This window comes from Eleutherodactylus coqui, chromosome 1, assembly GCF_035609145.1.
Source record: "Eleutherodactylus coqui strain aEleCoq1 chromosome 1, aEleCoq1.hap1, whole genome shotgun sequence".
Classification (NCBI taxonomy): Eukaryota; Metazoa; Chordata; class Amphibia; order Anura; family Eleutherodactylidae; genus Eleutherodactylus; species Eleutherodactylus coqui.
The window spans coordinates 50,424,124-50,485,071 of NC_089837.1; the positions used below are offsets into that span (position 1 = coordinate 50,424,124).

At 44.3% G+C, this 60,948-nt stretch overlaps 2 protein-coding genes across 2 annotated transcripts; both read right to left on the reverse strand.

Annotated features, from left to right (window-relative positions):
- Nucleotides 1-4,264: 4,264 nt before the first annotated feature.
- Nucleotides 4,265-20,355, reverse strand: LOC136616670 (cytochrome P450 2K4-like). Its single transcript, XM_066594216.1, has 9 exons — nt 20,332-20,355; nt 18,259-18,415; nt 16,005-16,154; nt 14,974-15,134; nt 12,154-12,330; nt 9,995-10,136; nt 8,646-8,869; nt 4,976-5,117; nt 4,265-4,870 (listed from the first exon to the last, which is right to left on the reverse strand). Exons 1-9 carry the CDS (start codon nt 20,353-20,355, stop codon nt 4,671-4,673), a joined length of 1,377 nt encoding a protein of 458 aa, XP_066450313.1. The 3' UTR covers nt 4,265-4,670.
- Nucleotides 20,356-30,303: 9,948 nt separating this feature from the next.
- LOC136620722 (cytochrome P450 2C5-like) lies at nt 30,304-57,931 on the reverse strand. Its single transcript, XM_066595668.1, has 10 exons — nt 57,835-57,931; nt 47,071-47,267; nt 46,056-46,212; nt 43,353-43,502; nt 42,319-42,479; nt 39,468-39,644; nt 37,310-37,451; nt 35,961-36,145; nt 31,015-31,156; nt 30,304-30,909 (listed from the first exon to the last, which is right to left on the reverse strand). Exons 1-10 carry the CDS (start codon nt 57,851-57,853, stop codon nt 30,710-30,712), a joined length of 1,530 nt encoding a protein of 509 aa, XP_066451765.1. The 5' UTR covers nt 57,854-57,931; the 3' UTR covers nt 30,304-30,709.
- Between the last annotated feature and the right edge of the window lie 3,017 nt (nt 57,932-60,948).

Consider the following 60,948-nt stretch of genomic DNA (forward strand, 5'->3'; position numbering starts at 1 on the left):
TGTCCACGTGTCCGTTGTTAAGTGGACCTTGGCAGTAACCGCGTTGGTGAGGGCCCGTACAATGTTGCGGGAGACGTGGTCGTGCAGGGCTGGGACGGCACATCGGGAAAAGTAGTGGCAACTGGGAACTGAGTAGCGCGGGGCCGCCGCCTCCATCATACTTTTGAAGGACTCCGTTTCCACAACCCTATACGGCAGCATCTCAAGGCTGATAAATTTGGCTATGTGGACGGTTAACGCTTGAGCGTGCGGGTGCGTGGCGGCGTACTTGCGCTTGCGCTCAAACACTTGCGCTAGCGACGGCTGGACGGTGCGGTGCGAGACATTGCTGGATTGGGCCGAGGACAGCGGAGGTGAGGGTGTGGGTGCAGGCCAGGAGACGGTAGCGCCTGTGTCCTGAGAGGGGGGTTGGATCTCAGTGGCAGGTTGGGGCACAGGGGGAGAGGCAGCGGTGCAAACCGGAGGCGGTGAACGGCCTTCGTCCCACCTTGTGGGGTGCTTGGCCATCATATGTCTGCGCATGCTGGTGGTGGTGAGGCTGTTGGTGGTGGCTCCCCGGCTGATCTTGGCGCGACAAAGGTTGCACACCACTGTTCGTCGGTCGTCAGGCGTCTCGGTGAAAAACTGCCAGACCTTAGAGCACCTCGGCCTCTGCAGGGTGGCATGGCGCGAGGGTGTGCTTTGGGAAACAGTTGGTTGATTATTTGGTCTGGCCCTGCCTCTACCCCTGGACACCGCACTGCCTCTTGCAACCTGCCCTGCTGCTGCCCGTGCCTCCCCCTCTGAAGACCTGTCCTGTGTAGGCGTTGCACACCAGGTGGGGTCAGTCACCTCATCGTCCTGCTGCTCTTCCTCCGAATCCTCTGTGCGCTCCTCCCTCGGACTTACTGCCCTTACTACTACCTCACTGCAAGACAACTGTGTCTCATCGTCATCGTCCTCCTGACCCACTGAAAGGTCTTGAGACAGTTGCCGGAAGTCCCCAGCCTCATCCCCCGGACCCCGGGAACTTTCGAATGGTTGGGCATCAGTGACGATAAACTCTGAGCAGGGGCCCGAGAACAGTTCCTGGGAGTCTGCCCGCTCCTGAGCATGTGTCATTGTAGTGGAGTGAGGAGGCTGGGAGGAAGGAGGAGCAGCAGCCAGAGGATTTGGATTTGCAGCACTGGACGGCGCAGAACTGTGGGTGGATGATAGCTTGCTCGAAGCACTTTCTGCCATCCACGACAGGACCTGCTCACACTGCTCATTTTCTAATAAAGGTCTCCCGCGTGGAACCATTAATTGGGCGATGAATGTGGGGACGCCAGAAACGTGCCTCTCTCCTAATCGCGCAGCAGTCGGCTGCGATACACCTTGATCAGGAGCTCGCCCTGTGCCCACACCCTCACTTGGGCCTACGCGTCCTCGGCCACGTCCACGTCCTCTAGGCTTACCCCTACCCCTCAGCATGCTGTATTACCAGTGATTTCCCAGGCAGGAAATAAATTGGCGCAAGCCTGCAGGACAAATAGAATGTTTCCCTTTTTGGGAAACGGAGGGCCCACTGACTATATTCAATCAGATAAGATATGTGTTGCACAGAAATGCAGTTATATGAAGTGCAGCAGAGCGGTTACTTTTCCCAGGCAGGAAATAAATTGGCGCAAGACTGCAGGACAAATAGAATGTTTCCCTTTTTGGGAAACGGAGGGCCCACTGACTATATTCAATCAGATAAGATATGTGTTGCACAGAAATGCAGTTATATGAAGTGCAGCAGAGCGGAGACTTTTCCCAGGCAGGAAATTAATTGGCGCAAGACTGCAGGACAAATACAATTTTTCCCTTTTTGGGAAACGGAGGGCCCACTGACTATATTCAATCAATTGAATTGCCTACACAATTCTCTCCCTGTAGTATTACTGCAAGGCGCAATGCTCTGCAGACAGCCGATTTTGAAAAGAAAAAAATATGCAACACTGCTAACAGCAGCCTGCACAGTACTGCACACGGATAGATGTGGCCCTAAGAAGGACCGTTGGGGTTCTTGAAGCCTACACTCCTAACACTCTCCCTGTCTAACCACCACTTCTGTCCCTGGACTATTAATGCGGGGCGCAATGCTCTGCAGACTGCCGATTTTGAAAAAAAAAAATTTATGCAACACTGCTAACAGCACCCTTCACAGTACTGCACACGGATAGATGTGGCCCTGAGAAGGACCGTTGGGGTTCTTGAAGCCTACACTCACTCCTAACGGTCTCCCTACAGCAGCATCAACACAACAGCACTGTCCCTCAGCTAACTCACAAGGCATCTGAGGCGAGCCGCGGGAGAGACCGACTTTTATACTCGGGTGACATCTGATCGCCTCAGCCACTCACAGCAGGGGGGTGGTATAGGGCTTGAACGTCACAGGGGGAAGTTGTAATGCCTTCCCTGTCTTTCAATTGGCCAGAAAAGCGCGCTAACGTCTCAGAGAGGAAACTGAAAGTAACCGGAACATCGCGTGGTACTCGTTACGAGTAACGAGCATCCCGAACACGCTAATATTCGCCCGAGCATCAAGCTCGGACGAGGACGTTCGCTCATCTCTAGTTAACACATTTGTTTTTAATTAACTAATTATACATTAAGTTTTTTAAAAGGTCTGTGTAATGTTTATTATCCAGAGGTGAGCAAGGTTCTATGTGAACCGAAACGCCTGCTCTGTTTGTCTGTCATGAGCACAAGTTTATTTGAATAAAGCAGGAATTATCTCATAAAAGCCGGACTCCTGTATATGGAATTTGTGTTTAACTAAAGCCAAAGCAGCCAGATGGCAATGTGAAGGCGTGTGAGTATACCTGCTGACAGGAACAGAGCTGCAGCACATGAAACAAGGTGGGACAATTTACTATTTGTTTTAACACTCTCCAAGGCCTTTGCCAGCTTTATGGCTCCACAGCAAGACTGTGTCACCACTCGCCAGTCAAGGCTAAGTTGGAGGGAGCACTGTAAAAAGATGGTGAGGGAGTACGTAGCTGATCGTACCACCGTCCTACGTGCTGCCTCTGCTCCATACAACTTTTGGGTGTCAAAGCTGGACACGTGGCACGAACTTACGCTGTACGCCCTGGAGGTGCTGGCTTGCCCTGCCGCTAGCGTCTTGTCAGAGAGGGTGTTTAGTGCAGCTGGGGAAATCACAGATCAGCGTACCTGCCTGTCAACTGCCAGTGCCGACATGCTTACACTCATAAAGAGGAGCAAAGGCTGGATTTCCCCAGGACTTCTCTTCTCCACTGGCGGAAAGCAGCAGAACCTAATGATTCTTTTCACTGCAACAGGAGAAAAATGCATCCTCTATCACCACAAAAAAGGGGGAATCAGCTTTGTCAATCACTCTCGATTATTACTCCTCCTCCTAACACAGCATGTCATTATGCTGAACTGCCAACTTTTCTGCGGCCCAAAAGGGTCTGTTTAATAGGGTTTAACAGTTTTTCAACATTTCAAAAGTATTGATACTTTAACAGATACCAATTTTTTTCACAGGGCTGCCTCCAGGCTCTGTTACAAATTAAGCAACAGCAAGCTGTATCTTTAAAAAAATGTTTATGGGTTTCACTTGCCCTCGCGGTTGAGCAATTTTTCAGGGGTGCACTTGTACTCTTGGTACACCAATTTTCTGCCTTCTTCTGCACTCTTGGTAACCAAATTTTTTCAAGGGTTCGCCTATACTCTTCGTACAACAATGTTTCAGCGGTTCGCCTACACTCTTGCTACAGAAGTGTTACTGGTGTCTGCCTATACTTTTGCTACAGAAATGTTACTGGGGTTACTCAATCAACTTTTGCCTTTCTACCTTCCTCTACTCATAAGACTATATAACATCCTTGGAAGCATCTTTCTGTTGAATGTTACAGGTTTCTGAGGGTGGGATGTCTGAATTTGAAGATAACTACTCCTTCCTGTGTGAAGAAAATTCAATGCAGTGTGCGTGCGCATGAGTGGGAGGGGCATTTTTTAGCTGGCCTTTATCATCCCCTACTACACAGCTATTTCATCAGTTGTGAGGAGGAATGGGAGCAGCAGCTACTCAGAGAAGATAACAGAAGTTTCATCAAAGTAAATTATAGCCCTCTGTAATTGTAGCCTTCTCAGCTCTCCGGCCTCCTGATCTCCTCCACTATTTCCCGGAATAGTCATATTGCCCTCTCTAATATCTCAGTTACTCTGACTGACAAAATCCGCTTTTATTCCAGTCCTCTAGTCTGCAGTGATTTGGAGAATAATACAAGAATAGAAATCAAACAATCAGAAATTTTTAATGAAAAAAAACAATTACAAGAGGTCATTAGTCTAAAAGTATGTTGATGTAAATACAAGTAAGTGTGTACGTAGCATTTACGATAACTCCACCACAACATTTTGCCAAGTTAACTAACTCGTAATTAGGTAGCTGCCTACTTCCATGTTTTGTGTGCAAATTGTCACTATGCAGAAGATTTGTGTATGGGAAGACATGTGTTGGTCAATGAGGTCATTGCTCTGCATTATATCTGCCATGTGAACCTTGGAGTCTATGAATTGCTCAGTAAACTATACATATCAAGCAAAAAATATGTGTCACGTGTCTGATTAACCAGTTTTCACAGATTGGAAACACAATCAACAGTGAGAGAGGTACATGGGACAACACCAGGAATTCAAAAATCTCCATGCTGTTCATTATTACGAAAAATTGCACAGATCTCATGTTTGTGTGGGGCAGCAACAAAACCAACAGCAGCATTGAGATCCAGCTTTACCCCTGGAGGAACCTTAAAGGTGAAATTCTGTAGCAGCTTTGTAAAGTAGAGGAAAAGCTCCATTTTAGCCAAGTTTGCTCCAACACAATTTCTCTTCCCTAGGGCAAGAACATATAAGATTATTAGTCCATCATTGAGTCTGATAGCAGACAGTCTCTCTAAATGTTTCAGGTGTTCACCCTCTTGACCTTTGTGTTACTTACCAGCAGAAAACGGCATAAAGGCCTCATTTTTAACAAAGTTTCCATCAGCATCCAGAAAATGTTGAGGGTAAAACTCGTCAGGTTTCTTGAAGTACTTGGCTTCTCGTAGGACAGATGTCAGCGATGGAATTATGTAAGTCCCCTGAAAAGATTAATGAATGATTCTCCCAATAGCCAAAACAAAAATGAAAGGAAATAACACACTCTTAATGCAGCTTCTCAGGCCCATGATATATATTTAGTGTGTTTGAGTAGGGCAAAATACTAGTCTACACCTGTGCATTAACATTTAGCCCTCCCTCACAGATTTTTATTTTTTTATACAGTGTTTAGCGCTGCCTTTTCAGCACTAAACACTGTACAAGGCTCGCATTCATTTCAATTGGGCTATTCACACAAGCACAAAAACGCAGAGTCTTCAGCATTGCTTTGACAGCGATACATGTCCTATCTTTGGCCATTTTCAGCCCTGTCGCCCATTGAAATGAATGGGCATAGTTAGCAGCGCTGCTGAAAACACAACTCAACTTGGTGCTACGTTTTGGGCAGCGCTAACTGCAACGCTAGCAAAAAAAAGCGTTATACTCACCTAGCTGCCGCTGTCTGGGTCCCTGGCGCTGCTTTTTGGGGCTCCAGGCACTTGTCAGAGGATGTTTTACAAGTGACGGGGCTTGAAGACCATCACCTTCAGCAAGAGATTGCTCCAATTGGCTGATCCAGCGCCAATCATAGTCGTGCTGGATGTGCCAATCACAGCCATTCAATCAGAGCAATGTCTTCCTGGAGGCGTGGTTTTAAAACTTCAATGCCAGCTAGAAATGCTCTGCAGGCACATACAAGTTCCTGTAAGCCTGCAGGGATGGCGGATGGCGCCTACTAGGTGAGCATTTGATTCTTTTGAGCTTCTTTGGCTACGTTATCAGCTGTGCTAAAAACGCAGTCAAAACGCTTGCATAATGCATGCTAGCATGGAAAAACGCTGCATTTACTGCAAATGCCTCTGTGAGGGAAGCCTTACAGAGGTCTATCCTTAAAGGGGTTTTGTCATAAAAAAAAAATATATATATATAAAAACTTACTTATTCTTTCACTGTCTGTCTCCTTATCACATCTTCTCCTGGTTGAGCTTCTCCAGTGCCCCAGGTCAGCTCACTGCTGGCTGGGCCCTGCTTGTTATGAGGGCTGCATATATCAAATTCCTTCCGGCTGGGTCAGTGAAGGTCACATCCCTGTGCTGTAGCTTCACTGCTTAGGAAGGAATTGTAATCTATTTCAGAGACAGCACTCTTGAACAATCTCTGAAGATAGGCAGTCCTCCTGCTGGCCTGTGAGCTGTGACATAACATACATTGGCAGACTGCCAACCAAATGTACATAACCTCACAGGAAGGAGACGAATCAGGCAGCTGGAGGTGAAGTGACCCCCTGGACTGCAGGAGACAGGAGAAGATAAGGGAGGTGAAGATCTGGTAAGTAGACTGATTGGGGGAGGAATTTTTCTTTTTTAGTGACAGAACCCTTTAAGAGTTTAGTTAAGGAGTTCTATATCTCCCAAACACTCAACAGGCTGTAATTCACATCACCACCACTGAGGTGGAAGGGGATGTTAATTTATAATTTTGTGATGGTCTAAGTTTGTCGAGCCAGGAGGAAAAAAAAGTTTAAAAATAAAATAGTTTCTCTCTTGCTGTAGTTGGAAGGAAGGGCACCTTGTTGCAATCTAGTATTTTGATGGTTTTCTATTAAAAGGGAATCTGTTAGCAGTTTAGTGTTGTGAAAACTGCCAACACCACCAAATAGATAAGCGTTAATTTGATTCCTCTGGACCTACTATATGTTTCTGAACATACTGCTAGAATTAGAGAGCCCTAAGAAAAAAGACACTTTTAAATCACAAACCATATGGTAATGAGTTTTCAATTGTCCGCTGGAAATTCCAAGAATCAAGACTTTCTGGCTACAAACTCTCCATAACCCACCCTCTCTGATCTTTAGTGAAAGCTTCAGTGGTCTAAATGTAAAATTACACTTTTAGTAGCATGTACTGAAGTGAGAACTTAAAGAATATGCAGCTCCCACTTTATGTTTTAGCTAATGCCTAGTTTGCTGTTCTTGGCTTAAACACAAGACCAAGCTTGTGTTTAAGCATTTCTAGCTGTAATCTAGCCTGAGTCAGAGCCTTTACCAGCAAGGCATTTTTGAAGCAGGAACCTGACTTCTAGGTTTCAAACCCTCCCTCTTTGCTTTTGATTGACTCTAGCAGTTTCCAACTGCTTAGGCTTCATTCCCACGAGCGTACATCGGCCACTGATTTCACGGCCGGCCGATATACGCTACCATCTGGGGCGTAAAAGCTTGTGAAGGGGTGAACAAATCTAACTTTTGTGTGCCTGTTCACACTGCATGGGACCCGGAACATATACACTGAGGCTGCCATGCCGCTGAGCCTTCTTCCCTCCAACTCGCCGGTTCACCTCCTCTCTCCTTCCCGCCGTCTGATTCCAATGGAAGGGGGTGAAGCTGAGTGCCAGCCCACCCTGCCTCCTCCCATTGCTGGCTGCAGACAAGGGGCGGGGAGGGGGTGGGAGCTTAGCTCATGGGGAAAAAGGCCTCAGGATGTAGTATGAGGCAGGAGAATGACAGATCTATCAAACAAGAGCAGAGTGGAAGGGTTTGGAGAGGATTTCAAAGTCAGAAGCCAGGAAAATGATATGGGTCATGAACACTGAGTTGTTAGTATATGCCATGTGAGTGATCAGAGGTTGAGGGAGATTTATTAAGAGCTGTTGGAGTAAGATGTGTTAATTTAATTATGTGCCTCGTAATTGCCTGTGTGTGAGAAAATAAATAATAAATTTGCTAGTCTGATGGTGGTGCTTACCACCCAATTAACTGACAACTTTTTAAAGCGTGGCAAGAATTCGGCAAAACCCTTGATAAATGGAGTTGTTTCAAGGCTCTGTAATAGCTTAAACATTAACAAAGCTTGGTGTTGTTCATTCCCTGGGTGACTGCACGCAAGCTGCTGGTGCAACTATATGTCCGTATACAGTTCTTTGTGTATCTTTTACTAGTTTATATTGTGTCTTTGTGTTCCCAGTTCCCTGTGTGCTTTGCTGCTGGGTTCTGTTTGTCTTTCTGTTCCCTGTATCTGTGATCTCTGCGCAGGACGGGCTCCAGTTTCCATTTTACATCCACTCCTGCATGTCCGCGTGGCTTGGTACATCTGACTTTGGATTCACATCTTCACCAGGTAGGTAGGGAAGACTAGGAGTCAGGGTTCGGAAAGGCAGCCTGGATCTTTCCACCACCAGGAGTATCTCCAGGACAGGGATATCTAGTCCATCTGAGGTCAGGGTAAGGCCCATTTGCATTCTGTGTACTGAGTACCCGCATTTGCTCAGTCTTCACCTTGGTTTCAGCTGTCTATACTACTGGGTGGTTCCACTCGGCAAAATGACCACGGATCCATAAAACACTACGTAATAATTGGGCGTATGATTTTGTCTGGATTTACCTGCATTGTGTGTCCTTATTTAGTTCTTAAACCCTTATTTTTATATTTTTTTCAACTTGCCAGAATAGCCAAAAGTTTCCATAGGTCATAAGACAACAGAAGTACAAGTTTCCACAAATCAAGACACTGCCAGTTTTCTTTTGATAAGCTTACTTTTGGTATGAAGAAGTCCTTCAAGATGAGATCTTGAGTAGTTGAACGTGGCACACCGTTTGGAAAAATATTGATGAATCTCTGAATCTCATGAATAACGGCGTCTGTGTACGGCATGCGTTTTCGATGTGCCATCTGAGGCTCAGCCAAACCAATGACTTCTTCAATTTCTTTTTGAACATTTTCTGTGAATAAAGTAAGAATTATCCTTAATGTCCATAAATCTTAGTTAAAATTGGACATGAATGAAGCTTCCAAATCTCAAATCCTACTAAGAATCTGATGTCAGGGATCTGTTACTGTTACTAACTACTGCAGTTTCAGAAGTATTCAACCCCTTAAAGGGGTTGTCCCACGGCAGCAAGTGATGTTATACACTTCTGTATGGCCATATTAATGCACTTTGTAATATACATCGTGCATTAAATATGAGCCATACAGAAGTTATTCACTTACCTGCTCCGTTGCTGGCGTCCCCGTCGCCATGGTGCCGTCTAACTTCAGCGTCTAATCGCCCGGTTAGACGCGCTTGCGCAGATGGGTCTTTTCCCTTCGGCCCAGCCCGGCAGCAGCAGCGTTCTGGCTCCGCCCCCTTGTACGCGTCATCGCGTAGCTCCGCCCCGTCACATGTGCCGATTCCGGCCAATCAGGAGGCCGGAATCGGCACATGTGACGGGGCGGAGCTACGCGATGACGCGTACAAGGGGGCGGGGCCAAAACGCTGCTGCTGCCGGGCTGAGCCGAAGGGAAAAGACCCATCTGCGCAAGCGCGTCTAATCGGGCGATTAGACGCTGAAGTTAGACGGCACCATGGCGACGGGGACGCCAGCAACGGAGCAGGTAAGTGAATAACTTCTGTATGGCTCATATTTAATGCACGACGTATATTACAAAGTGCATTAATATGGCCATACAGAAGTGCATAACCCCACTTGCTATCACGGGACAACCCCTTTAATGACAAGTTGTACATAGTAGAGCACCCATCTGCTGTTATGACCTGCTGCAAATGTGACGTAGGGGCGGACCCCAGCTTCTGGCGGTGTTCCTGAGGGTTCAGCCCATTCCTCATAGGCTTGGGCCTCCAGTTCACTAATATTCCTGGGACTGCATGCAGTAACTGCCTTGTTCACATTCCACCAAAGATTTGTTTAAGGTTTAAGTCAGGCGATAGTCATAGGTGCTTCAACATCTAATGGAACATATGCCATGGCAAATTGGTGTGGTTATGAAGACCAAAGAACGTCCAATGTGCTACTACAAATAATGTGACTATTCAGCGCATGTACCTACATTAATATATGATAGATTGTGGTTATATATTCACACCAAAAGTGAAATTTCCTTACTCTGAATTTCCGGGTACTTCATCATTAGTAGAAGGCTCCATCTCAGTGTACTAGCAGTTGTTTCCATGCCAGCCACGAACAAGTCCCTTACAAGAGATATTAAGTTTTTATCATGGAAATATCTCTCTGGATTTGGTTTCTCCTGCAAAGCACAAATTATGGAATATTGGGGCACATTATGGAAGCCGTGTAGGGGGTAAAAGAAAAAAAGACTGGATCAAAGTAATTCTTTACCTTATAAACAAATACTATCATCATGGTAAGGAACTTTTTTCCTATGGGAATTGACCTACAGCTCTACAAAACTACTGAGTATATCAATAGAAGTGACAGACCGCTGAAGTCAGTGCATGCATCACTGTACTGTGATCCCTGAACCCTAGGAGCCATAGGGAACAGGTTCCTTTTAAAGATATACTTCTTCAAAGAATTATACTGAGACTGTGTTGGGACCCTAAAGGCTCAGGAGAGGAGAGCATCTGGTGGAACCCTATGGGTAGAATCTCATAAGGACAGAAGACAGTACCAAGAAGTAGCCATGCCAAAACCCATAGTAAATAAGGGAGATGGAATAAAACCTCAACAGTGCCACCTATTGGAAGGCAGCATTTGCATATTACCCAGAGCAGTGTGCATGGCCATTTGAGTCTCCTCACTCACAGTCTAGGTGCTCTCCCTAAGAAGAAAAGATAGCGTTTCTGACCCCCCAAGACCCATAGTGGTACTGTAGAATCGGGGAAAGCTATCACTTAAGAGCAAGTAATAAATGTGTTTTTTCTACCAATTAAAACCAGATGAAAGAAATATTCATTTGTTCTAATCTGATTTTTTTTATTGTAGGTTTTTTCTTCTGTTGACTACAGAAACAATTTTGCCTGAGATACATTTAACAGCATTTAGAGATGTGCTTTACAGCAGTCGTATGGGGCACAAACACAATGAACAAGAGGGGACACATCGATTTCAATATGACAGTATTGTGGGCAAGCTCTGTGACCTGCATGATCTGGAAGGGGAAGAAGAGCTGCGAACATCACCTGTTATGAATGGTATAATGAGATGACTGCTAAGAATAAGAAGTGTCAACTGCAGGATTTCAGGATTTGCTTTCATGATTATTATAGTTTGTGACATTGAAATGTAAGCATTTTTGGTAATTTTTTTTAAGATTTACTAATATTGTCTACCAGGTAGACAGTGCAAAATCAAAATAGACAGTTTTACAATTTGCCAGATTTATCACAGTGGCTCATTCTGGATGAAGAATCTTGTGCATCTTTAGACTGTCCAGTCTAACATTATAGCACTGATTAGTTTTAAGCCAGTTTTTGCACCAAAAGCTATTCTGGGGCTGTTTTTTTTAGTGACATTATACTTTATGCTAGTGGTGAGTTTTGGTTGATATGTTTAGTATTTATGTAATAGGAATCCTATTATGGGTAACTAAATTGCATCAATAATTCAATATTTTATCCCCTTAAAATATAAGTCAAACCAGAGTATAAATAACCAGTAAAATTAACCATATACAGAGAGTTGTTTTAGGGATTTTGCCCCTCATCAGTGCACAGTAAGCTTTTGGATAGATGGGTAAGAGGTTGGTGATGTGGGTTGGGTTACAGTATCTCCTTGTGGAAAGTGCCAGATATAAGGAGACATAGTCTATGCAGTGCTCCTCTGGAAATTTGGATTCTCTTTACTCCCACCTAGTATCCTCCCAACCCCCATCAAAGTCCTCTTACTTAGCCAAACAGAAAACCTAAAGTACACTGATGAGCAAGAACTTTATGGATGAGACTCTGGTTTTGCTAATATTCTTAGTACTGTTGCAAATCCTGTTAGAAAGTCAAACATTGACTTACAGAAAAGCTACCTTTCTATAGGTGGCACTGAAGAAACATTCATTTGCATAGCAATTTTCCCCAGAGGAGCATTGCATGGCCTATAGGTCTCCTTAGGAATACTTTGTACCCTCTACAAAGAGAAACTCGACCCTTCCCTATAGTCAGGGATACCTGCACCATGAAGTGTAAAGACCGCTCAGAGTTGGTTGCGGGCTATCCAATAAAATAAGCAGCTGAAGTATAACAAAGAAGTCTGCATCATTCCAGAAGGGAACCCTCCTTACCTACCACTATCACCCAGTTTTATAACCTCACCTGCTTCTGTTTGACCCGGAAACAATCTATAAGATTCCTCTGGTCATTGATATCCAGCTGATCCCTCTGCTTCATGAAGATCTCTTGAATAAATGAATGTAGTTCACTGATGTTTTTTCGGATACTGTGGTGACTTCCTGGAATCCAGCGCATCACAGATGGAAATGCGTTGTACAACTGTGGAGGGAAGTATAAATGAAAACATGTATGTAAGGGTCCATTCACATTACATCAAATATTTAATGTTCATTTACCATAATGGTTAAACATGCTTGAAAAAAAAACTATGTGAGTATATACACAATTAAAGTATACCTGTACAGGTTTGTTTTTTTTCCCACATGAAGCCATATGTTGACATGTGTATGTGTATGTGTAGTGTCCCAGAACCAGAGTCCTTTTTACACCCCAGTGAAAAGTTGTCATGTGGTTTTATAAAGCATATTTCACAATGCGTAACATAGTATGTAAGGCCGAATGAAAACGATGTCCATCTAGTTCAGCCTGTTTATCCCCCTACATTGTCGATCCAGAGGAAGGCAAAAAAAAAACAAGAGGCAGGAGCCAATTAGCCCTTTTTGGGCAGATTTCCTTCCCGACTCCCTAATGGCAATTGGACTAATCCCTGGATCAACCTCTAATAGTTCCTACCTGTCTGTAAGACCCAGATCAACAACCTGCTGGTCACCTAAAACTTATATCCTGTATTGTCCTTCCCCTTTAGAAAGACATAGTCATCTTTTAAACTCCTCTATGGATTTTGCCATCATCACATCCTCAGGTAGAGAGTTCCACAGTCTCACTGCTCTTACAGTAAAGACCCCCCTGCTGTGTTGGCGATGAAACCTGCTTTCCTCTAGATGTAGAGGATGCCCTTTTGTTACCGTAGTCCTGGGTATAAACGGAACATGGGAGAGATCCTTCTATTGTCCCCTTATGTATTTCTACATAGTTATTTGGTTGCCTATTAGCCGTCTTTTTTCCAGGGTGAATAGCCCCAATTTGGATAGCCTCTCTGGGTATTCCAGTCCTTTCATACCATGTATTAGTTTTGTTGCCCTTCTTTAAACCCCCTCCAGCACTGTAACATCTTTCCTGAGCACTGGTGACCAGAACTGTACTCAGTATTTTATGTGGGGTTTAACAAGTGCCTTATATAGTGGTAGAATAATGTTCTCGTCCCTCGCCCCTATAACTCTTTAATGCACCCCAAGACTATAGATATATAGATATTGCACTGCCTTATTTTTTTTGCAGAACCTTGCCTATGCTTAGGCTATGCAGAGATAAGAGTTAAATTATACAAATGAGATGTGATTTTTGGTTATCAAGCAGACCCTTAGCAGATGTTGAAGAGTTCCACATCCCCCCCCAAAAGATGGGATGGACCCAACAGCAAATTAAGTCAGTTGTCTCTTAGAGGGGAAAGGGGGGGAGTAACATGTGAGCCAAGAACAAAGGGCAGACAGAGAGCTCCTGGGATCTTGACCCACTGTCAGTTTTGGTGCCAGTCCACGCTCTGAAGGGGATTACTGTGTGATGAGCTCTGAGGAAGAGAGACAGAGCTGAAGCTAAAGACAGAGGATAAGTTATACAAGTGCCCTGCCTATGCTGTTTGTAACTTTTGGTGGAGAGAAGTATTAGTTAGCTAACATGCAGATGAATTCTCCCCGCATGTGTCCTTCCAGGTACCGCGTGACGGATTGGAATTAGGATTGCCAATTAATGTTGTAATGCAATTTGAAAGGAGCCCCACAGCAGAGGTTTATCGAAATTGGAGAGTGTACGTCAAAAACTGAATCTAGATAGAGCGCCAACCAATCGCAGCCATTTAGTGATGTCATTTACTGAATGGCTGTGAATAATTAAGCGCCGACTGATTGGCTGGCGCTCAATCCAATCACAGTGCTTAGATACAAAGCACTAATGGTGGTGGTGGGGGGGGGGGGATTCAAAACAGAGCCAAGGAGATGACAGCAGGGAGAAGTCCGAAGCAGCTTGCCACACCGCTGGGGACAGCATCGCATCGGGGACACAGACGACGGCTGGGAAGAGGTTTTTTTTTTGGGGGGGGGGGGGGGGTGGTTCAACCTCACTCAATTATAAGCTGAGGGAAGATTTTCAGCACAACTTTTTGCTTATACTTGAGTATAGATGGTAATTTGTGCTCTTAACCTTTTTTGTATTTTAAATGCACTGAAGCAAAAAAGAAAATTATACACAAGCCTTAGAAATCCCTGAAATACAAAATGAACCCTGGTGGTTTTCAAATAAGCAATTTTTGATGCTTTTTTTTAAAGGCATTATAAAGCCTACTAACTAATGTTAACTGAGAGACAACTGGCACAAGAAGAAAAAAAAAGAAAATACACAGACTAAGCTGATCATGAAAATACTAAAAAAGACACAAGGGTGAAACTATATTTATATGAGAGTGAAGCAAAAAGTAATATCTTGTATAATAATGGTTATATTTGTCATCACATGCTTTTCTCTTTAACATAGTGATTAGAGCCATATATCCGAGGCATTTGTAGTACTGCCCCTTCCGTGGCTTCTCCTAGCTATAGTGTCTCCTCTGTGACCCCATTATTTATAGTGCTCCCCTCTCCAACAGCTGTAAAATCCTTGAATACTCCAAAAAAGTATGAGAGGGGGTAGATTTTATCTTGAGGCCATATTGCCCAATTCTGCAACAAAAACATTTGAAACCCACCATGACCTTTGGAATACACAGTACTTCACTTAGCTATGGTGCCAGTAGCTCCCTCTCCTTCTGACATACATTACTATAAAACAATGTGCTTACAATTAACTCACCAAGGCCATGGGGCTACCAAGAATCCTGATACAATTATTTACTGTTCTTATAGTAGTCTGAAGTTTTGGATCATCATAGTCAAAGCGACGGCCAAGTAATATAGATACAATGTTATTAGCGACGGCTGCGTGGATTGCCATGGTGTTGTCAAAGGGTTCACCTAAATAAAGTGAGCAAAAAGTAGTTGAATATTAAGGAAGCAAATAATCTGAATTTAATAGGAAGATTTTTAGTAGTTTCTGTATCTTCTTTTACATAGGGGGCAGAAATAGAGCTGCACCTGTGGGGTGCAGGGCAACCCAATATAGAAAAATATGGTATCACTGGTAACTTGCAAACCTGCCTGGGGCACTACATGTACCATGTGGTCTGAAACCCTGTATCTAAGCTTTTGTACAGGACTAAATACTAAACAGCCACCCCTCTCAATATAAGCGGGGTTTGTGAATGGCTGTTCCATCAGTGTCCTTCACATATAGCAGTCTGGCTGTCTGTATGCTGAGGGATAAGTGGTTTATGTAGCTGCCCTCTTATATCAGTATATCAGTAAGGATATGGCTACTTTCTGTGGGGGTTTTTTTGGTCTGTTGGACAGCAATTTTACATAGGGACCCAACAATAATCGATGACCTGTGATGCAAGTTGTGGGCTCACGTATTTGGCCAAAATATCAAATACCTCATTTATCAACAACATGCAATTTGAACAATATCATTCAGTATAAACACAACCAAGAATCGAGCGGTGAACAATAATTTGTTAATTTCATGCAAGCATGAAGATCACTATTGGTTTATTCACTAGTCATTCGATTTAAGAGAATACACAACTGAATAATTTTTGAGTGAAGTATCTGTACAAACCGGCTACATGAGCGAACGGTCATCATCTGCTCAAATGATATATCACTCAGTGCAGAAGCACTCTTACTTAGCAGGTGATTCAGCCTTCATGTGTCTGGATTAGCATATACTACTCAGCACCATACACACATACAATAAGCTTCAGAGTATGGAGACTCATTTACTACCTTTGTAGCATTTAAACATCTCCACTAAACAATTAGATTCCTCGTTAATCTTCTCTTCTAGGCTTCTTTTCCCCATTCCAAAATCACGTAATGTAGAAAAAGTAAATTGTCTCATGGTTTTCCAGTTATTTCCATTAAGGAATGCAATACCTGAGGAATAGACAAATAATAAAATTATGTGTTTTTCATTTTCTACTCACTTTATAAAATTACATTTTAAAGAGCCCACAATGAACTCAGGGGAAGCTGGTGATATTCAGCAAAGGTTTTTTTCAGGTATTTACTAATGACGACCTGCCCTCAAGATTGGCCATCAATAGTTGATCAGCAGGGTTCTCAGGATTCCCGCCCATCAGCTGATCATACAGCCTCCTGCTAGTGTGGTGAAGCCAGGCATTATCAGGGGTCAGAGCAGCGTCCTTTTACACACAAAATACTAAAACACGTCATAGACATCACTTCATATAAAGAGGTCGTCAAATCATAATTGTGGCTTAAGCTCTCTCCTTATGTAGAGTCAGGCGTGACACGGAAATTATGTGCCTTATTATGCAATTACATCCTTCATCATATACATCACATCATAGCATACTTTACACTGTACACATAATAAACCACAAAAGATACAATTAACCCTCCCAAGGCCTTGCTCTATCCTATAACTATGGCACCACAACTCTGATAATGATATTACAGTCCCATTACCCCAGCCAAGCCAGGGATTTTACATTAAATTGTACCAAGGCCATAGTCCATTTACTTTTACAAACTTCTTTAAAGGGTTTTTCAGGCAGTGCTATCAATGAGAGCTGTACCTGCAGTTATCAGTGCTGGCCATTACACAGGGGTCAGACTGATGTCTTCCATTTTGACCACAGTGTAACCAAGCATTGGCAACCGGCACTGCCTGGAAAACTCTTTACCAATTGTGTTTGCTTTCTTTGGAATTAGGTCCATTTCAGTTAGAGGCCTATTGAAGCATCCAGTGCAGTATCAGCACCATGCTGTCAGGCACTACAGGGAGGGAGACTCCCACTCCTCCCACACATTATGGGGCTTTTCATTCTAGGAGTCTGGCTGCTTCCCTATCAGGTGACATTTGTTAGTCATCAGGGGCCACTATCGTCCGGTCCTTTGCAATATTCTATGTAAGCGATGATTGCTACCCCATCTTATCTAAGCCTGCGTGCCTGTTCACATGGGCCACTGCTGCTGCTTTGCCTCAAGCTCCTAAAACTTATATGGCTCATGGCTGTGCACTAAGGTTGTTCTAAGCCTGGGGGCAGGGTTTAGGCAGAGCCTTCTTTCCTCACATGAGGCTTCAACAAAGTGGCGACAAATGCTACTACCCAATCTTTCCCAAACATGGCTTTGGGTGGTGGAGGGTCTCTTACATAATGATGCAAGTGAAGTCCTGTGGCGCTGCCTACGTTTGGTCCCCCTTCCCTAGCTGCATCTTCGACCAAGTGGGGGACAGGACTTATCAAGCAACACTTAGGCCATGCTACTGTTAGTGAAGTCGAGGGAACATGGAGAGTTCCCTCCAACCCTTACATATGGACATCATAGAAGGTGGTATCCCACTTGGATGCACCCATCTATGACATTTGATCTATCATCCATATATCACATTTGAATGGCTGCCAGATTCCTAGAATTCAGGTTTTCCTCCAGCAAAAATCAATTTGTCAGTGGTGTCAGTGGATTTCCACAACTTCAATCTATGGTCTATGAGGGGTCCTTTTCAATTAGAAAAATATGGTTCCTTGATAGAAGAAACATTCATTGAAAGCCAAGGAAAGCTCAACTTTCCTTAAGAAACAGAGAAGTGTTGGATCGCACACCGAGGGACATCAATAGTTGCTAAAGTCACTAGACTGCAACTGACTTACTTTGGCCATGTCATGTGTGCAAATTCTTTAGAGAAGTCAATAAGGTTGGTAATAAACAGTGGAACCAGAAGTAAGTCCTGGCAAAGTATAGATTTGCTCGACACCATAAAAATGGATGCCTATATGTGCCTCAAGCAGCTAAAAAGCCATGTTTCACAGGGCAGCATGGAGAATGTTCGCTTATAAAGTCACAAGAGTTGGACAACACACAATGGATAGATTGATAATGAGTCCCCTTTCAATCACAAAAATATGGTTCCTTGCTTGAAGCAAAATCCATTGAAACCCAAGAAAAGCTCATCTCTACTTATTTGTTAACTGTGTAACATAGAATGTTCCATGACATCACATAGAAAAGTTACCATATCCTCCTGTTAAATCCATAAACGCTGGTGTCATTGGTCTGTCCAAGAACTCCTCCTTGACAAAAGCTTCTTTCACCGTGTCATATCCGCACAGCACCACCATCTTCTCAACGCCTATCTTTATACTGAACACTGGGCCATACTTCTTAGCAAGCTGTAAAATGCAAACCACAATAAGAGTATAACGCTTCTCATTACATATAATGACTCTCCCGAGCCTCCATCGCAGTACACAGAAGGCACTTTTTTATTTTTTGCACATTCAACCTCCAACTTGCTTGCTTTTTTCCTACTACCAAATAGGACATTTATAAAACAAGTCTGTGTACTTTGGATATGCAGTCCACTGTAAAGCAGACAGGAGTTCCTCTCACCACTTCAGTACAGGCAGCTACAAGTACACCAGCTAGACCACAGAAGGGTATAATTTATTATTTTTATCAAAAGCAGTGTTTGTAGATCTTGGGGGCATCCTCAAGGAAAATAAGGTAGAGTTACAATTATTCCTTGTTTTCGTATTCAGATGCTGGTGAGCTTGAAAACACTCAAATAGTCGTTGCCAGAAACTGGGTCACTAGACATCTGAATACCACACTCAGAATACAATAAGGAAAGCTGCAGGAGGGGAAATAGACACATTCTAGAATTACTTTGTGCCATTATTTACATAAGAGGACATTGTTGTACATGTAGAACAATAGTAAGGTGGTGCTAGATTGTCAGGCATGATGTGGATGAGATGTAAGTCTGAAACTGTTTATTGATTGAATTGGTTAAACTAGAAGATGTCTTTTGAGAAGAAGTTCTAAAGATACATATAAGATGACCAGTGCAAGTTCCTTCCTAGTATTATATTCATGCTAGATAGTCAAGCAAGTAACCTAGTTTGAGCTAAATCAACCAACTGCTGGATAATCTGAAGTAAGAACATCTTGGTAGATATCCCCAGGCTGGGAATGTATCAATAAACCATGAAGAAGCTATAGATGTCATTGATCTCTGGAGCGTACCTCTTGAAATGATAAGTGAGGCTTTTGCACATTCAAGTTGAGAATATTTCCGATTATCGGCAAGGGCTTTGGACCAGGAGGATAATTCGGATGAACATTTTCCTTCTTATTGTAGAAGATGGCTGCTAAGAGAATACATATTACAATGGACAAAAGAACTGTGACAGGATCAAGGGGCAACATGTCTTTAGCAGAACCTGTGGTGGGGAGGAAAAAAAATAAATAAATAAAAAGTATTAAATTACCACCTACTATACCAGAAACTATGGTGGCTCAGTTGTTAGCACTGCTACATTGCCGTCCCGGAATTATGGGTTCAAGTCTGACCTAGGAAAATATCTGGAAGGATTTTTTCAAAATTCATGCAGATGTTACCTGTGATGGAAGTTGAAAGGCAGCATTGCTAAAAACTGAGCCACATTCAAAAACACACACAATTTGTAAAGCAATTATCTGGCTCCTTTTTGCAAAAAAAAAAAAAAGTATATAATTCAGTCCAGATGACCTGATCTCATTTGTAATGAAATTTTACAATTTTATCGCCCCGCTGATCACGATGAGCAACAGTGCTTTTTAATAATTATCATGTGATTTTTTTTTATTTATTTTTTTAATTTTAAGTTGGCAATTCAGATATAACTTTCATTCCACATCAGTGGTAAACTAACGTTCAATGAGCAACAAACCATTCCTTACATGTACATATATTCTACTTATTTAATTCGCAAACTTTTTAGAAAGTCCTGGCAATTGCCACTTTTTTCTGTGAATAAAATGTATTTGAAAACCAATTGATGACGAATGACCCTTGGACAGACCAAAGGGTTTCCACAGTGAACTCTGTTATCAGTAAGAGTTAAGGCTTCTTGGATTACGTTGACTCTTGGATTAACAAAAGAAGACATATCTTATTCAGCGACTCCATTGCTCTAAACATGGAAGATGTGGAATGTGACTCCAAGTATGCCAAGAACCTGTTATACCTGAATTCTCAGTAATTCATGCATGGAATAGTCACCAGCTGAATGGATTTTATGTTTCCATGGACAATTAGCTTTACCTGATAATGTTTGGTCCAGTACATATTGTAATGGTCCTTATATATGATCAGTTTATTAAGGGAGACTATCAGCACTCAACAAGATTGGTGCCCATTAGAGATGAGCGAACGTACTCGTCCGAGCTTGATACTCGGGCGAATATTAGCATGTTCGGGATGCTTGGTACTCGTAACGAGTACCACGCGATGTTCTGGTTACTTTCAGTTTCCTCTCTGAGACGTTAGCGCGCTTTTCTGGCCAATTGAAAGACAGGGAAGGCATTACAACTTCCCCCTGTGACGTTCAAGCCCTATACCACCCCCCTGCTGTGAGTGGCTGGGGAGATCTGATGTCACCCGAGTATAAAAATCGGCCCCTCCCGCGGCTCGGCTCAGATTCCTTGTGAGTTAGCTGAGGGACAGTGGTATCGTGCTGGAGCTGCTGTAGGGAGAGCGTTAGGAGTTAGTGTAGGCTTCAAGAACCCCAACGGTCCTTCTCAGGGCCACATCTAATAGTGTGCAGTACTGTGTTAGCACTGTATTTTTTTTTTTTTTTTTTCAAAATTGGATCTGCAGAGCATTGCGCCCTGCAATAGGGACAGAAGTGGTGGTTAGGCAGGGAGAGTGTTAGCAGTGAGTGTAGGCTTCAAGAACCCCAACGGTCCTTTCTAGGGCCACATCTATCCGTGTGCAGTACTGTCCAGGCTGCTGTTAGCAGTGTTGCATATTTTTTTTTTTTTCTCAAAACCGGCTGTGCAGACCATTGCACCCGGCATTAATACTACAGGGATAGAATTGTGTAGGCAGGGCCAGAAGACATACATTATTCATTGAATAGACGCAGTGTGGCTTTTCCTTTGAAAAACAAGGGAAAAAATTCTATTTCGCCTGCCTCTGACAGTCCTCAGGGCTCTGGGTACGTGTGTGCTGCGTGCAGAACGTTAAAAATAATCAGACGCAGCCAGCTACGTTTTACTGCAGGCTTGCGCCAATTTTTTTCCTGCATGGGAAATCCCTGATCTGCTGTAGCGAATAACTTTGCATCACTGCAGTTCTCTGACACATTTGCAGGGCCACAACACAGTTATTAAACTTAGTAGTATTCATTGAATACACGCAGTGTGGCTTGTCCTTTGAAAAACAAGGGGAAAAATTCTATTTTGGCTGCAGGCTTGCGCCAATTTCTTTCCTGCATGGGAAATCCCTGATCTGCTGGAGCGAATAACTTTGCATCACTGCAGTTCTCTGACACATTTGCAGGGCCACAACACAGTTATTAAACTTAGTAGTATTCATTGAATACACGCAGTGTGGCTTGTCCTTTGAAAAACTAGGGAAAAAATTCTATTTTGGCTGCAGGCTTGCGCCAATTTCTTTCCTGGCTTGGAAATCACTGGTAATACAGCATGCTGAGGGGTAGGGGTAGGCCGAGAGGACGTGGACGCGGCCGAGGACGCGTAGGCCCAAGTGAGGGTGTGGGCACAGGCCGAGCTCCTGATCCAGGTGTGTCGCAGCCGACTGCTGCGCGATTAGGAGAGAGGCACGTTTCTGGCGTCCCCACATTCATCGCCCAATTAATGGGTCCACGCGGGAGACCTTTATTAGAAAATGAGCAGTGTGAGCAGGTCCTGTCGTGGATGGCAGAAAGTGCTTCGAGCAAGCTATCATCCACCCAGAGTTCTGCGCCGTCCAGTGCTGCAAATCCGAATCCTCTGTCTGCTGCTCCTCCTTCCTCCCAGCCTCCTCACTCCACTACAATGACACATGCTCAGGAGCGGGAAGACTCCCAGGAACTGTTCTCGGGCCCCTGCTCAGATTGGGCAGCAGTGGTTCCTCTCCCACCAGAGGAGTTTATCGTCACTGATGCACAACCATTGGAAAGTTCCCGGGGTCCGGGGGATGAGGCTGGGGACTTCCGGCAACTGTCTCAAGACCTTTCAGTGGGTGAGGAGGACGATGACGATGAGACACAGTTGTCTTGCAGTGAGGTAGTAGTAAGGGCAGTAAGTCCGAGGGAGGAGCGCACAGAGGATTCGGAGGAAGAGCAGCAGGACGATGAGGTGACTGACCCCACCTGGTGTGCAACGCCTACACAGGACAGGTCTTCAGAGGGGGAGGCACGGGCAGCAGCAGGGCAGGTTGCAAGAGGCAGTGCGGTGTCCAGGGGTAGAGGCAGGGCCAGACCGAATAATCCACCAACTGTTTCCCAAAGCACACCCTCGCGCCATGCCACCCTGCAGAGGCCGAGGTGCTCTAAGGTCTGGCAGTTTTTCACCGAGACGCCTGACGACCGACGAACAGTGGTGTGCAACCTTTGTCGCGCCAAGATCAGCCGGGGAGCCACCACCAACAGCCTCACCACCACCAGCATGCGCAGACATATGATGGCCAAGCACCCCACAAGGTGGGACGAAGGCCGTTCACCGCCTCCGGTTTGCACCGCTGCCTCTCCCCCTGTGCCCCAACCTGCCACTGAGATCCAACCCCCCTCTCAGGACACAGGCACTACCGTCTCATGGCCTGCACCCACACCCTCACCTCCGCTGTCCTCGGCCCCATCCACCAATGTCTCGCACCGCACAGTCCAGCCGTCGCTAGCCAAGTGTTGGAGCGGAAGCGCAAGTACGCCGCCACGCACCCGCACGCTCAATCGTTAACCGTCCACATAGCCAAATTTATCAGCCTTGAGATGCTGCCGTATAGGGTTGTGGAAACGGAGGCTTTCAAAGCTATGATGGCGGCGGCGGCCCCGCGCTACTCAGTTCCCAGTCGCCACTACTTTTCCCGATGTGCCGTCCCAGCCCTGCACGACCACGTCTCCCGCAACATTGTACGCGCCCTCACCAATGCGGTTAGTGGCAAGGTCCACTTAACTACGGACACGTGGACAAGCACAGGCGGGCAGGGCCACTACATCTCCCTGACGGCACATTGGGTGAATTTAGTGGAGGCTGGGACAGAGTCAGAGCCTGGGACCGCTCACGTCCTACCCACCCCCAGAATTGCGGGCCCCTGCTCGGTGGTGGTATGTTCGGCGGTGTATGCTTCTTCCACTAAAGCACCCTCCTCCTCCTCCTCCTCAACCTCTGTTCCGCAATCTAGATGTGTCAGCAGCAGCAGGACGTCGCCAGCAGTCGGTGTCGCGCGGCGTGGCAGCACAGCGGTGGGCAAGCGTCAGCAGGCCGTGCTGAAACTACTCAGCTTAGGAGATAGGAGGCACACGGTCCACGAACTGCTGCAGGGTCTGACAGAGCAGACCGACCGTTGGCTTGCGCCGCTGAGCCTCCAACCGGGCATGGTCGTGTGTGACAACGGCCGTAACCTGGTGGCGGCTCTGCAGCTCGGCAGCCTCACGCACGTGCCATGCCTGGCCCACGTCTTTAATTTGGTGGTTCAGCGCTTTCTGAAAAGCTACCCACGCTTGTCAGACCTGCTCGTAAAGGTGCGCCGGCTCTGCGCACATTTCCGCAAGTCCCACACGGACGCTGCCACCCTGCGCACCCTGCAACATCGGTTTAATCTGCCAGTGCACCGACTGCTGTGCGACGTGCCCACACGGTGGAACTCTACGCTCCACATGTTGGCTAGGCTCTATGAGCAGCGTAGAGCTATAGTGGAATACCAACTCCAACATGGGCGGCGCAGTGGGAGTCAGCCTCCTCAATTCTTTTCAGAAGGGTGGGCCTGGTTGGCAGACATCTGCCAGGTCCTTGGAAACTTTGAGCAGTCTACCCAGGTGGTGAGCGGCGATGCTGCAATCATTAGCGTCACCATTCCTCTGCTATGCATCTTGAGAAGTTCCCTGCAAAGCATAAAGGCAGCCGCTTTGCGCTCGGAAACAGAGCCGGGGGAAGACAGTATGTCGCTGGATAGTCAGAGCACCCTCCTGTCTATATCTCAGCGCGTTCAGGAGGAGGAGGAGCATGAGGAGGATGAGGAGGAGGGGGAAGAGACAGCTTGGCCCACTGCTGACGGTACCCATGCTGCTTGCCTGTCATCATTTCAGCGTGTATGGCCTGAGGAGGAGGAGGAGGAGGAGGAGGAGGATCCTGAAAGTGATCTTCCTAGTGCGGACAGCCATGTGTTGCGTACAGGTACCCTGGCACACATGGCTGACTTCATGTTAGGATGCCTTTCTCGTGACCCTCGCGTTACACGCATTCTGGCCACTACGGATTACTGGGTGTACACACTGCTCGACCCACGCTATAAGGAGAACCTTCCCACTCTCATTCCCGAAGAGGAAAGGGGTTCGAGAGTGTTGCTATACCACAGGATCCTGCGGACAAGCTGATGGTAAAATTCCCATCCGACAGCGCTAGTGGCAGAAGGCGCAGTTCCGAGGGCCAGGTAGCAGGGGAGGTGCGTAGATCGAGCAGCATGTACAGCCCAGGCAGTGCAACAGTCTTTAAGGGCCTGGACAGCTTTATAGCTCCCCAGCAAGACTGTGTCACCGCTCCCCAGTCAAGGCTGAGTCGGCGGGAGCACTGTAAAAGGATGGTGAGGGAGTACGTAGCCGATCGCACGACTGTCCTCCGTGACGCCTCTGCCACCTACAACTACTGGGTGTCGAAGCTGGACACATGGCCTGAACTAGCTCTGTATGCCCTGGAGGTGCTTGCTTGTCCTGCGGCTAGCGTCTTGTCGGAAAGGGTGTTTAGTGCGGCTGGGGGAATCATCACAGATAAGCGTACCCGCCTGTCAACCGACAGTGCCGACAGGCTAACACTCATCAAGATGAACAAAGCCTGGATTTCCCCAGACTTCTCTTCTCCACCAGCGGACAGCAGCGATACGTAAGCAATACGTAGGCTGCACCCGCGGATGGAAGCTACGTTCTCTCTCACCATCCAAAACGGGGACATTTCTGCTTCATCAATCTGTGTCTAATATTCCTCCTCCTCCTCCTGCTCCTCCTCCTGAAACCTCACGTAATCACGCTGAACGGGCAATTTTTCTTAGGGCCACAAGGCTCACTCATATAATTTTTCTAAAAATTTTTTATACGTTTCAATGCTCTTAAAAGTGTTGGAACTTTAACTTGAACCAATTTTTTGTTAAACTGGGCTGCCTCCAGGCCTAGTTACCACTTAAGCCACATTAACCAAAGCGATTAATGGGTTTCACCTGCCATCTTGGTTGGGCATGGCCAATTTTTACTGAGGTACATTAGTACTGTTGGTACACCAATGTTTTGGGGCCCTCACCTACAGTGTAAGCATAGCAATTTGTATGTTCTTCGCCTGCACTCATGGTACAGAAGTGTGTGTGGGGTTGGCCTACACTTTAGCTACATAAATGTAACTTGGGCCTTTGCTATACTGCAGCTACTAAAATGGAACTAAGACTGCGCTCCCACTATACTGCTGCTTCGGAATTGTTCCTGGGGCCTGTGTAGGCTGCTACTATTACTGAAATGGAACGAAGACTGCGCTCCCACTATACTGCTGCTTCGGAATTGTTACTGGGGCCTGTGTAGGCTGCTACTATTACTGAAATGGAACTAAGACTGTGCTCCCCCTATAATGCTGCTAGTGATATGTTAGTGGGGCCTGTCGCTAATGCTACGGCTGAAATGTTACTAATTCTGGGCTCTGCCTATACCGCTGCTAATGGTATGTCTCTGGGGTGTGGAAACAGAGGCTTCCCAAAGACATGATGGCGGCGAGGCCATTTCCCACCAATGCTGTTACTGTTAAGGTGCATATAACCACTGACACGTGGAGAGGACACGTAGTGCCTCCAAAACATCCCCCGCCACGGCCCACTTAATCCTGGCCACATTCCGAAAACCAACAAAATAAAACCGCGCTACTAGGTCCGCAGTCACCACCACATTACCACCAACGCGGTTACTGTTAAGGTACATATTACCAGTCTGACTGGGGCATGCAGTGTTGGCCGGAGCCCACCTGCATTAAGCACGACATTACTACCTCAGCTGTGTTGGGCAATGCAATGGGATATTTTTGTGTATCGCCGGTGGGTTCCAGGGAGCCACCCATGCTGTCGGTCGACAGGGACTTCACAATAGGGAGTTGTACCTGCCTGTGTCTATGAATTAAAAAGCCCGGTCTGACTGGGGCATGCAGAGACACCTTGACAGATTGAATAGTGTGTGGCACATAGGTTCCCCATTGCTATGCCCACGTGTGCAGCTCCTGATGGCGGTGGCACAGGATTCTATTTCTCATTGCTTCTGTACAGCATTGTGGGCTATCGCCCCGCCCCTTTTAAAGAGGGTCGCTGCCTAGCCGTGCCAACCCTCTGCAGTGTGTGCCTGCGGTTCCTCCTCATGGCAGACGCACTTCTAAATAGACATGAGGGTGGTGTGGCATGAGGGCAGCTGAAGGCTGCACAGGGACACTTTGGTGTGCGCTGTGGGGGGGAGGGGGGGCGGTTGGTCAGCATGTAACCCAGGAGAAGTGGCAGTGGAGTGTCATGCAGGCAGTGATTGTGCTTTGTTGGAGGTAGTGTGGTGCTTAGCTAAGGTATGCCATGCTAATGAGGGCTTTTCAGAAGTAAAAGTTTTTGGGAGGGGGGGGGGGGGCCCACTCTTGCCGCTATTGTGGCTTAATAGTGGGACCTGTGAACTTGAGATGCAGCCCAACATGTAGCCCCTCGCCTGCCCTATCCATTGCTGTGTCGTTCCCATCACTTTCTTGAATTGCCCAGATTTTCACACAAGGAAACCTTAGCGAGCATCGGCGAAATACGAAAATGCTCGGGTCGCCCATTGACTTCAATGGGGTTCTTTACTCGAAACGAACCCTCGAGCATCGCGAAAAGTTCGTCCCGAGTAACGAGCACCCGAGCATTTTGGTGCTCGCTCATCTGTAGTGCCATTTCTAGATTTGACCTTGAAGGGCAATATTGTCACCGGCATTGAGACTAAACATTATAGGAAAGAAACAGCTGGCAATACTGTATTACACGCATGTAGCGGTCACCCCAAGCATACCATAAAAGCCATCCCTATGGGAGAATTTATTTGTGCTAAAAGATCTTGTTCTGACAGCTCCGTGTTTAATACAACAAAGATTGACATTAAAAATAGATTACATCAGAGAGGTTATAAAAAAACAATGCTGGACAGGGCGTGTGCAAAAATGGAAGCATTAAATAGAGAGGAATTACTCATGGATAGATTTAAAGGAAAAGAAGAAAAGAGAAGTAAAGGCTTAGTATTTTCCACAGCATTCAGCAGGAATTTTTATAGTATTAGAAAAACTTTTTTCAAATTTTTGCCAATATTTAGACAGGACGATGTGGTTGATGAAATATTAAATGGAGTAAAACTTGTTGCAAGAAAAAATAAAAACCTGGGGGATTTATTATCCCCAAGTAATTTTTCTTCTAACCCAGAAAAACCTCATTGGTTAAAATTCAAGGGTTTTTATTACTGTGGCAATTCACGATGTGGTGTTTGTCATCTAGTCATTAAGAAAGAGAGCTTTTCTGACAGTAGTGACATGAGAGAATATAAAATATTGAGTTACATTAATTGTAACACTACTAGTGTAATTTACATGATCCGATGCAATGAATGTAATATGAGCTACATGGGATGTACTACACGTAAACCAAAAACACGGGTTGGTGAACACATCCGTAACATAAAAAAGGTAATGCTAGCAGCTCAGGTGTAGCCAAGCACTTCTGTGAGAAACATGCAGGCAGCATAGAAAGCCTTTCTTTGTTTGGGATAGAAAGGGTGTTGAATAAGAAAAAAGGTATAGTCAGCCAAGAAAAGGTTTTCAAATGGGAAGCTTTTTGTTTTCTAAATTTGAACACCAGATACCCTAAAGGGATGAATTATAGGACAGATCTCATGTACATCTACTAGATCTAATTAGGTATGTAGGAATCCATTGTCTTCTTTTTTTCTGTCCATACTGTTTATTTATTTATTTATTTATCTGTGTGCTGTTATTTGAATCTCATTAGGCACACACATAGTAATGCTAATGACATGTTAATTAAGCTGCTTCAGTCTTCCAAAATGAACTTCTATTTAATATGACTGCCCACACTGAATTGCTTTACTTTATAAAGTATATATAACCCATACATTTATTTATATACCGCTAAATGAATTTTTGTGATATATGCATAGATATGATAAGTAAGCTGCTTCAGTCCTTCAAGGTAATCCTTTTTTTAAATTTTATTCTACTATATTTTTCACCATGTTTAATATGACTGCCCATTTTTTGTCCTACTGTGAATACTCTATATGCAAATAGACATGTGTCAGATCTTGCAGGAGGAAAGGAACCATGGCAATTAACATAAAGTAAATGCAGGGGTTAACACATTTGTTTTTAATTAACTAATTATACATTAAGCTTTTTAAAGGTCTGTGTAATGTTTGTTATCCAGAGGTGAGCAAGGTTCTATGTGAACCGAAACGCGTGCTCTGTTTGTCTGTCATGAGCACAAGTTTATTTGAATAAAGCAGGAATTATCTCATAAAAGCCGGACTCCTGTATATGGAATTTATGTGTTTAACTAAAGCCAAAGCAGCCAGATGGCAATGTGAAGGCGTGTGAGTATACCTGCTGACAGGAACAGAGCTGCAGCACATGAAGTAAGGTGGGACAATTTACTATTTGTTTTAACACTCTCCAAGGCCTTTGCCAGCTTTATGGCTCCACAGCAAGACTGTGTCACCACTCGCCAGTCAAGGCTAAGTCGGAGGGAGCACTGTAAAAAGATGGTGAGGGAGTACGTAGCTGATCGTACCACCGTCCTACGTGATGCCTCTGCTCCATACAACTTTTGGGTGTCAAAGCTGGACACGTGGCACGAACTTACGCTGTATGCCCTGGAGGTGCTGGCTTGCCCTGCCGCTAGCATCTTGTCAGAGAGGGTGTTTAGTGCAGCTGGGGAAATCACAGATAAGCGTACCTGCCTGTCAACTGCCAGTGCCGACATGCTTACACTCATAAAGAGGAGCAAAGGCTGGATTTCCCCACGACTTCTCTTCTCCACTGGCGGAAAGCAGCGGAACCTAAGATTCTTTTCGCTGCAACAGGAGAAAAATGCATCCTCTATCACCACAAAAAAAGGGGGAATCAGCTTTGTCAATCACTCTCGATTATTACTCCTCCTCCTCCTAACACAGCATGTCATTATGCTGAACTGCCAACTTTTCTGCGGCCCAAAAGGCTCTGTTTAATAGGGTTTAACAGTTTTTCAACATTTCAAAAGTATTGATACTTTAACAGATACCAATTTTTTTCACAGGGCTGCCTCCAGGCTCTGTTACAAATTAAGCAACAGCAAGCTGTATCTTTAAAAAAATGTTTATGGGTTTCACTTGCCCTCGCGGTTGAGCAATTTTTCAGGGGTGCACTTGTACTCTTGGTACACCAATTTTCTGCCTTCTTCTGCACTCTTGGTAACCAAATTTTTTCAAGGGTTCGCCTATACTCTTCGTACAACAATGTTTCAGCGGTTCGCCTACACTCTTGCTACAGAAGTGTTACTGGTGTCTGCCTATACTTTTGCTACAGAAATGTTACTGGGGTTACTCAATCAACTTTTGCCTTTCTACCTTCCTCTACTCATAAGACTATATAACATCCTTGGAAGCATCTTTCTGTTGAATGTTACAGGTTTCTGAGGGTGGGATGTCTGAATTTGAAGATAACTACTCCTTCCTGTGTGAAGAAAATTCAATGCAGTGTGCGCATGAGTGGGAGGGGCATTTTTTAGCTGGCCTTTATCATCCCCTACTACACAGCTATTTCATCAGTTGTGAGGAGGAATGGGAGCAGCAGCTACTCAGAGAAGATAACAGAAGTTTCATCAAAGTAAATTATAGCCCTCTGTAATTGTAGCCTTCTCAGCTCTCCGGCCTCCTGATCTCCTCCACTATTTCCCGGAATAGTCATATTGCCCTCTCTAATATCTCAGTTACTCTGACTGACAAAATCCGCTTTTATTCCAGTCCTCTAGTCTGCAGTGATTTGGAGAATAATACAAGAATAGAAATCAAACAATCAGAAATTTTTAATGAAAAAAAACAATTACAAGAGGTCATTAGTCTAAAAGTATGTTGATGTAAATACAAGTAAGTGTGTACGTAGCATTTACGATAACTCCACCACAACATTTTGCCAAGTTAACTAACTCGTAATTAGGTAGCTGCCTACTTCCATGTTTTGTGTGCAAATTGTCACTATGCAGAAGATTTGTGTATGGGAAGACATGTGTTGGTCAATGAGGTCATTGCTCTGCATTATATCTGCCATGTGAACCTTGGAGTCTATGAATTGCTCAGTAAACTATACATATCAAGCAAAAAATATGTGTCACGTGTCTGATTAACCAGTTTTCACAGATTGGAAACACAATCAACAGTGAGAGAGGTACATGGGACAACACCAGGAATTCAAAAATCTCCATGCTGTTCATTATTACGAAAAATTGCACAGATCTCATGTTTGTGTGGGGCAGCAACAAAACCAACAGCAGCATTGAGATCCAGCTTTACCCCTGGAGGAACCTTAAAGGTGAAATTCTGTAGCAGCTTTGTAAAGTAGAGGAAAAGCTCCATTTTAGCCAAGTTTGCTCCAACACAATTTCTCTTCCCTAGGGCAAGAACATATAAGATTATTACTCCATCATTGAGTCTGATAGCAGACAGTCCCTCTAAATGTTTCAGGTGTTCACCCTCTTGACCTTTGTGTTACTTACCAGCAGAAAACGGCATAAAGGCCTCATTTTTAACAAAGTTTCCATCAGCATCCAGAAAATGTTGAGGGTAAAACTCGTCAGGTTTCTTGAAGTACTTGGCTTCTCGTAGGACAGATGTCAGCGATGGAATTATGTAAGTCCCCTGAAGAGATTAATGAATGATTCTCCCAATAGCCAAACCAAAATGAAAGGAAATAACACACTCTTAATGCAGCTTCTCAGGCCCATGATATATATTTAGTGTGTTTGAGTAGGGCAAAATACTAGTCTACACATGTGCATTAACATTTAGCCCTCCCTCACAGATTTTTATTTTTTTATACAGTGTTTAGCGCTGCCTTTTCAGCACTAAACACTGTACAAGGCTCGCATTCATTTCAATTGGGCTATTCACATAAGCACAAAAACGCAGAGTCTTCAGCACTGCTTTGACAGCGATACATGTCCTATCTTTGGCCATTTTCAGCCCTGTCGCCCATTGAAATGAATGGGCATAGTTAGCAGCGCTGCTGAAAACACAACTCAACTTGGTGCTACGTTTTGGGCAGCGCTAACTGCAACGCTAGCAAAAAAAAGCGTTATACTCACCTAGCTGCCGCTGTCTGGGTCCCTGGCGCTGCTTTTTGGGGCTCCAGGCACTTGTCAGAGGATGTTTCACAAGTGACGGGGCTTGAAGACCATCACCTTCAGCAAGAGATTGCTCCAATTGGCTGATCCAGCGCCAATCATAGTCGTGCTGGATGTGCCAATCACAGCCATTCAATCAGAGCAATGTCTTCCTGGAGGCGTGGTTTTAAAACTTCAATGCCAGCTAGAGATGCTCTGCAGGCACATACAAGTTCCTGTAAGCCTGCAGGGATGGCGGATGGCGCCTACTAGGTGAGCATTTGATTCTTTTGAGCTTCTTTGGCTACGTTATCAGCTGTGCTAAAAACGCAGTCAAAACGCTTGCATAATGCATGCTAGCATGGAAAAATGCTGCATTTACTGCAAATACCTCTGTGAGGGAAGCCTTACAGAGGTCTATCCTTAAAGGGGTTTTGTCATAAAAAAAAAAAATATATATATAAAAACTTACTTATTCTTTCACTGTCTGTCTCCTTATCACATCTTCTCCTGGTTGAGCTTCTCCAGTGCCCCAGGTCAGCTCACTGCTGGCTGGGCCCTGCTTGTTATGAGGGCTGCATATATCAAATTCCTTCCGGCTGGGTCAGTAAAGGTCACATCCCTGTGCTGTAGCTTCACTGCTTAGGAAGGAATTGTAATCTATTTCAGAGATAGCACTCTTGAACAATCTCTGAAGATAGGCAGTCCTCCTGCTGGCCTGTGAGCTGTGACATAACATACATTGGCAGACTGCCAACCAAATGTACATAACCTCACAGGAAGGAGACGAATCAGGCAGCTGGAGGTGAAGTGACCCCCTGGACTGCAGGAGACAGGAGAAGATAAGGGAGGTGAAGATCTGGTAAGTAGACTGATTGGGGGAGGAATTTTTCTTTTTTAGTGACAGAACCCTTTAAGAGTTTAGTTAAGGAGTTCTATATCTCCCAAACACTCAACAGGCTGTAATTCACATCACCACCACTGAGGTGGAAGGGGATGTTAATTTATAATTTTGTGATGGTCTAAGTTTGTCGAGCCAGGAGGAAAAAAAAGTTTAAAAATAAAATAGTTTCTCTCTTGCTGTAGTTGGAAGGAAGGGCACCTTGTTGCAATCTAGTATTTTGATGGTTTTCTATTAAAAGGGAATCTGTTAGCAGTTTAGTGTTGTGAAAACTGCCAACACCACCAAATAGATAAGCGTTAATTTGATTCCTCTGGACCTACTATATGTTTCTGAACATACTGCTAGAATTAGAGAGCCCTAAGAAAAAAGACACTTTTAAATCACAAACCATATGGTAATGAGTTTTCAATTGTCCGCTGGAAATTCCAAGAATCAAGACTTTCTGGCTACAAACTCTCCATAACCCACCCTCTCTGATCTTTAGTGAAAGCTTCAGTGGTCTAAATGTAAAATTACACTTTTAGTAGCATGTACTGAAGTGAGAACTTAAAGAATATGCAGCTCCCACTTTATGTTTTAGCTAATGCCTAGTTTGCTGTTCTTGGCTTAACCCCTTAACGACCAATGACGTACCTGGTACGTCATGGAGCGTCGGGGTATGTATGAAGAGAGGTTGCGATGCAACCTCTCTTCATACAGTGCGGGCATCAGCTGTTTATAACAGCTGACATCCGCGGGCAATAGCCGCGAGCGGCCGCGCGGCCGATCGCGGCTATTAACCATTTAAATGCCGCTGTCAATTCTGACAGCGGCATTTAAATCCCCCAAACGATGTTCGGGGGTCCCGCACGGCCCCCCCGCGGTGAGATCGGGAGAGCCGTGCATGTGTCATGGCAGCCGGGGGCCTAATGAAAGGCCCCAGGGCTGCCTTAGCAGACTGCCTATCAAGCCGTCCCCGTGGGGTGGCTTCATAGGCTGCCTGTCAAAAAGCAATATGACGTAATGCTATAGCATTACGTCATACTGCAGGAGCGATCAAAGCATCGCATCTTAAAGTCCCCCAGGGGGACTTCAAAGTAAAGTAAAAAAAAAATCAATAAAGTTTTTTTTTTAATTGAAAAAAAAAAAAAGTTGTAAAAGTTTAAATCACCCCCCTTTTGCCATATCTATTATTAAAAAATCTAAATAATAAATTAAAAATATGTATTTGGTATCACCGCGTCCGTAAAAGTCCGAACTATCAAAGTACCACATAATTTTTCCCGCACGGTGAACGTCGTTCGAAAAAAGAAATGAAGAACGCCAGAAATGCATTTTTTTAGTTACCCTGTCTCCCAGAAAAAACGCAATAAAAAGCGATCAAAAAGTCGTATGTATTCCAAAATGGTACTATCAGAAACTACAGGACATCCCGCAAAAAATGAAACCTTGCTCAACTACGTCGACGGAAAAATAAAAAAGTTATTGCGCGCACAAAATGACCGCAGAAAATAATTGAAAAACATTTTATGTCTTTAAAAAAAAAAAAGAGGAGTATAGTAAAAAAAAACCTATACAAGTTTGGCATCATAGTAATCGGACCGACCCATAGAATAAAGTTATCATGTCGTTTTTGTTGCCATTTGTGTGCCGTAGAAGCAAGACGCACTAAAAGATGGCAAAATGTCGTTTTCTTTTCATTTTACTCCACTTAGAATTTTTTTAAAGTTTTTCAGTACATTATATGGTACTTTAAATAGCACCATTGAAAAATACAACTCGTCCCGCAAAAAACAAGCCCTCATACAGTGACGTGGATGGATAAATAAAGGAGTTATGATTTTTTTAAAGGGGGGAGGAAAAAACGAAAATTGAAAAAGAAAAATGCCCGCGTCATTAAGGGGTTAAACACAAGACCAAGCTTGTGTTTAAGCATTTCTAGCTGTAATCTAGCCTGAGTCAGAGCCTTTACCAGCAAGGCATTTTTGAAGCAGGAACCTGACTTCTAGGTTTCAAACCCTCCCTCTTTGCTTTTGATTGACTCTAGCAGTTTCCAACTGCTTAGGCTTCATTCCCACGAGCGTACATCGGCCACTGATTTCACGGCCGGCCGATATACGCTACCATCTGGGGCGTAAAAGCTTGTGAAGGGGTGAACAAATCTAACTTTTGTGTGCCTGTTCACACTGCATGGGACCCGGAACATATACACTGAGGCTGCCATGCCGCTGAGCCTTCTTCCCTCCAACTCGCCGGTTCACCTCCTCTCTCCTTCCCGCCGTCTGATTCCAATGGAAGGGGGTGAAGCTGAGTGCCAGCCCACCCTGCCTCCTCCCATTGCTGGCTGCAGACAAGGGGCGGGGAGGGGGTGGGAGCTTAGCTCATGGGGAAAAAGGCCTCAGGATGTAGTATGAGGCAGGAGAATGACAGATCTATCAAACAAGAGCAGAGTGGAAGGGTTTGGAGAGGATTTCAAAGTCAGAAGCCAGGAAAATGATATGGGTCATGAACACTGAGTTGTTAGTATATGCCATGTGAGTGATCAGAGGTTGAGGGAGATTTATTAAGAGCTGTTGGAGTAAGATGTGTTAATTTAATTATGTGCCTCGTAATTGCCTGTGTGTGAGAAAATAAATAATAAATTTGCTAGTCTGATGGTGGTGCTTACCACCCAATTAACTGACAACTTTTTAAAGCGTGGCAAGAATTCGGCAAAACCCTTGATAAATGGAGTTGTTTCAAGGCTCTGTAATAGCTTAAACATTAACAAAGCTTGGTGTTGTTCATTCCCTGGGTGACTGCACGCAAGCTGCTGGTGCAACTATATGTCCGTATACAGTTCTTTGTGTATCTTTTACTAGTTTATATTGTGTCTTTGTGTTCCCAGTTTCCTGTGTGCTTTGCTGCTGGGTTCTGTTTGTCTTTCTGTTCCCTGTATCTGTGATCTCTGCGCAGGACGGGCTCCAGTTTCCATTTTACATCCACTCCTGCATGTCCGCGTGGCTTGGTACATCTGACTTTGGATTCACATCTTCACCAGGTAGGTAGGGAAGACTAGGAGTCAGGGTTCGGAAAGGCAGCCTGGATCTTTCCACCACCAGGAGTATCTCCAGGACAGGGATATCTAGTCCATCTGAGGTCAGGGTAAGGCCCATTTGCATTCTGTGTACTGAGTACCCGCATTTGCTCAGTCTTCACCTTGGTTTCAGCTGTCTATACTACTGGGTGGTTCCACTCGGCAAAATGACCACGGATCCATAAAACACTACGTAATAATTGGGCGTATGATTTTGTCTGGATTTACCTGCATTGTGTGTCCTTATTTAGTTCTTAAACCCTTATTTTTATATTTTTTTCAACTTGCCAGAATAGCCAAAAGTTTCCATAGGTCATAAGACAACAGAAGTACAAGTTTCCACAAATCAAGACACTGCCAGTTTTCTTTTGATAAGCTTACTTTTGGTATGAAGAAGTCCTTCAAGATGAGATCTTGAGTAGTTGAACGTGGCACACCGTTTGGAAAAATATTGATGAATCTCTGAATCTCATGAATAACGGCGTCTGTGTACGGCATGCGTTTTCGATGTGCCATCTGAGGCTCAGCCAAACCAATGACTTCTTCAATTTCTTTTTGAACATTTTCTGTGAATAAAGTAAGAATTATCCTTAATGTCCATAAATCTTAGTTAAAATTGGACATGAATGAAGCTTCCAAATCTCAAATCCTACTAAGAATCTGATGTCAGGGATCTGTTACTGTTACTAACTACTGCAGTTTCAGAAGTATTCAACCCCTTAAAGGGGTTGTCCCACGGCAGCAAGTGATGTTATACACTTCTGTATGGCCATATTAATGCACTTTGTAATATACATCGTGCATTAAATATGAGCCATACAGAAGTTATTCACTTACCTGCTCCGTTGCTGGCGTCCCCGTCGCCATGGTGCCGTCTAACTTCAGCGTCTAATCGCCCGGTTAGACGCGCTTGCGCAGATGGGTCTTTTCCCTTCGGCCCAGCCCGGCAGCAGCAGCGTTCTGGCTCTGCCCCCTTGTACGCGTCATCGCGTAGCTCCGCCCCGTCACATGTGCCGATTCCGGCCAATCAGGAGGCCGGAATCGGCACATGTGACGGGGCGGAGCTACGCGATGACGCGTACAAGGGGGCGGGGCCAAAACGCTGCTGCTGCCGGGCTGAGCCGAAGGGAAAAGACCCATCTGCGCAAGCGCGTCTAATCGGGCGATTAGACGCTGAAGTTAGACGGCACCATGGCGACGGGGACGCCAGCAACGGAGCAGGTAAGTGAATAACTTCTGTATGGCTCATATTTAATGCACGACGTATATTACAAAGTGCATTAATATGGCCATACAGAAGTGCATAACCCCACTTGCTATCACGGGACAACCCCTTTAATGACAAGTTGTACATAGTAGAGCACCCATCTGCTGTTATGACCTGCTGCAAATGTGACGTAGGGGCGGACCCCAGCTTCTGGCGGTGTTCCTGAGGGTTCAGCCCATTCCTCATAGGCTTGGGCCTCCAGTTCACTAATATTCCTGGGACTGCATGCAGTAACTGCCTTGTTCACATTCCACCAAAGATTTGTTTAAGGTTTAAGTCAGGCGATAGTCATAGGTGCTTCAACATCTAATGGAACATATGCCATGGCAAATTGGTGTGGTTATGAAGACCAAAGAACGTCCAATGTGCTACTACAAATAATGTGACTATTCAGCGCATGTACCTACATTAATATATGATAGATTGTGGTTATATATTCACACCAAAAGTGAAATTTCCTTACTCTGAATTTCCGGGTACTTCATCATTAGTAGAAGGCTCCATCTCAGTGTACTAGCAGTTGTTTCCATGCCAGCCACGAACAAGTCCCTTACAAGAGATATTAAGTTTTTATCATGGAAATATCTCTCTGGATTTGGTTTCTCCTGCAAAGCACAAATTATGGAATATTGGGGCACATTATGGAAGCCGTGTAGGGGGTAAAAGAAAAAAAGACTGGATCAAAGTAATTCTTTACCTTATAAACAAATACTATCATCATGGTAAGGAACTTTTTTCCTATGGGAATTGACCTACAGCTCTACAAAACTACTGAGTATATCAATAGAAGTGACAGACCGCTGAAGTCAGTGCATGCATCACTGTACTGTGATCCCTGAACCCTAGGAGCCATAGGGAACAGGTTCCTTTTAAAGATATACTTCTTCAAAGAATTATACTGAGACTGTGTTGGGACCCTAAAGGCTCAGGAGAGGAGAGCATCTGGTGGAACCCTATGGGTAGAATCTCATAAGGACAGAAGACAGTACCAAGAAGTAGCCATGCCAAAACCCATAGTAAATAAGGGAGATGGACTAAAACCTCAACAGTGCCACCTATTGGAAGGCAGCATTTGCATATTACCCAGAGCAGTGTGTATGGCCATTTGAGTCTCCTCACTCACAGTCTAGGTGCTCTCCCTAAGAAGAAAAGATAGCGTTTCTGACCCCCAAGACCCATAGTGGTACTATAGAATCGGGGAAAGCTATCACTTAAGAGCAAGTAATAAATGTGTTTTTTCCACCAATTAAAACCAGATGAAAGAAATATTCATTTGTTCTAATCTGATTTTTTTTTATTGTAGGTTTTTTCTTCTGTTGACTACAGAAACAATTTTGCCTGAGATACATTTAACAGCATTTAGAGATGTGCTTTACAGCAGTCGTATGGGGCACAAACACAATGAACAAGAGAGGACACATTGATTTCAATATGACAGTATTGTGGGCAAGCTCTGTGACCTGCATGACCTGGAAGGGGAAGAAGAGCTGCGAACATCACCTGTTATGAATGGTATAATGAGATGACTGCTAAGAATAAGAAGTGTCAACTGCAGGATTTCAGGATTTGCTTGCATGATTATTATAGTTTGTGACATTGAAATGTAAGCATTTTTGGTAATTTTTTTAAAGATTTACTAATATTGTCTACCAGGTAGACAGTGCAAAATCAAAATAGACAGTTTTACAATTTGCCAGATTTATCACAGTGGCTCATTCTGGATGATGAGTCTTGTGCATCTTTAGACTGTCCAGTCTAACATTATAGCACCGATTAGTTTTAAGCCAGTTTTTGCACCAAAAGCTATTCTGGGGCTTTTTTTTTTAGTGACATTATACTTTATGCTAGTGGTGAGTTTTGGTTGATATGTTTAGTATTTATGTAATAGGATTCCTATTATGGGTAACTAAATTGCATCAATAATTCAATATTTTATCCCCTTAAAAATATAAGCCAAACCAGAGTTTAAATAACCAGTAAAATTAACGATATACAGAGAGTTGTTTTAGGGATTTTGCCCCTCATCAGTGCACTGTCAGCTTTTGGATAGATGGGTAAGAGGTTGGTGATGTGGGTTGGGTTACAGTTTCTCCTTGTGGAAAGTGCCAGATATAAGGAGGCAGTCTATGCAGTGCTCCTCTGGAAATTTGGATTCTCTTTACTCCCACCTAGTATCCTCCCAACCCCCATCAAAGTCCTCTTACTTAGCCAAACAGAAAGCCTAAAGTACACTGATGAGCAAGAACTTTATGGATGAGACTCTGGTTTTGCTAATATTCTTAGTACTGTTGCAAATCCTGTTAGAAAGTCAAACATTGACTTACAGAAAAGCTACCTTTCAATAGGTGGCGCTGCAGAAGCATTCATTTGCATAGCAATTTTCCCCAGAGGAGCATTGCATGGCCTATAGGTCTCCTTAGGAATACTTTGTACCCTCTACAAAGAGAAACTCGACCCTTCCCTATAGTCAGGGATACCTGCACCATGAAGTGTAAAGACCGCTCAGAGTTGGTTGCGGGCTATCCAATAAAATAAGCAGCTGAAGTATAACAAAGAAGTCTGCATCATTCCAGAAGGGAACCCTCCTTACCTACCACTATCACCCAGTTTTATAACCTCACCTGCTTCTGTTTGACCCGGAAACAATCTATAAGATTCCTCTGGTCATTGATATCCAGTTGATCCCTCTGCTTCATGAAGATCTCTTGAATAAATGAATGTAGTTCACTGATGTTTTTTCGGATACTGTGGTGACTTCCTGGAATCCAGCGCATCACAGATGGAAATGCGTTGTACAACTGTGGAGGGAAGTATAAATGAAAACATGTATGTAAGGGTCCATTCATATTACATCAAATATTTAATGTTCATTTACCATAATGGTTAAACATGCTTGAAAAAAAAACTGTGAGTATATGCACAATTTAAGTATACCTGTACGGGTTTTTTTTTTTCCACATGAAGCCATGTGTATGTGTATATGTAGTGTCCCAGAACCAGAGTCCTTGTTACACCCCAGTGCAAAGTTGTCATGTGGTTTTATAAAGCATATTTCACAATACGTAACATAGTATGTAAGGCCGAATGAAAACGATGTCCATCTAGTTCAGCCGGTTTATCCCCCTACGTTGTCGATCCCGAGGAAGGCAAAAAAAAACCAAGAGGCAGGAGCCAATTAGCCCTTTTTGGGCAGATTTCCTTCCCGACTCCCTAATGGCAATTGGACTAATCCCTGGATCAACCTCTAATAGTTCCTACCTGTCTGTAAGACCCAGATCAACAACCTGCTGGTCACCTAAAAAACTTATATCCTGTATTGTCCTTCCCCTCTAGAAAGACATAAAGTCATCTTTTAAACTCCTCTATGGATTTTGCCATCATCACATCCTCAGGTAGAGAGTTCCACAGTCTCACTGCTCTTACAGTAAAGAACCCCCTGCTGTGTTGGCGATGAAACCTGCTTTCCTCTTGACGTAGAGGATGCCCTTTTGTTACCGTAGTCCTGGGTATAAACGGAACATGGGAGAGATCCTTGTATTGTCCCCTTATGTATTTCTACATAGTTATTTGGTCGCCTATTAGCTGTCTTTTTTCCAGGGTGAATAATCCCAATTTTGATAGCCTCTCTGGGTATTCCAGTCCTTTCATACCATGTATTAGTTTTGTTGCCCTTCTTTAAACCCCCTCCAGCACTGTAACATCTTTCCTGAGCACCGGTGACCAGAACTGTACTCAGTATTTTATGTGGGGCTTAACAAGTGCCTTATATCGTGGTAGAATAATGTTCTCGTCCCTCGCCCTTAACTCTTTAATGCACCCCAAGACTATAGATATATAGATATTGCACTGCCTTATTTTTTTGCAGAACCTTGCTTATGCTTAGGCTATGCAGAGATAAGGGTTAAATTGTACAAATGAGATGTGATTTTGGTTATCAAGCAGACCCTTAGCAGATGTTGCAGAGTTCCACATCCCCCCCAAAAGGTGGGATGGACCCAACAGCAAATGAAGTCAGTTGTCTCTTAGAGGGGAAAGGGGGGGGGGGGGGAGTAACATGTGAGCCAAGAACAAAGGGCAGACAGAGAGCTCCTGGGATCTTGACCCACTGTCAGTTTTGGTGCCAGTCCACGCTCTGAAGGGGATTACTGTGTGATGAGCTCTGAGGAAGAGAGACAGAGCTGAAGCTAAAGACAGAGGATAAGTTATACAAGTGCCCTGCCTATGCTGTTTTGTAACTTTTGTTGGCGAGAAGTATTAGTTAGCTAGCATGCAGATGAATTCTCCCCGCATGTGTCCTTCCAGGTACCGCGTGACGGAATGGAATAAGGATTGCCAAATGAATGTTGTAATGCAATTTGAAAGGAGCCCCACAGCAGAGGTTAATCGAAATTGGAGAGTGTACGTCAAAAACTGAATCTAGATCGAGCGCCAGCCAATCACAGACGGAGCTCGACAAACCAATCGCAGCCATTCAATGATGTCATTTACTGAATGGCTGTGAATAAGTAAGCGCCGACTGATTGGCTGGCGCTCAATCCAATCACAGTGCTTAGATACAAAGCACTAATGGTGGTGGTGGTGGGGGGGGGGGGGAATTCAAAACAGAGCCAAGGAGATGACAGCAGGGAGAAGTCTGAAGCAGCTTGCCACACCGCTGGGGACAGAATCGCATCGGGGACACAGACGACGGCTGGGAAGATGTTTTTGGGTTTGTTTTTTTTCAACCTCACTCAAGTATAAGCTGAGGGAAGCTTTTTCAGCACAACTTTTTGGGGCTGAAAAACTTTGCTTATACTTGAGTATAGACGGTAATTTGTGCTCTTAACCTTTTATGTATTTTAAATGCACTGAAGCAAAAAAAAAAAAATTATACACAACCCTTAGAAATCCCTAAAATACAAAATGAACCCTGGTGGTTTTCAAATAAGTAATTTTTCATGTTTTTTTTTTTAAAGGCATTAAAAAGCCTACTAACTAATGTTAACTGAGAGACAACTGGCACAAGAAAAAAAAAAAAGAAAATACTCAGACTAAGCTGATCATGAAAATACTAAAAAGACACAAGGGTGAAACTATATTTATACGAGAGTGAAGCAAAAAGTAATATCTTGTATAATAATGGTTATATTTGTCATCACATGCTTTTCTCTTTAACACAGTGATTAGAGCCATATATCCGAGGCATTTGTAGTAGTGCCCCTTCTGCGGCTCCTCCTAGCTATAGTGTCTCCTCTGTGACCCCATTATTTATAGTGCTCCCCTCTCCGACAGCTGTAAAAGCCTTGAATACTCCAAAAAAGTATGAGAGGGGGTAGATTTTATCTTGAGGCCATATTGCCCAATACTGCAACAAAAACATTTGCAACCCACCATGACCTTTGGAATACACAGTACTTCACTTTGCTATGGTGCCAGTAGCTCCCTCTCCTTCTGACATATTAATATAAAACAATGTGCTTACAATTAACTCACCAAGACCATGGGGCTACCAAGAATCCTGATACAATTATTTACTGTTCTTATAGTCCTCTGAAGTTTTGGATCATCATAGTCAAAGCGACGGCCAAGTAATATAGATACAATGTTATTAGCGACGGCTGCGTGGATTGCCATGGTGTTGTCAAAGGGTTCACCTAAATAAAGTGAGCAAAAAGTAATAGAATATTAAGGAAGCAAATAATCTGAATTTAATAGAAAGATTTGTAGTAGTTTCTGTATATTCTTTTACATAGGGGGCAGAAATAGAGCTGCACCTGTGGGGTGCAGGGCAACCCAATATAGAAAAATATGGCATCACTGGTAACTTGTAAACCTGCCTGGGGCACTACATGTTCCATGTGGTCTGAAACCCTGTATCTAAGCTTTTGTACAGGACTAAATACTAAACAGCCACCCCTCTCAATATAAGCGGGGTTTGTGAATGGCTGTTCCATCAGTGTCCTTCACATATAGCAGTCTGGCTGTCTGTATGCTGAGGGATAAGTGGTTTATGTAGCTGCCCTCTTATATCAGTATATCAGTAAGGATATGGCTACTTTCTGTGGGGGTTTTTTTGGTCTGTTGGACAGCAATTTTACATAGGGACCCAACAATAATCGAGGACCCGTGATGCAAGTTGTGGCTCACGTATTTCGCCAAAATATCAAATACCTCATTTATCAACAACATGCAATTTGAACAATATCATTCAGTATAAACACAGCCAAGAATCGAGCGATGAACAATAATTTGTTAATTTCATGCAAGCATGCAGATCACTATTGGTTTATTCACTAGTCATTCGATTTAAGTGAATACACAACTGAATAATTTTTGAGTGAAGTATTTATCTGTACAAACCGGCTACATGAGCGAACTGTCATCATCTGCTCGAATGATACATCGCTCAGTGCAGAAGCACTCTTACTTAGCAGGTGGTTCAGCCTTCATGTGTCCTGATTAGCACATACTACTCAGCCTCATACACACATAGAATAAGCTCCAGAGTATTGGGATTCATTTACTACCTTTGTAGCATTTAAACATCTGCACTAAACAATTAGATTCCTCGTTAATCTTCTCTTCTAGGCTTCTTTTCCCCATTCCAAAATCACGTAATGTAGAAACAGTAAATTGTCTCATGGTTTTCCAGTTATTTCCATTAAGGAATGCAATACCTGAGGAATAGACAAATAATAAAATTATGTGTTTTTCATTTTCTACTCACTTTATAAAATTACATTTTAAAGAGCCCACAATGAACTACAGGGAAGCTGGTGATATTCAGCAAAGGTTTTTTTCAGGCATTTACTAATGACGACCTGCCCTCAAGATTGGCCATCAATAGTTGATCAGCAGTAGAGATGAGCGAGCATACTCGTCCGAGCTTGATGCTCGTTCGAGTATTAGGGTGCTTGAGATGCTCGTTACTTGAGACTAGCACCACGCGGTACTCGTCTCGATTAAACGAGCATTGATCATTGAAAGCAATGGGCTGCCGGCGATCGCGGGATGAATTTTCGGGAAGGGCTTAAAAATATAAGCCCTTACCTGAAAATCATCCTAAAATGTGTAAAAATAAAAAAAAAAGTATACTCGCCTTTCCGCTGCAGCCGGAGTTCAGCCGCATCTGGCCGGCAGTTCTCCTGAACTGCTTTCTGTAGTATTCAGCAGGTGGGGATTTAAAATCCCCGCCTGCTGAATGAGCTGCCTCTGATTGGTCACAGCCTCACCAATCAGAGGCAGCTCTCACTCACCCATTCATGAATTCATGAATGGGTGAGTGAGTGCTGCCTCTGATTGGCTCAGCGCAGGGACCAATCAGGGGCAGCTCTCAGCTGTCATTCACATCCTGCTAGTGTGGTGAAGCCAGGCATTATCAGGGGTCAGAGCAGCGTCCTTTTACACACAAAATACTAAAACACGTCATAGACATCACTTCATATAAAGAGGTCGTCAAATCATAATTGTGTCTTAAGCTCTCTCCTTATGTAGGGTCAGAAGTGACACGGAAATTATGTGCCTTATTATGCAATTACATCCTTAATCATATACATCACATCATAGCATACTTTACACTGTACACATAATAAACCACAAAAGATACAATTAACCATCTCAAGGCCTCGCTCTATCCTATAACTATGGCACCACAACTCTGATAATGATATTATAGTCCCATTACCCCAGCCAGGAATTTTACATTAAATTGTACCAAGGCCATAGTCCAGTTACTTTTACAAACTTCTTTAAAGGGTTTTTCAGGCAGTGCTATCAATGAGAGCTGTACCTGCAGTTATTAGTGCTGGCCATTACACAGGAGTCAGAGTGATGTCTTCCATTTTGACCACAGTGTAACCAAGCATTGACAACCGGCGCTGCCTGGAAAACTCTTTACCAATTGTGTTTGCTTTCTGTGGAATTAGGTTCATTTCAGTTAGAGGCCTATTGAAGCATCCAGTGCAGTACCAGCACCATGCTGTCAGGCACTACAGGGAGGGAGACTCCCACTCCTCCCACACATTATGGGGCTTTTCGTTCTAGGAGTCTGGCTGCTTCCCTATCAGGTGACATTTGTTAGTCATCAGGGGCCACTATCGTCCGGTCCTTTGCAATATTCTATGTAAGCGATGATTGCTACCCCATCTTATGTAAGCCTGCGTGCCTGTTCACATGGGCCACTGCTGCTGCTTTGCCTCAAGCTCCTAAAACGTATATGGCTCATGGCTGTGCACCAAGGTTGTTCTAAGCCTGGGGGCAGGGTTTAGGCAGAGCCTTCTTTCCTCACATGAGGCTTTAACAAAGTGGCGACAAATGCTACTACCCAATTTTTCCCAAACATGGCTTTGGGTGGTGGAGGGTCTCTTACATAATGATGCAAGTGAAGTCCTGTGGCGCTGCCTACGTTTGGCCCCCCTTCCCTAGCTGCATCTTCGACCAAATGGGGGACAGGACTTATCAAGCAACACTTAGGCCATGCTACTGTTAGTGAAGTCGAGGGAACATGGAGAGTTCCCTCCACCCCTTACATATGGACATCATAGAAGGTGGTATCCCACTTGGATGCACCCATCTATGACATTTGATCTATCATCCCTATATCACATTTGAATGGCTGCCAGATTCATAGAATTCAGGTTTTCCTCCAGCAAAAATCAATTTGTCAGTGGTGTCAGTGGATTTCCACAACTTCAATCTATGGTCTATGAGGGGTCCTTTTCAATTAGAAAAATATGCTTCCTTGAAAGAAGAAACATTCATTGAAAGCCAAGGAAAGCTCAACTTTCCTTAAGAAACAGAGAAGTGTTGGATCGCATAAACCGAGGGACATCAATAGAAGCTAAAGTCACTAGACTGCAACTGACTTACTTTGGCCATGTCATGTGTGCAAACTCTTTAGAGAAGTCAATAAGGTTGGTAATAAACTGTGGAACCAGAAGTAAGTCCCGGCAAAGTATAGATTTGCTCGACACCATAAAAATGGATGCCTATATGTGCATCAAGCAGCTAAAAAGCCATGTTTCACAGGGCAGCATGGAGAATGTTCACTTATAAAGTCACGAGAGTTGGACAACACTAAATGGATAGATTGATAATGAGTCCCCTTTCAATTACAAAAATATGGTTCCTTGCTTGAAGCAAAATCCATTGAAACCCAAGAAAAGCTCATCTCTACTTATTTGTTAACTGTGTAACATAGAATGTTCCATGACATCACATAGAAATGTTACCATATCCTCCTGTTAAATCCATAAACGCTGGCGTCATTGGTCTGTCCAAGAACTCCTCCTTGACAAAAGCTTCTTTCACTGTGTCATATCCGCACAGCACCACCATCTTCTCAACGCCTATCTTTATACTGAACACTGGGCCATACTTCTTAGCAAGCTGCAAAATGCAAACCATAATAAGAGTATAACGCTTCTCATTACATATAATGACTTTCCCGAGCCTCCATCGCAGTACACAGAAAGCACTTTTTTTATTTTTTGCACATTCAACCTCCAACTTGCTTGCTTTTTTCCTACTACCAAATAGGACATTTATAAAACAAGTCTGTGTACTTTGGATATGCAGTCCACTGTAAAGCAGACAGGAGTTCCTCTCACCACTTCAGTACAGGCAGCTACAAGTACATCAGCTAGACCACAGAAGGGTATAATTTATTATTTTTTATCAAAAACAGTGTTTGTAGATCTTGGGGGCATCCTCAAGGAAAATAAGGTAGAGTTACAATTATTCCTTGTTTTCGTATTCAGATGCTAGTGAGCTTGAAAACACTCAAATAGTCGTTGCCAGAAACTGGGTCACTAGACATCTGAATACCACACTCAGAATACAATAAGGAAAGCTGCAGGAGGGGAAATAGACACATTCTAGAATTACTTTGTGCCGTTATTTACATAAGAGGACATTGTTGTACATGTAGAACAATAGTAAGGTGGTGCTAGATTGTCAGGCATGTCATGGATAAGAGGCAAGTCTGAAACTGTTTATTGATTGAATTGGTTAAACTAGAAGATGTCTTTTGAGAAGAAGTTCTAAAGATACATATAAGATGACCAGTGCAAGTTCCTTCCTAGTATTATATTCATGCTAGATAGTCAAGCAAGTAACCTAGTTTGAGCTAAATCAGCCAACTGCTGGATAATCTGAAGTAAGAACATCTTGGTAGATATCCCCAGGCTGGGAATGTATCAATAAACCATGAAGAAGCTATAGAAGTCATTGATCTCTGGAGCGTACCTCTTGAAATGATAAGTGAGGCTTTTGCACATTCAAGTTGAGAATATTTCCAATTATCGGCAAGGGCTTTGGACCAGGAGGATAATTCGGATGAACATTTTCCTTCTTATTGTAGAAGATGGCTGCTAAGAGAATACATATTACAATGGACAAAAGAACTGTGACTGGATTGAGGGGCAACATGTCTTCAGCAGAACCTGTGATGGGGAGGAAAAAAGAATAAAAAGTATTAAATTACCACCTACTATACCAGAAACTATGGTGGCTCAGTTATTAGCACTGCTACATTGCCGTCCCGGAATTATGGGTTCAAGTCTGACCTAATGTAATATCTGGAAAGAGTTTTTCAAAATTCATGCAGATGTTACCTGTGATGGAAGTTGAAAGGCAGCATTGCTAAAAACTGAGCCACATTCAAAAACACACAATTTGTAAAGCAATTATCTGGCTCCTTTTTGCAAAAAAAAAAAGTATATAATTCAGTCCAGATGACCAGATCTCCTTTGTAATAAAATTTTACAATTTTATCGCCCCGCTGATCACGATGAGTAACAGTGCTTTTTAATAATTATCATGTGATTTTTTTAATTTATTTTTTTAATTTTAAGTTGGCAATTCAGATATAACTTTCATTCCACATCAGTGGTAAACTAACGTTCAATGAGCAACAAACCATTCCATACATGTACATATATTCTACTTATTTAATTCGCAAACTTTTTACAAAGTCCTGGCAATTGCCACTTTTTTCTGTGAATAAAATGTATTTGAAAACCAATTGATGACGAATGACCCTTGGACAGACCAAAGGGTTTCCACAGTGAACTCTGTTATCAGTAAGTGTTAAGGCTTCTTGGATTCTTGAATCTTGGATTAACAAAAGAAGACATATCTTATTCAGCGACTCCATTGCTCTAAACATGGAAGATGTGAAATGTGACTCCAAGTATGCCAAGAACCTGTTATACCTGAATTCTCAGAAATTCATGCATGGAATAGTCACCAGCTGAATGGATTTTATGTTTCCATGGACAATTAGCTTTACCTAATAATGTTTGGTCCAGTACATATTGTAATGGTCCTTATATATATGATCAGTTTATTAAGGTAGATTATTGGCAATCAACAAGATTGGCGCCCATTTACAGGAATTTTACATGGTCCAATTCAGATAGAAATTGCTAGAAGTGATTGCCATATCGGAGGAAAAGGATAATTTATTGTGGGAAACACTTTAGTGCCCTGTTGAGCCACCTTAAGTATAGATACAAGATGTGATATGGGACATGGAGGTATACAGATTCCGTGTGGTATCCTGCCGCATATCAGTGTACATTTGCTGTAACTGGGCTTATAGATCATCCAAACTCATAGGATGAGGAAGTTGGTATCCCTGATGGTCCTATAAATGCTCTATTGGTGATAAATCTGTACAAGTGGACAGCCATAGAAGTATGGTAATGTCATTGAGACATTTCTGTGATACCCTTGCTGTGTGCAGTTAAGCATTATTCTGCTAGAAAATGCCTTTTGGAAGCCGCCATGAGAGGAACATATGTGGCTGCAGGATGTCCTAAACATATATCACTGAGCGGTGATTGTCCCTTCTACCACTAGTAGGGGTGACTCACTGTCATATTCAATGGCCCCCAGACCATCACATTAGCGGTGGTAGCAGTGTACCGCTCCACAACAAAAGCAGGATTGAGGCTGCACCCCAAGGTCTCCAGACCAGAAACCCAGCCATCAGCAGTGTCCAAACTAAACCTATATTCATTGCTGAAGACAACTCGGTTCCAATCTCTAGGAGTCCAGTTTTATCCTCACCAACACCACTGCAAACAGAGGCCACTGTGGATGGGTTTCAAAAGGCAGTACACGTAATGTGCACCGTGGGACCAAAGTAATTCAGCCTATGGCCTGGAAATTAATCTGATAGACACAGGGCCCTTGTCAGACAATCACACGATTCTCTCTACTGGTGGTCTGTCGAGTGTGTCCTGAGCCCGGTCATCTTGTGTCTGTGCACTCATACATTCAGTGGTCCCACACCTTAACAGTCTGGTCAGAATGGGCTAGGTGGTAGACAATTCATTGATATGACCATCCAACTTCTTGCATTCCAATAACACTCCCCCTCTCAAACTCTGGTAACTGCCTCTAGATTTGCATTGTAGAGGCATATCTCATAGAATTACTTTTATGGACTCCTGGCAACACCATTCATCTAATCACATCACAACTGTAATCATTTGCATATTGTTTGAGATGAAATTGTATGCAAAGTTTTGCAGCGAAATGACAACTCCTTATAGGGGCTTGAACTTTTTTTTTCCTCTTTTTTTTTTTTACAAGGAGTATCGCGATTGCGTCCCGCAGGGAAACTGCTTTGGAGAGAATGACAGGCCCTTTACAAATCCTGCTAGTCATTCAAGAAAATCCATCACTAAAATCTTCTCTTAGCAACTATGCTACGCCAAAGCCATCCAGCTTGTAGGGATATCATAAAACATAGTAGCATAATATATCTGGGTGAAACAAACAAACAAACAAACAAAAAAAACGACATGTTGTCCTTCTAGTTCAGCCTATTACCACCCCTACAATGTTGATCCAGAGGAAGGCAAACGTATCCCAATGAGGTAGAAGCCAATTTTACTCATTTAGGGGAAAAAAATTATTTCCCAACTCCAAGTCTGGCAATCAGAATAATCTCCAGATCACCGACCCTTCTGAACTAATCAGTGACTAGAACATGTAATATTGTAAAGCTCAAAAAGGCTTCCAGATCACTCTTAAACTTTTTAACCCGCTAGTGATGGAGCTTTTTTGCTTTTTTCCTACTCTCCTTTTAAAAAAAAATCGTAGTTCTTTTATTTATCCATCGACGTCGCTGCATGAGGGCTTGTTTTGGGGGGACAAGTTGTATATTTTTAATGGCACTATTTATTGTACTATATAATTTACTGAAAAATTCTAAGCAGTGAGAAATGGAAAAAAAACCGATATTCCACCATCTTTCGGTGCATTCTGTTTCTACGGCGCACAAACTGCAGCAAAAATGACCTGATATTTTTATTCTTTGGGCCAGTACGATTACTATGATACTAAACTTATATAGTATTTTTTTTTGCCGTAGTACTTGGATTTTTTTTTTTTCTAAGATATTTAATTTTTTAAAATTTTTTTCTGTGTCCATTTTCTGCGCACAATAACTTTATTTTTTGGCTACGTAGTTGTGTGTGGGCTCATTTTGTGCGATATGTCCTGACGTTTCCGTTGGTACCATGTTCGCATACAGTTGACTTTTTGATCGCCTTCTATTACATTTTTTCTAGGAGATAGGGTGACCAAAAAAGTGCATTTCGGGCGTTCTTTCTTTTTTTTTTTTGGACCACGTTCACCGTGTGGAGTAAATAATACATTACTTTGATATATTGGACTTTTACAGACACAGCGATACCAAACACGTATTTTTGGTTTTTTATTGCAAATATGGCAAAAGTGGAGGGGGGGGGGGGGGTTTGAAATTACTTTTTTTTAATTATAACTAAAACTTTATTGATCTTTTTTTTACACTTTCTTTTAGTCCCCAGGGGAAACTTTAACATGCGATGCTTTGATCGCTCCTGCAGTATGACGTAATGCTCTAGCATTACGTCATACTGTTTTTTGACAGGCAGTCTATCAAGCCACCCCACAGGAATCGCTTGATAGGCAGTCTGCTAAGGCAGCACTGGGGCCTTTCTAAAGGCCCCCGGCTGCCATGACACCTGCACGGCTCCCCCGATCTCACCGCGCGCGCGCGGGGGGCGGCATACGGGACCCCCGAAAATCGTTCGGGGGATTTAAATGCCGCTGTCAGAATTGACAGCGGCATTTAAATGGTTTATGGCCGATCGCTGCTATTGCCCGCGGGTGGCAGCTTTAACAAACAGCTGATGCCCACGCTGTATGGAGGGAACAGCAGGACGTAGAAAGTCGATAGCGCCGTCACTAAGAGGTTAATAAAATTCGCCCTCACCACATCCTCAGTTCACTGCTCCTAGGCCAGCTACAAAGCAACAGATTTACATTGCAGAATTTGCAGTTGGCATCCGCACTGAATTACCGTTCGCCATATCCTACGTAAAACCACTGCTTCCTGCACACTCGTGGAAGCGGAGGGGGGGGGGGGAAACAAAAAAAAACAAAACGCAGCATGTTCCATTTTTTTGTGCGGGCTGCTTCCATTGAATTAAATAGAATGACGTTGTGGAAAGGTCGCAGGTACCCACGTCAACGCCTCGCAATTGCGCAGGAAAAACAGCGACTAAAAAAAAAAACTCAAGACAAAACAAAACTGTACTGCACATGTCTGACGGCGAGCCATGCGGACTATCCGCAGTACAGGAAAAGATGACAAGAAGCAGGTACGCGCGGACGCTAGCTGGGCACAGGGTCAGATTCCACAGTGGGTTCCCAGAATCCAACCCTTTTATGTGCAGACGGCCTTACAGTAAAGCTTTTCCTTCTATGTCGGTGTAGAAACATTCTTTCTTCTACACATAGAGGGCGCCCCCTTGTTACAGGCACGGTCCTGGGTACAGATTTTTCTGTATTGTCCTTTGATATATTTATACATAGTTATTAGGTCACCCCTCAGCCACCTTTTTTTAAAACTAAATAACCCCAATTTTGATAACCCATCTGGGTATTGTAGTTCACCCATTCCATTTGTCAATTTAGTTGCCCGCATTTAAACCCGCTCTAGCTCAGATATATCTTTCTTGAGTATCCATGCCCATACATTAGATATATTTCCCCCAAAATAAAACTGTCTTATAATAATTTTTGCCCCAAAGGAGGCAGTGTCTTGTTTTCGGGGGTTGTCTTAACCCTCTCCAATCCACTGTCTGACGTCTAAAGACATTATGATTTAAGGCTGTACAGCTCTGATGTTGGAAGACATCTGTTGGGGTTCTCTTACTGAATATCGGCAGCCTCTCTGCTGTCAGAGCCTATCCAACGTGTCACCTCATGCGGTACTGGCTTTAGCCAGCATATAGCGCTGTTGTATAGCAGCAGAAAAAGAATAAGCCCCCTAGGAAAACCAGAAAACAAATTGGTTTGGAAAGGGTTAATACTCACCTGGCAGGCGACGTTCCGGTCCTTCCTGCTGAGCTCCGGCACTTGGGCAGGCTTCAGTGTAGTCCTCGGCAGTGACAGAGCACTCTCTTCCTGGTAACATAGTTTCAATACCCTGTCTCCAGCAAAAGATTGCTGTGATTGGATCACGAGCACCGTGGCTCAGCCAATCAGAGCCGGCGCTCGATGAACCAATAGCAGCCATTCACTGACTGTCTGATTAGTTCAGAACCTTCCTACTCGCAAGAAAATTGGGTGATTTTCTTGCACTGTGAGAGTGAATGAATACGCATGATTATGAAACCTATTAATAATAATGGTTTCATTCTCATTTGCGATGTTTTCACTTTGGTGATGCTGCATGAAAATCGCAGCATGTCTATTCTTTTTGCAACATCGCCCATAGTTTGCAATGTGGCCGGCGGCAGCAGTGCCAGCACCATTGAAAGCAATGGGAGAAGATTGCGATCCCTTGCCGCAGCTGTCACAGCTGCAGCAGGGGATTCCTTCTACCCTGCAGTGATGTGATGCTGCAACATTCAAGGTTTTAACCATTTCCTCAATAGGGCCGGCGGTAGCAGCTCCTGCCCCATTGAAAACATAGGGAGAACATTGCGATCACCTGCTGCAGCTGTGACAGGGGATTCCTTTATCCACGTGGGGAGTCCCTTCATCACTGAACCCTCACAGCAGCATGTTCAGTGAGGGGACTCCCTGTGGAGATGAAGGAATCTTCTGCCATTGCTGTCACAGCAGCAGCAGGAGATCACAATGCTATCCTTAGCTTTCAATGGTGCCAGTGCTGCAGCCCTATTGAAAGTAATGGGATGAAGAGATTCCCCACAGTGATGAGAGGCTGTTTTTACATAAAAACGCCTCACATCCAGGGTTAGTAGAGGGTTTGCGAAAGCGATATCAGGACGTGAATCACAGCCTGACATCGCTCTCGCCAGTGTGCAGGAGCCCTTAAAGGGGTTGTCCCGCGAAAGCAAGTGGGTCTATACACTTCTGTATGGCCATATTAATGCACTTTGTAATGTACATTGTGCATTAATTATGAGCCATACAGAAGTTATCAGAAGTTTTTCACTTACCTGCTCCGTTGCTAGCGTCCTCGTTTCCATGGAGCCGTCTAATTTTCAGCGTCTAATCGCCGGATTAGACGCGCTTGCGCAGTCCGGTCTTCTTGTTTTCTGAATGGGGCCGCTCGTGCCTGAGACCGGCTCCTGGTAGCTCCGCCCCGTCACGTGCCGATTCCAGCCAATCAGGAGGCTGGAATCGGCAATGGACCGCACAGAAGCCCTGCGGTCCACCGAGGGAGAAGACCCCGGTGGCCATCTGTAAGAAGTCACCGGAGCGCGGGGATTCAGGTAAGCGCTGTGCGGTGTTCTTTTTTAACCCCTGCATCGGGGTTGTCTCGCACCGAACGGGGGGGGGGTTGAAAAAAGAAAAAAAAAACGTTTCGGCGCGGGACAACCCCTTTAAGATACAGCACACTGGTATTAGTGTATCTTGACGCCACCAGGAAGTCCTGGTGGAGTCAAGATTGACAGGGGGTGACGCCCCCTGTAGCTGATAGGCTGCTCAGCAACCTTGAAAAAAAGTCCTGGAAGCCCACTAAAAGTGCCCACAAAGAGCATACAGCAGGCCCAAAGTGGAAGAAAAGATCATACACCAAGCCATGTTGCAAATGGCGAAACCAGCCTGTTTTTTTAGGAATGAGCTGAAAGCGTCCTGCAGCGGCACCACAACAGGCACCCCGCACTCATTTTCACTGTGTCATAGCGACCGTTGCAGGGCCGGCTACAGAGTGCAGGAGCACACACTGGTGGCCTCCCCCCACCTCTTCCGTCTTTCCCAGCAGCAGAGCAAAAGCACAGAGGGCGCAAGCTGTTACCGGAGGACTCGCCGCCAGAAGTCTGGCAGTGCTGGTGGAGGAGCTGAAGCGATCACCCCAGCAGCAGCTGTCAGCAGAGGACCAGGCGGCAGGGATCTCACTGTGGCTGCAGTGGAGCACAAATGCTCAGGCCGGCAGCTGGCAGAGGGGGAGTGCTGTCCACACAGCTGACAGTCCCAGCGATGGAACAGAAGTGTGGAGAGCGGCAGCAATTAGCGGTGCAGCGACCAACAGGGAGCTGAGAGTTCTGGCGGCCAAACACAAGCAGTGAGGGCAGCAACTGTGAGTGGGGGACCTTAGGGTAAAGCTTACATCACTGTGTTGCATTGTAATGCTGCCATGTTACAGCTGGGGGTGTGAGGGGCGTTCCCCCTGTCAAACCCCTAGCTTCAGGTGGCGTCAAGCTACACTAATACCCAGTACACTTTAGAATACAATATGCACACTCCCTTAAGTTTTCTTTATATCGCACTTATCTGTAATACATCTGCTCCTTCTGTGTTTGGAAAGACACGGGAAGTTCCACAGATACAATTTATCACTCATTGAGTAATTCCCACCTGCGCAAAGCAATGGAGACTGAAACCCACAGTAACAATGTTAATCTATATACCCCACAAGACCCCTCCACACAATGTATTTAACCTCTAGTATAGAAACACAATATAGAGCAATAAGTAAGCTAAAAGATTACTATGACCTGACATAAAACACAAATAAACGGGTGGAGATGAAGGCAGCAGTTTTTACTAATCCCAAATCACACATTTAACAAAATGGGATTGTTCCCAACCTGAGAAACCAAGTCATCTTGTAGATATGATAGGTTTTAAAGGCTAACAAATATACATGATGTTAATGCAAGCTTCCGGATCAATGCAGGGCTCTTCTTCAGGCTTAAAGGGGTTGTCCCGCGCCGAAACGGGTTTTTTTTTTATTCAATAGGCCCCCCCGTTCGGCGCGAGACAAACCGAATGCATGTGTTTAAAAAAAAACAAAAACGTTTTGTACTTACCTGAATCCCCGCGCTGCGGCGACTTCTTTCTTACCTTAGTAAGATGGCCGCCGGGATCTTCACCCACGATGCACCGCGGGTCTTCTCCCATGGTGCACCGTGGGCTCTGTGCGGTCCATTGCTGATTCCAGCCTCCTGATTGGCTGGAATCGGCACGTGACGGGGCGGAGCTACGAGGACCAGCTCTCCGGCACGAGCGGCCCCGTTCACCAGGGAGAAGACCGGACTGCGCAAGCGCGTCTAATCGGGCGATTAGACGCTGAAATTAGACGGCACCATGGAGACGGGGACGCTAGCAACGGAGCAGGTAAGTGAATAACTTCTGTATGGCTCATAATTAATGCACGATGTACATTACAAAGTGCATTAATATGGCCATACAGAAGTGTATACCCCCACTTGCTTTCGCGGGACAACCCCTTTAAATCAGATTTTAAGCCTGAAGAGCCCTGCATTGCTTCAGAAGCTCGCAATATCATGTATTTTGTTAGCCATTAAAATGTATCATATCTACAAGATGACTTGGTTTCTCTCACTGAGAACAATCACATTTTGCTCTACTGGCTAACTTATTACCAAACCTTTGTTTCCGTGATACTTAAGAACAGCACACTTAGGCCACTCATACAGGCATTAGCAAATCGCCACTTTTGAAAACGCTGCATTTTACTGAGATTTTGAGCTGCATTAACGAACACATTCTACAGCGTTTTTTATTGCAATTGGATGATGAGGTATGTTAAAAAGTGCTTAAATGCCCGAGAATAGAACAGACAGCCCTCACAAATCACGGTGTTAGATACACCCCCCTAACCGCATTAAAATCTGCATCAAAATCAATGTTTATCACATAACGGAATATTTTTGCAGCATATTGCAGAATAGAGCGTTGTGTATATAAATGCATGTTTCATCAGATCTATTCCATAAGCCTGAGGAAGAACCCCAAGTAGAGAACAATCACGTGTGTAAAAGCACCTTGAACAGCCGGCTGCTGTCAGGTTTAGAATCTAGAGTTGCTCCTGTATGAAGTTCTATGTAAAAAACAATCCCATGTAAGAAAAAATGCAAACAAACATACAGTCCCATGCAAAAGCCTCACTCCTCTCCCTTCATCCCCTTGCAACATACCGTTCTATGCATATAAAAAAACACCATCGCTCAGTCCCCTTCCAACATGCAGTCCCATGTAAAACCTCACTTTCCTTTCTTGATTCCCTCCAACTTACAGTCCCATAAAAATATATAACTCTCCTCCAACTTACAAGCCCATGTAAAACCTCACCTATAGCTGCTGCCTGCTATGAAGAGCGAGTGCAGTAATTCTGGGAGACCCCTGTGAAGTCTTACATAACAGGTCAATTTTCATTCTAGAGGTTTTTTGCCTCCTCTTCTGGACTTTTCAGCTCACCAGTCCCCCAACTACACTACAGGTAGATAATGCCTCCAACAGTGCAAAAAAGAGGCGCTTTCACACACAACAAAATGCACAATATGCTGTGGAGTATTCTGCAGTCGAGCTCCTCACCAAATTCCACATGCCTGAGGCCTCATGTCCACGCGGAAAATCAGGCCCGCCGCTGATTCTTCATGGAGAATCCCGCAGCGGGTCCCCCCTTTCCCGCGGACATGAGGCTAAAAAGAATTTACTTACCTGTCCGGACGCTGTGGACCTGCCCTCCGTCATGGCCGGATCTTCTTTCTTCAGCCCGGCGGATGTGCTCAGCATGTCGGCAGCGTGCCGTGCGCATGCGCCAGGCACTCCATTTTTTTTTTTTTGAACTCCTGCTCTCCCACGCGCGGAGAGCAGAAATTCAGGCGCGGGTGTACCGTGGATCTGGACGGCTTCCATAGGCCCCAATAGAAGCCTGCGGGAGACCCGCACGAAAATGGAGCATGCCGCGTTTTTTTCCCGCACACGCAATCCACGCCTCAAGGGGAAAATGACATCTGCGCATATTTGACTACCTGCGGGTGTCCAATGCATCCCTATGGGGTGCGGATCCTCTGCGGATTTAAAATTATATTTTTACAATGGACACGAGGCCTAAGGGCAGATTTTAAGGTGTAATATTGCCAGCAGAAGTAAGACATTTTTCCCGCATCACAATCTGCATGTTAAACATTGTTTGCGGTGCAGATTTTTTCACATAACGGTATATTCTGCAGCATATTACGCTGTATATAAATGCATGTTTCTTCAGATCTATTCCAGAAGCCAGAGGAAGAACTCTTATAGCATCATGTATTTCTGTTAGCCATTTAAAAGTATCATATCCACAATATTACTTGGTTTCTCTTACTGAGAACAATCACATGTTGGGTGTGAAAGCACCCTGCACAGCCGGCTGCCGTCAGGTCTAGAATCTAGAGCTACTCCTGCATAAAGTACCATGGAAAAAAACAATCCAGGTAAGGAAAAACAAACCAACAAACAGCCCCATTCAAAAGCCTCACTCCTCTCCCTTCATGCCTCTGAAACATACAGTTCTATGTAAGAAAAATAACACTTTCCATCCATCAGTCCCCTTCCAGCATGCAGTCCCATGAAAACACCTCACTTTTCTTTCTTGATGCTCTCCAACATACAATCCCATGTAAAATATATAACTCCCCTCCAACTTACAGTCCCATGTTAAACCTCACCTGATGAGCTCCTTGTGTTTCTGCTGCCTGCTATGAGGAGCGAGTGCAGTAATCCTGGGAGACCCCTGAGAGATCTTACCTAACAGGTCAATCTTCATTCCAGAGTGACCAACAGGTCAAGTCAGGCTTCTTGCCTCCCCTTCTGGACCTTATCACTACTGCTGTGCCTTTCAGCTCAAAAGTCGCCCAGCCAGTCAAATAACCAGTTGGACACGCTCAGGGGCTTTTACTCATTAGGTTTATTGAAATAGGCTAGATATTCCCACTAAGTACAGTTACAAGGTTTTGGGCTAATGCCCTTTGTATAAGAAGATACATAAACAAATATCAGAGTCATAACGTATGGAGAGAAAACAATCTACAGCGGTGCATTAGGCCCCGAGAACATGAGCGGAAATTCCGCGGTGGGATTTCCCACAGAATTTCCGCCCGTGCCTGCTTGCATAGGACTGCATTACATAATGCAATCCTATGCACACAGCTGCGATTTGTCCGCGTAAAAACACGCAAGGAAAAAAAAAGGTGGCATGTTCTGTTTCTGTGCAGGTCTCTCCGATGCACCGCCGCTGTTGCAGCGGGAGGTCGGCTATCAGTGACAGACGGATCCAATGCCGGATAGCGCGAGATCTGTCATGATTAGAGATGAGCGAGCACCAAAATGCTCGGGTGCTCGTTGCTCAAGTCGAACCGTTCGTAATGCTCGAGAGCGCGTTTCGAGTAACGAACCCCATTGAAGTCAATGGCGACTCAAGCATTTTTGTATGGGACCGATGCCCCACATAGGTGATGACTTGTCAAACACCAGAAAACATACCACAGAAATGGATAGGGAAGGGCAGGGGCAGCATGCATGGCGGCATCTGAGGCTCCCAGGTCCCACTATTAAGCCAAAATTGTAGCAAGAGTCTGGCGTCACCCACCTAACAATTTACTTGGGACACACACTCATTAGCAAGACACACACGCTGGCACATCTTAGCTAAGCACCACACTACCTGCAACCAAGGACAATCACTGCCTGCAGGTGACACCGCTGCTTCTTCTCCTGGGTTACATTCTGGCATTGCTGTCCACCCCCCCCCCCCCCCCCGCACAACCCTGCATCCACAGCGCACACAAAATTTTCCCTGCACAGCGTTCAGCTGCCCTCATGCCACACGCTCACTTCATAGCCACACCAGCCTTATGTCTATTTATAGGTGCATAATGGATGAGGAGGAACCGGAGGCACACACTGCAGAGGGTTGGCAGGGCCAGGCAGCGACCCTCGATAGCCCACAATGCTGTTGAGAATTCATGATAAATTGACATACGATCATCATTCCAATCCCGTGCCACCTCCATTACAAAATTGTCAGGAGCCGCAAAGGTGGGCATAAAGGGGACTCAGGTGCCAGCACTTCTACTCATCTCCACAATGCAGCAATACTCTGTGCTGGACGTACGTGAGTGGGCCCAGGGTCAGGCTTGGTCCCAGCCTCCACTAAGTGTGACCCAAGAGACCGCGAGTTACATAGCAATGGGAAATCCATGTGTCCCCACACAATTCATTCTGTGTAGGTGTCAGATAGCTCAATACCACAATGGGAAGTCTTTGAGTTCCTTGGGCTCGCCTATGCTGTCGGTGCACAAAGATGGTATTACACAGGAAGAAATCAGAGTGCCCAAGCATGGCAGAGTTTCACCACACCAAGGACCTCGGCATTAAAAACACCACGATGGGAAGTCTTTGTGCACCCACAGCATGGGCAGACCCCTGTAAAATTTCTGTAGCCAAAGTATAGTCGAAACCCTCAAACCATTCAGTAGAAAACGTACAGGCAGACCCCAGTAACATTTCTGTAGCCAAAGTATAAGCAGAACCTAGTAACATTTCTGTAGCAAGAGTATAGGTGAACCCCTCAAACCATTCAGTAGAAACTGTATAGTCGGACCCCAGTAACATTTCTGTAGCAAAAGTATAGGCGGACCCCTGTAACATTTCTGTAGCAAGAGTATAGGCAAACCCCTCAAACCATTCACTAGAAATTGTATAGGCAGAGCCCAGTAACAGTTCTGTAGCAAAAGTATAGGCGGACCCCTGTAACATTTCTGTAGCAAGAGTATAGGCGAACCCCTCAAACCATGCAGTAGAAACTGTATAGGCAGACCCCAGTAACATTTCTGTAGCAAGAGTATAGGCGAACCCCTCAAACCATGCAGTAGAAACTGTATAGGCAGACCCCAGTAACATTTCTGTAGCAAGAGTATAGGCGGACCATTATAACATTTCTGTAGCAAAAGTATAGGCGAACCTCTGTAACATTTCTGTAGCCAAAGTATAGGCAGACCCCAGTACCAGATCTGTAGCAAAAGTATAGGCGAACCCCAGTAACATTCCTGTAGCAAGAGAATAGGCAAACCTCTCAAACCATTCAGTAGAAACTGAATAGGCAGACCCTAGTAACACTTTTGTAACGAGAGTACAGGCAGACCCCAGTAACATTTCTGTAGCAAAAGTATAGGCGGACCCCAGTAACAGTTCTGCAGCAAAAGTTTAGGTGAACCCCAGTATGATTTCCTGTAGCAAGAGCATAGGCGAACCCCTCAAACCATTCAATAGAAAACGTATAAGCAGACCCCAGTAACATTTCCTTAGCCAAAGTATAGGCGGACGCCAGTAACATTTCTGTAGCAAGAGTATAGGCAGACCCCTGTAAAATTTCTGTAGCAAGAGTATAGGCAGACCCCTGTAAAATTCCTGTAGCAAGAGTATAGGCGGACCCCAGTAACATTTCTGTAGCAAAAGTATAGGCTGACCCCTGTAAAATTTCTGTAGCAAGAGTATAGGCGAACCCTTAAAACCATTCAGTAGAAAACGTATAGGCAGACCCCAGTAACATTTCTGTAGCCAAAGTATAGGCGGAACCTAGTAACATTCCTGTAGCAAGAGTATAGGTAAACCCCTCAAACCATTCAGTAGAAAATGTTTAGTCTGACCCCATTAACATTTCTGTAGCCAAAGTATAGGCAGACCCAAGTAACAGTTCTATAGCAAAAGTATAGGTGTACCCCTGTAACATTTCTGTAGCAAGAGTATAGACAAACCCCTCAAACCATTCAGTAGAAACTGTATAGACGGACCCCTTTAACATTTCTGTAGCAAGAGTATAGGCGAACCCCTCAAACCATTCAGTTGAAATGGGATAGGGAG

Coding starts and splice junctions, on each gene's coding strand:
- LOC136620722 (XM_066595668.1), bottom strand. Junction 39,645..42,318: donor TTGGTAGCCCCATGGTCTTG/GTGAGTTAATTG, acceptor TTCCCTCCACAG/TTGTACAACGCATTTCCATC. Junction 30,910..31,014: donor CTTTATGCCGTTTTCTGCTG/GTAAGTAACACA, acceptor TTCTTGCCCTAG/GGAAGAGAAATTGTGTTGGA.
- LOC136616670 (XM_066594216.1), bottom strand. CDS start 20,355: ATGTACTGGACCAAACATTATCAG. Junction 18,416..20,331: donor ACTGGACCAAACATTATCAG/GTAAAGCTAATT, acceptor TGCATTTTACAG/CTTGCTAAGAAGTATGGCCC. Junction 16,155..18,258: donor GGATTTAACAGGAGGATATG/GTAACTTTTCTA, acceptor TCTATTCCTCAG/GTATTGCATTCCTTAATGGA.